Genomic DNA, 72,089 nt, shown 5'->3' with positions numbered 1-72,089 from the left:
ATGCAAATCATTCTGCAAAAGTGAGGCTGCCTAGTATTTGTAAAGGGCAGTGTAATGGTTCCTAAATCACTTATTACAAGAAATGACTAATAGACATCCAAAATATCAAATGGAAAACTATTATGTAATCAGACAGGAAAGCAGTAAAATTTAGAGTGCCGAATAATGATTCCTGTATATAACAGAAACACAAAATGCAAAATTGTGGTGGGGAGGCAGCATAATGACCACAGATGCATGTACAACCTTTTTCTTTTTGTATACCCTGCCAATATCCACAAAATTTGGCCCGGAAATATCCATTTGTCCAAAGCCTGCTGTTCAGTTATAGATCAGATTGCCTTCTTTTTGTGATTAAAGTTGATGACATCTGGAAGACAAAAGCTGGACTTTTAAAATATTCTCTTTACTATGTTTTCAAATAAAATATGAATTTAACTTTTTAAATATTGAGTATCGAATGACCCAACTGTAAGTGGTGGGTCATAAACAAGGAACTTGTCAAACAAAAGCACATTGTGCTTTTGTTTGACAAGTTCTTTTTTTTTTCATTTCTTCCACCCACCTTTCCGAAAGAAGCAATGACTTGCTCGTAGGCAATGCAGGTTAATCAAAAGAGTTGTGTGTTCAGGTTGTATTGTGTACCATTATTATCAGTAGTAGTAGAGTCATGAATCGGCATGATTGTTACTATCATAATAATGATCAGTATCATAATTTCTCGATGTCATCATCATCATCTCTATGGCTGCTGATATTATTATTTTTTTTTTTGCCTCAGAGTTGCAGCAGGAATTAAGGAGTATTAGAGATTATAAATCTACCAGAACTCTGACAAGACCGGGCAGGGCCCTGTTTCATAAAACTGTTTGTAAAGTTACGCATGACTTTATGAACAACTGGAATATGAGGTGCCAATATGTGTGCCCATTTCTTTTTACCTTATGTTTTAACAAAGTATGTCTGTACTTATATGTCATTTTAAGCTACATTGGGATGAAAATACATTTTCAACTAAAAACGTGCATTAACATGTAAGAATAATCATTATCATCTGCAAATTTCAACTTTGGCTATTGAAATTAACCCATTGAGGATGAGGTTAACAGTGATTAGGAAACCCACTTGGCTTACCAGATATAAGTCTTTCGTAAAGTCATTCATAACTTTACAAACAGCTTTATAAAACAGGGCCCTGCATGAATATGTTTTGTATGCAGTAACAGATTGAACCAGCTGCTTGAGTGACTCACAGCTGGACACAACAAGCTATAACTGACCACTGGTGGGCCCCCTTCATAATTACCCATCCTTGTTAGTACCTGGTTTTTTGCAGGCTTGTTCAATTTTTGTCTATTCCATACACATTCAGCTGGAGAAAAGAAACACAATTAGTTTCTCTCTTTTTTGGGGGGAGGGGGAGTTTGGAGAAAGACGGGATGTGATTTTATTGATAGACTCGATCCCCAGGAAAACTGTGTGAAATGAAGGACACAATTGTGTTATGCTTGAAGGTATGGGGGGGGGGCTCATTTCATTCTCAACTTGTAGTGAGGTAAGTGAAACAAATGGCACAGATGTCTCCCAACTAATTCATAATTAGTAGAGATTTCTTAATCCCCTAAATCCCAATTGTGTCACCATTGCCTTCCTGTTTGATAGATGCATTGATATTGCATAGCTGTGCAGTCTAAACGTAAAATACGGTCAAGTTTGGAGGAATAAGTTGAATTTTGGCAAGATATAGCCAAGTGCCCAGGCATCCCAAGGGTTCACCCTTCATGTGCTTGGACACTTAGCTTGAGGTAGTCATAGGCCTACATGAAGAAGCTGAAATTGGTATTGTATAGATATGTACAGTTAATTCAGGAAAAACAATTACATGCTTTTTGTTAATCTCTGATGAGTACAAAAGTGTTCTCATATATCAAAGCTTTATCATATCTATTATATTTCTGAATATTCAAGATTCTTTTGTTTGTAACTGAAATGATGATAGTCAACATTTGATAAAACATAGACCTGTCATTCCAAGGAAAATGAAAGCATGTACGTACCAGACAAGGAGACACATCAGCTGGCATGGTCCATGATCCTCAGCTGATTATTAGTTGGTCTTCACTCTTTTAACCCTTAGCATGCTGTGAGTGTTGATGGCACAGAAAACTTCATAGTGCTGTACACACTATCAAAAGTCTTTGGCTCAAAAAGGATTAAATTGCTGAATCAGTATCCCTTGCATCAAAAGTGGTCAATATCATCTTGAAGCATAGACTGTCAGGATACGATTGCAAGAGTTTGTAGCATAGCACAGATCAGGCTGTAATCTATTGTTAACTGTTGTGGCCGTGCCTAGATGTAGATTCCCCTTTGGTTCGTCTGCTGCCATCAAAAAAATCTCTGTCCGGCTAGGATCATGTTCAGAAGATAAGGTTCAGGGTTAACTCACCAAACTCATGCCATTTTCCACCATCATGATGAGGATGATATTTCTCCATCAACATGTCATCTCATCCAGAACAGAATCCTTTCCAATTGTCTCATTTTGTTTTAAACACACTGTATCATCGAATTGAAGCACAATATGAAGGCTTTCCAATGAAGCTGAAGCTATTTCAGAATGACCAGCATTTTGTCTGAATTCTTGGTAGAAAAACAACCAGCTAAGACTTGGAGGAGATATTCACGAGTGAAATCTAGATGTGTTGAGAGAATTGTGCACTTGCTGATTCAAAAGATGCAAGCAAAGAAAAAGTTTTCTGAAGACGAACAAACATCGGTGTCTGCATTTACCAAAAGTCAATCGAAGTATGGCAATCCTTTTTGGATGATGTCATGTATGAACCACACATAGCATTAAATTAGGTCAATCATGGTAATTATATGTAATTCTATCTGTCCACTGCTACATATCCCAAGAGAGTTATGACTGGTATGAGGTCTTTAGGGTTGACCACAAGTCCGGTATAGGCGCAGCCGCTAATAACCAACGTCTGCTCCTTTTCCTCTCTCCTGGTCGATGTGAAGCTCCCCCAGATCAGCTTGCTCAAATTGGTTAAGACACAGGATATGGCCATGGCAATTTTTCATGGCTAACGCATCAAAACGTGCTAATATGATCACTTCCCCTAACCATTCCTTCCTCTACCATAAGGCAAGATCTTAGACACTGCTTTTTGCAGAAGAACCATGTTAATGGGTCCGTATACACAGCAAACTGGTTAGGAGATTAGCAGTGCTGGGATTTTGTTATTTCCTCGTCTGGATGTTCGGAGGCACTCCCGTGTCATGATCGAGAAGTCAGAGTCTCTAATGAGATGACGTCTGTTGCATTGTGCAGAAATGAAATATGTCATCCCTTCTGCTAATGTGGTTCTAAACTCTTATGGAGAAGAGTTTGAGATAAATGTTGTTGGCTCAAGATATATGAAGAAGAAATGCACTCTCACCACGCTCACTTTCCTTGACACCATACATCAGTCCATGGTGTGCCTTTATACAGTGTATATGCTTCAATCAGAGAAAGTTGTATGATGACGCTGTCTTTGGACTAAAAAGTCAACCACTGTGAAGTCCTCTGTACTTGGCAGACAGAATGTGAACATCTCTTTGGCAAGGTTCAGTCGCCTCAGGACTGGCTAAATTTAAAAACCGCCGACCAAGGATTTCAGATCCAATATTCTCTCCCCCGAGTCCAAACATGACAGAAAGGTCAATTGGCTATTATTACATAATGCGTGGTAATGGTCCAGACTTTTCACAATGACAAAACAATCCCGTCACCTCAAATTCTCCTTCTTCTAGACAAATGCCCTTTCCAACTCTGCTCTCAGCAATCATAACAAGTTCTTGAATGTCTTTACAGTCACTCCGCTAGTCTTCCCAAAAGGGGAGCACGTCTTGTTTTCTTACCCTCCTCCGTACCGGCAGCTAGTAGACTGATCGTCTTGGCCCAATGCAATCAGGATGTGATCCAGCGGAGGAGTCAGTAATGAGGTTAGGTCGGCTGATTCAATCTAATACAATCTGATTTGATTCGATATGACACTCTTTTCTTCCCCCTCCCCCTCCTCCTCTTCTCCCTGCCATGTAGATATGTGTGAACCGGGCTGTCTGAACGGAGGGACGTGTGAGCGGGGTCTCTGCATCTGCCCCGCCAACATTGGGGGCGTCTTCTGTCAGCTGCGGCTGGGTGAGTCTATGAATGATGGATACATGTTTACACACAAACATGCACACACACAAACACACACACACACACACACCAGGCACACATTTCTTCCTCACACTTGTACACATACCAGGTATGATATACTATAGATTTTTAATCTGATTTCAGATTTTTTTTTTCTCAAGTCTTTGCACATTTTGCTTTTTCCATGTATCAAAATCACCTGAAAATTTTGATTTCTGATTTTTTTCAACAAACCTCAAAAATATTATCCCTGACATACATGCAGAGATACACATGAATACACACTAGCAGCTTTCTTTATGCAATTAAATTCAGTTTACTTTATTCCTTCTTTTTTTTTTTTACTTGAGAAATATTCTACAAGATCTGTGGATTATTGTCATTATCATCAGAATGAATGATTAATGTCTATGTGTTCTTTTGAAAAAGCTGCAATTCTTCTTTCTATATATTTATTCTTTCCAGCATCTTCAATGCAACTGATCCCAATGAAGCTAGGAATAGCAGTCCATTTAGATTCAGACCTTTATGGTTAAGATATAACATTTGCCTGGTAATAGAGACCATGATTGTTTCGATGAGAAATTATCTAATATATTGTTACATTGTAAAATATTGAGCAATGATTCTGTTTTCTAGTATAGAGTCCCATACTTTGACTTGTTTCAGTTTGGATTGCACGTGATCTGATAAATGGTAAAATCCCTAGATTTAATTATATGAAAGATTGTGAGGGGAAGTGGCTGTCTCCATGTATCTTCAGACAAGAATACAGTTGCATGCAGATCATAGTACAGTAGTTGATCTAGGCAGAGTTAGGCACAGTAACAGAGAAAAAAAAAAGGTGGGGAGGGAGAAATGGGAGGGGGATCCCAAATGTCCATGTCTCTGATTGGTCAAGTAAGTTGTCAATGTTTTTCCATGCTACACAGACACACACAAACACACACACACACTGAGAGCATTAACACAGAGCATCTGTTCACAGACAATGCCACGCACTGCAGTGGGTGTCCTATGCAGTGTGTTGGCACACTCCTTGTGTGCATAGGAAATGTGTGTGTGTGTGTGAGGCCAGCCCCTAATTGGCCAGTGACTTACAAGAAGTTTTGGGACTTGGTGCTCACTGATTGGCTAACTCTGTAGTGTGTGCAGTGGAGGCTGCTGATTGGTTGATGCACCACCAGCACCCCTTATGTATTTTTGTATGTGTATGTGTATCTCATCAGTGTGTGTAAAAGGAGTCATGCACAGTGCCATTGAGAACTGGTCTATGCACAGAACACAGCATTGTCAGTGTGGTGTTGATTGTCATGATGGCATGTGTGTGTACATGTATTCTGTATTGCTCTTGTCCATATTATAAATGTTAAAACTGGTTAAATGGACAGGTCAATGAAACCCTAAGGAAGACTAGCAAATAGTGTGGGGGATGAAAGAGGGTCTGGTTGGACATGGGGGAGCTTTTTTTTCTGGCACTAGGAAGCAGAAGTTGCTTTCAATTTCCCCTTAATTTTTGAGATGCAAGGATATCCCATTTGGATACTTGATATGATGTTGGAGATATCTGCACCAGGGAGATATCTAGTCTAAGAGAAAAAAAGATCACAACATTCAGGCTATTATGTATAAGCCTACCTGCAGGTGATAGATTTTTTTTCTTTGATTAAAGCAGGAGGACATTGTTATGTGGACATTAAAACAAACTAGTAAAACATTTGAAGGAAGACATTAATCTTCCACTCTTGATTTTGCTACAGCTTTGATGGTGGTTTGACATGCACTATTCAATGAGCAAGTGTACAAGTTGAGGTTTTTTTTTTTTTAGTAAGGAACATTAAATGAAGAAAAAGTTCACAGGACCTTCTAAAAACTATATCACTCTACCAAAGATTGTGCTTCCTTTTAAGAATATTTGTGAAAAAAAAAGTTTGCACTTTTACGTAGATGCTGGTTGCTAATGTTAGTGAGGATAATTTTTGTTAGTGTGAAGTTTTTACTCAAGTTACTCCCACCTCTTCCTTGTAATGATGCTACCCTCAACACATTTACCTTCAGTTTTATTCATCAGCTAGGATAGTCTCTCCTTTTTTCCTAGCAAAATTTTTTTCTTGTTTTGGGGGTATACAATCCTCCTCTAATTAATCATAAAATGGGATGAAAAATCAAAGGCACCACCTCACAGCCTCCATCCGGATCACATTGACACAAGATTAACCTAGGGTAGGCCCTCCTTGACTCTCTCATAAACTTGCTGCAGATGATAGAAAACTCACTCTGAAGTTGACTTAGTCTTGCTACCAGGCATTATGATTTTTTATTTCTATTGTTCCCTGTACAAGTAACCGATAGATACCTTTATTCTGCATTCCCTATCTCGTATAAAGTATTCCATTTAGGAATACTAGAAGATTGAACAGATGCCTTCATTGTGCCATGACATGTTTTATCAAAACTTGGCAACTTCCATATTGTATTCAGATTGTTTGCAAATGTCATCGACAGCTGTACTGCTGATAAATTCACAGGTTGTCTGAGGTTTTGACAGTTTTACAACAGCTGCGACGGTATAACAATACAATTGATCTACATACATTACTTCCCACACACATACAAACATGCATCCACATAAAGAAAAAAAATAACAAATGTTTATTTAATGTGCAACAGGTAACACTGGCAGGATGTTAAAGTTTATATATTAAACCACAAACTCATAAGCACAGCAGTTAGTTCATTTTATTGAGGATTTTTTTTTTTTTGTAAGTGCAGTGTCTGCTGCCGAAATCATAGCTAAATAGATTTCACTGTAACTCAGTTCTTTGATTGTGAATTGAGAAAAAAAAACAAGTTGTGTCTTGAAGATTACCATTACCAGAAAATAGGTTTGACAAAGGAAAAAAAAAACAATTTTGATCACAAATGGCATGAAAACTTGTCAGCTGGAAGGAAAATTCATCACAGACTGCAAGGGATGGGCTTAGAGGAAAGCATGGATATGGACGGAGAAGGGAGAGAGGAATAGTGATATCACTAATTAAGTCATCACCTTTAGATGACCCAAATTGATGTCACAAAGAAAAAAAAATAGAAATATGAGTATGAAAAGTTTGCTTAAGCTTATTCTTAAGAGTATAGGTCACATGACAAATATTTTGTTTGTGCAATGCACAAAGAGAAGCTGTATTTCCTGAGACATTCGATGAAGAACACAAAGAAAGAAGAAGAACTTATAGAAATGGAAATAATGATTGCAGGATTGAGGATTGAAGAGTAATGTGAATACATCTAATGCTGGTAATATCCATCACAATAACCACAGTCACTTACAACTATCACAATTTTTTAGAAGAGAAATACTTGAAACGAAAACATAAATTTAACCCTTTGAGGATGAGTCCAAAGTATATTCAGGAAGGTGTCTATAGAAAATGTGTGTTGTAGCAAAATCAAACCATCCTCAACAGGTTAAAATATTATGTGAAACCATTGGTGTTTGTTTTGTTTGGAGAGGTTGATACCACCAGTGGAAGAAGACAAGGTGAAGAAAAAAATGATGAGTTTGTTCGCAAAAACCGATAAGTCCATATTTCCCAAATGGAGATATTTGCGATTAAAGGTCAAGAAAAATAAAGAGAATAATAAGAAAATTTTTGCTTCTTTTGACCATAACTTCAAAAATGTACCTTTATATGTAGTGACCAATATATCATTTAAAAGGTATTATTTTGTACTTTATGAAAGGGGACCGTACTTCAAAATCTTTAGAAATGTACTTATTGGTTTTTGCGAACAAACTCTTTAAATACAGCCTCAAGAAGAGTAGAGTAATAAACAAAAAATGAAGGCGAAGAGAAGTGGAGGAATATTACAGGTGGATCCAGGACTTCCATAAAGGGGGGTGCCTTAACCAAATTCAAGAGGGGTGCATGCACACCCCCCCTTTTTTTTTCTTTTTATTTCTTTTGTTTAAAAAAAGAATAAGGGGGTGTGAGCCCAGTACATCCCAGCCTGGATCTGCCACTGGATGTGGGAGGATCATGGAAGCAGATCTATAAGATGGCATCTTGTCTTCTCATCATGTTGTCTGCTTTCATGTTGTCAAGCTCTTATATCTATCAGACTGTATCTCAAATTGGATTTTCGAGATGGTCTGTCTGGTGTGTTGTATCCAATGGAGTAGGAAACATTGACTCAGTGGATGGAATGTAAATATTCATCCTAAGTATTCCCTTCCTATGACACTGCTCAGTGTCTCACCCACTCACACACACTGCAGTCTCTCACATGAAAACAGGTGTTATTTTGTAGCTGTCTTCTCTTTCTATTTAGATCTGTTATAAGATAGCCACTGACTTCTCAATTTATTTATCGCACGCAATTTCACCATCTCTCTTCCTCTCTCTCTCTCCCTCTCTCTTACAAATATGTCACATCCTATCCCTCACTTCACAAATTTCTCAATTTGAATGTCATCCAGTTTTAAAGTGATGCCTTTTCTGACTTACCAGAAATTTATCCTGTAACAATCACTCTAATTCCTTTTCTCCTCTCTCTCCTCTTCTCTCTTCTATTTCTCCCTCTTTTTCTGTTTTTCACAAGTGTGTCACATTCTATGTACAATGCAACACTTCAAAATTTCCTAAAGTTGAATGTCTCAAAGTCTCAAACTGAGGCCTATCCAGACTTTTCAGCAATTCTACAGTCTAAGAATCACTTTCAAAGGCATATCTTCATCAGACTAAAGTTCAGACTAGCGGGCTATTTTGTGGTATAGGAATATAGTTCACAAATTAGTTTGCTATTTCACAAACTAGACCTATATTTTGGGAGAAATTTTCCTGATCAAATAGCGCACTATTTGCGTTTTCATTACACAAATAGCAGGTTAACTTGACATCAGGCTAACTTCCTAACCACATGATAGCTTGCTATTTTGAAACTTCAGTCTGATGAGGACAGGCCTAATTTCTCCCCTTCTTCCCCCCTCCTCTCTCTCTCTCTCTCTCTCTCTCTCTCTCTCTCTCTCTCTGTCTATCATCTTTACCCACTCTCCTGTAAATCTGTATCAAGACATTGCAATCTTTATTGACAATGTTTTCTCCACATTTCATTTCCTTACAGTTGATAATAATATCTCCACACAAGACAATGCTGACATCATTTGTTTTTAGTAACTACACAGCTGTATATCCAAGAATACATTGTCATTCGTTGAAGCCAAAGGAACACTTAGAATATTATTAAAAAGTGGACTTCCCTACTACATGGACTTATCTCAGCTGGATGGGGCTAGAACATTGGAGAATGGACAGGACAAGTGCTCAGAGAAATTTATAGCATATTATCCAATTTCTTCTTGGAAGCTTGTACATTGTGTACAAAGTCTGTGAAAGTTTCTGAATGACCTTGGGATGAAGTTAATTCTGCACTGACCTTATCTTGCTATATCTTTTCCATCTTACACAATGGCAAATTTACTTGAGGTAGAGCAGTGCAGAAATTGTTATATTTTGAGCTGAACAGGTGCCAAAGTAAATAATGTAATACTTTCAACATTTTTATTAGAGTAAATGGCTAATTCAAGATGATGGTAAATATCATGTTCAAGAGATTGGTACATATTAACAAGCGCTGCAAGAAGGAAAATTCATTCATGTTGTTTTATGTATGCTCATGTTTTCTCCCTCTCTCCCATGCAGAACGACAGTGCCGAGTTCCTTGCCAGAACAATGCTCGCTGCATGAATGGAATCTGTCTGTGTAGACCAGGGTTTGAGGGATTGGCTTGCCAATTTAGGAGTAAGTATTCTTTTTAATTTAACCCTAACTAGGCCGGGCTATTTAGGTAGTTGATAGAGCCGGGGGGGGGGGGGCCTCCCAGGCCCCCCCTCCAGATCTCGGCCGTCGACCGCGCGATCGCGACGAAAATTGGCACACACATTGCCTATGATGCAATCTAAAATACCATGAAGTTATTTTTTCAAAAAAAATCATTTATGCTAAATTATGCTAATTTATTCATGATGATGTATAAAATCAGACTATTTGGTATAAATCACAAAATAAAGCTCAAAACAGGCACATTTTTTGTGTAAATATTCTTTTTAGTGTCCTTAGCAAATGTAATGAAAAAAAATTGTGATATCAGAAAAAATTCTTAAGTATTTTATTGTTTTTTGGAATTTCTTATGTATTTCTTTGTTTTTTCGACTTTATGTTTTTCATTGTTTTTTCGATGAAATTTGTCCGCGACATCGCTCCGAACAAGAAAATATGTTATTCATTGATTTTAATCAATAAAACACCAAAATAATCATGCTTTTATGAAATTTGCCTGTAAGCACAGTTTGCATTGAAATTGTACACGAATTAACGTTTTTGAGCAATTTTTGGTCTGACATGCATGTACATATTTATGCGTAACTTCGGAACTGTGCGCCCGGGCATCGCAAATTTGGTGTCAAAAGATGCGGGAGACTCGAAAGAAAAAAGTCATGAAACGTCGCGGCGATAGCTTTTTGCAATTGCGATACATCGCGCGGAACGTCGAGGGGGGGGCCTCCGAGGCCCTCCCCCCCCCCCCGGCCTAGTTAGGGTTCAATGTTTCATCAATCAGGTCTTGCTATTTATCTACTTTATAGTTCCAGAAATAGAAAAACAAATGCAAACATTTTTTTTTTGCAAGAAGAATTAATTAAACCAGCAGCAGTACCTGAGACTTGCATAAAAGAAATATCATTTTCTATCGTCTTGTCAAACTTTTCAGATCATTTTTTTCTGATGTCAACACTTCTTCATCATCCATTGTGATAGTCATTGTGGTCAGAAAGCATCACATGAAAATTGTGGTCTTAGTCCTTATGATACTTGACATGTGATAATGCAAATGATATAATTTGCTCCCAGCTTGTTCAGATTGTTTACAATGCTGTAAGCATACCATTGATAGTGTTATGATGACAAGGATATGTGATTGCACCAATCCGTTGTACAAGATACACTCAAAATTGTCCTGGCCATCAAGTAGAAGTACTCAAACATTTAAAGATCCGGTAGGATGGGGATACTATGGAATGGGAACACTAGCCCAGCATAGATGTATTCAAGAATCCCCTTAACAAACTGTCTACAGCTTTGTCAATGATCTCTGTGTAAATACACACAGAGCAGAATGATTTTGACTGGAGTCGACCATGAGCATTACTATTATTATTGTAATGAGCATAATACCTTTGATGAAAATATTTGCTAACTGGTGCTATTCAGGGATTTTTAATATACAATGTACTCTGGTGGGCAGGAAATGAATTGGGTCACATATGAATACCCACACTGCCAAGTTTTTAATATTCAAAAAAGGGTACAGATTGTCTCAGTCGATGTTATGCTATTAAGATTTGAGCTAAATTTGTGAGTTTGTCTGTCTGTTAATCAAGAACGCGACTGTCCAGAGGCTTGCCAGCATGGAGGAACCTGCATCAACGGGAGCTGCATCTGTCTACCAAACTATCTGGGAGAGTTCTGTGAGATCAGACGTGAGTATACTGCATCGGGGGTGTGGCTGTTTGTTGCCATGGCAATGTGCAGATGCATCCAATAGAGTAATGTGATGGTGATGGTTGCCATCACAGCAAAAGAGGATGACCATGATGATGATTATGATGATGATGATGATGATGGTGATGATGGTGATGATGGTGATGATATCAAAAATGTTGATCAAAATGATATAGTGATGAGTTTGATAAAGATAATGATGATAATGATAGTATGATAATGATGATGGTAATGATGGTGAACATGATGAAGATGATGATGATGATAGTGATGATGTTGATAATGAATGATGATGACGCAATCAAAAGTTTATATTGGTTTCCCAGTGTAGAAGTTGACCACTAGGTGAGAAAATTTTTCTTAAATGCAAATGATTTTAATAATGCTGAATGATAAAGACAGAGATTATGGAATGTATGACTTGGTGAAAATGTAAGTGATAGTTTCAAGTACAAGAAGATATTGTTTACAGTTAAGGGGATCATAATACCTCACCAAAAGGACAGGTGATAGTAATGTTAAGATGTTTAAGTAGGGTGCGTCATGATTTTAGATGAGTCATATGTCTTTCAAAACTTCCCAAAACTTTCTTGTCTCTGCTCAGATGAGGAGTAAAACTTTCATCTCTCCTAAATCTCTTCCTCTCAAATTCCCCCTTAGCTGTGGAATGCATCCCAAGCTGCATCAATGGTGGCTTCTGTAACCGAGGCATCTGTGTTTGCCCCGATGGGTACACCGGAGAATCCTGTGAAATGTCAGGTGGGTGGATTTATTTTCAGTCTTCCTGGCACACACCTTAGGAACTTGTAATATCAAAGGTTAAGTGTGTCACATCTACTTTAAAAACTTTTCCTTTGTTTCTGTTTCATTGTTTTGTTCTTTGTTATGTTAAATGAAAATTCCTTTTTAACTTTGTATGTTAAAATGTTGTCTGAATTGCTGAATAAGTGGTAATGATAGAAATAACAATAATTAGAAATATGTTGCACATCTGTGACTTGGGATGTAATTTGGTTAAATTCAAAATGACCTTTTAACCTTTGAGTTATGACATACAAGCTATGAGTGCATGAAGTGCCTGTGTTAGATTCCTGTCAATATCTTTTTGATATAACATGAACTGGCCTTGAGGGGGATACAAACATTTATTGCCTGAGTTAGAATCATATTTCCCAAGTTAAAGATGAGGGCAATACAATTTTAGTGAGGACAATTAATGTTGTATCCCCTAAAAGTAACCAGTCCATAGTATTATCTTGAAAAAATCAGACTTTTAGAAAGAACTTGGCGATAATGACAGATGATATGCAATCACAAGTTAAATTGTATTTCAAAGGCAGAAAAACAAATACTGTATACACCGAATATTTCGTGAGGTTTTTATTTTCGTGAATTTCGCGAGTCAGGCACTATTTTTCTAAATTAAGGACATACAAAAATGACTCTGATCCCAATATGAATGTGATGCACATGTTTACATTTCTCTGTTCAGTTCAGTACTCCAAGATTGCGAATTTAACCCCTCGCAAAATCGTCGAGAAGTCCCGATTCGCAAAAATTTAGACTCGCAAAATATATGGCGTATACAGTAGACTGTAGGACAACTTGTTATTACTGGATTTAAGGTTAGACATCTCTTACTAAGTGTGCAATTGTTAGCTAAGTGTACAATATCTTTTGCTACATAGTGTGCAATAGCATTTTTACAGCATCTATCAAAGTGATAGCTCGCTGTTTTACATGCAGAATCCCATGTACTTTCATCAGAGGGCAATCAGCAATTTTTTGCCACTTCGCCAATTTTCGCTTGTCAAAGTGGGGCTTTAAGACATAAAAATTAGGTTGCTCAGATATCTGATGTGGTTAATAATAACTTTGAACATGACATCCAATAAACAAGATTATATTGTCAAAATGCGTGCCAAACTCCCATTTTGTTCCTGTTAGGAAAAGTTCACTAAAAGTTTGAACTTTAGAAGGAACTGATAGAGCTAAGACTCTAGTTCGTGGGCCAGTGAGTTGTTGAGGAAAATATTTGATCAAATTTCCCACACGAGAGTAAGAGGTGTAAGCACAACTGGTGGCGCTATGGTGTGAATGAAGTCTATTGTTGTGACAGCTTGTCGGGGCTGGCGTTGTCAAGCAGGAAATTGAATTATGGGAATGATCCTTCCATGAACACGGCAGAACCATGTCTCAAAAAAAAGGCACCTTCAAATGCTTCAAACATGCACTAGAGGCAAGGAAGAAAATGTCTCTCGGTGTCCAATACATGACAATCATTTGCTGTACTCTTTTAAATCTTTTTTTTTTTGGGGGGGGGGGATTTGTGTCGAAAGAGAGTTTTTGTTGTTGAGTTGTGATTGATGTTGATCTTATAAACACATGCTATATACTTCTCATGATTTGGGGTTAGGATGCCAATGTTGCTTGAAGTCATTATCTCTTCCCTGCTTCTCATACAGGTGTCTGAAGAGTAGATATAAAGTTCTTTCTCTCTTCTCTCTCCCTTTTTCTTTCTCATCTTTTCTCTCTTCTTGCCTCTCTCTCTCTCTCTTTCTCTCATTTCCTTTCTCTTTCTTCTCCTTTTTTCCTCTCTATCTCTCCCTCTCTATTTATTCCTATTTCTCTCAGGGAGGGGGAGGGGAGATGGCTAGACAGCCAAGCTACACTTAGACTTGTCTCGAGAACATTTTAATTCTTCATGCTTTGTTATCACTCCCATCCCTTCTACCTCTCTCTCTATTTCTATTTCTATTACTTTCTCTTTTAGCTCTAGGCTTGAAAGCTTCAGTGTTTGCATAAGAATATCACTTTAAGCTTATCAAGCATGTGGAAGTGAAAGTTGGTTCAAACTGTGAAGACATTTCATGGATTACTTCTCTTGATTGATACGTACATATAGGTACATTTTAATGAGTGGTGTATACCTGATGTCATGGCTGCTCAGATGCTATGGATGATCTTTCAATTCTATTGTCTGCTCTCAGTGGGAGCCCAGCCCCAGATCATCGTGAGTCCGTTCCAGGGCCAGGTCCTGGCTCTCGGAGAGGACACGGCCATTCTCTGTGAGGTCAAGAGTCGTGACGTGGACGAGTCGCCGAGATGGTACAGCCAGAACAACACCCTCATCAACACTGTGGAGGATGGTAAGAGATGATACACCAAGTCCATCACAGTGTCTGCATTTTTATCAACCCATTGAGGACGGACTGATTTTGCTATAACACGCATTTCCCATAGACACCTGCCCGAGTATTCTTGGGACTCGTCTTCAGTGGGTTAATGTATATAAGGAGATGCAACATTTTTTCCAAGACTGGCCACAATTTTTGGTGACTGCTGCTTGGAAAATTTTGAAATAACTTGAAAGTGCTACCCCAATGCTTCACTACATTCAATACTGATGATACTAAGTCTGCAAACCCAGCCTTTCCCCCTGATCTGAGCTCAAAGATACTAATCTCTGGACAGTGAAAATTCAAAGGGTAGACTCAATGAGGTCAGAACAAAATAATGATTAATGCAAGAGAATCAAGTAGAGGGGTGAAGGTTGAGGTTGGAGTATTCGTCAATTTGTCTCCCTCAACCAGTCCCTTTTTACCAACTTGTTTTTTAACTTACAGATCAGCAGTTGCGATCTCACAAATTTTATTTGTTAGAGGGAGACAAATTGAAGAATATTCAAATCTCAAAATATTGATTACAGCTATTTAATGCAGAAGGGACTGATGCAAATAATTTTTTGTTCTGGTCCTGCTAAAAATCTCGCAAACATGTACTTATACTAGTATATGAAAAAAAAAATTGCTCATGGCATACAATGTATGATATAATATCAGTTTTGACTACAAGAAGAAGTTTCTCTTTTCATGTTCCAGGTGGTACGTCCCACAGGCATGTAGAGGTCATAGACACCCAGACCATTGAGTTGGTGATCAACGACTTCCAGGTTCAAGACATCGGCAACTACACCTGCGTGGCTGGACCGCTCTCCAAGACCGTGGCGCTCTTCATCCTTCGTAAGTCTGCGACAGATGCACAAAAGTTTGGCAACATTTACCTGGCTCCCGTGTAAAATCGTTAACATTATTGTATAAGATGACAATGTAACATATTCTATCTATAAGTGTGCTTGATAAGACCGCAGAGACACCAACAATGCAATTTTGGTTACCTTTTTACAACTAACAATAATGATTGCACCTGGATTTTATGTCTGTTTTACTTTAACAGAGAGATGTAAGGATTTTCATGTTTTGTGTGAATTCTTTTTCCTGTCAATGTTTTGACTCTCTGATTTACTGTCTGCGTAGCATTTCAATTGCAATTTCAATTTCAATTAATTTTCATATTTCTTGATGAAAATAGATATCAATCATACCAAAAATCAAATAATATATGATATCCAGCTAGGAGACATGATATTACAAAATGAAATAATACATGATATCATATCATGCTTAGCTTTTCATTTCATCCATAATTTCTGTCCTACTCATTTGATTTCAAGCATGGATCAATGTTTGGTATCCAGTGCTAAGTTTGGTTTTGAAGAAATATGTTACAGAATGCACTCTCTTTCATACTTGCCCTTTTTACCCATTTAGCTATTGCCTGCTTGCACCCCTGTCTCAATGGAGGGCATTGCCAGAACGGAGTCTGTGTCTGTGCCGAGGACTTCTTTGGAGAGTTCTGTGAACATTCCAGTAAGATTTGCTGCAATATGATATTTTTTTTTGAGCCAACAAGTGAAAGGGAGATGAGGTACTGATGGCAATGTGGGAGTGAACAAATGCAATTCTATTTTCTGAAGTGAGATTGTTCCCTTCCGAGGATTTATGTTGTTTTGGGGGGTTGAAAGGTGCCAAAGTAGACATGATATATGGTTAGAACCTACAGTTTTGGGTGTCACATAAATAAAAACTTGCAGGAGTTAATGTTACACATGACATTGCTCAGTTAGACTAAGGAATCGAGCCCAGGTCCCTTCGATCTGGAGATGCTGTACCGATGAGTCTGCCTTCAGATGATGATGATGAAGATTTAGATGTGGATGAAATGATGATCATGATCATGATCATGATAATGATCGTGATGATGATGATGATGATGATGATGATGATGATGATGATGATGATGATAAGAATTAAGATGCAGTTGCAATAATGATAATGATGATGATAATGATGCTTTTCTAATGCAGTGTATATGTTCTCATTCTCTGTTTTCTTGCTGATGAGCATGATCATGACATGTGTGCTCCGATACAATCTTCCCTCTGCCGTCAGATTTCACCCTCCAGTTTGACTCCTGCGACCCAGAATGTCAGAATGGAGCCACCTGTATCTCAGGGATCTGTCTCTGTCCTCTGGGCTACAGGGGACCAACCTGTGCTGAAGGTAGGGTAGAGGGACATGCTCTTATCTTTATTAAACTCTTCTGGTTTCATTGACATCCTGTTTCCATAGAAACATGGATGGCATCATGATATGCTGGTCCATAGAGGGAGAATTGCACACAACATTTAAGACACCCTCTGTTGCTATAGCAACATGATTTTGACTTTTACAACATTTTACTGTGTCCACAGATACATATTTAAATACATTCGCTTTTCTACAGTTTGGAGCAATTTTATGAATTCTGCCATCTGTGTAATGCCTTTTTGTGACACAGTTGACTGGGCTCGCAGAGAATTAAGACAAAAGAGACCAGTTCATGTTATTTGATGATACAGTCATGCATATGGTGTAAAGTTTCAGTAGATCAGAAATAACTTTTATTCAGAAGTACACTGTATGTCATCATGTTGTTATCATGGGAAGGAAGTTTTAGTTTATTGCATACAGTAGAAACATTACACCTACAGAAACATTTCTAAAGCTTTGTTGATTTGCAAAAGTGTTTGGAATATCATTATTTCTAACTACGTTGTGCTTCATGAAAAAGGTGATGTTTATCTTTGGGACCAGTGATTTAAAAAATGTTCAAGATATCACATTTGATGCATATGTGTAGGTCAGCTGTATCACAAAACATCCTACCATATGAATTTTTCGCAGTAAAGCGTTAATATAGGAAGATGTCACTATTTTTCTCACTAAACCATCATAAATGCAGACGGTTTATTCTGGACACATTTTTATTATAACTATTGTTCCCATTTTGTATATTTAACAATACTTAACATGGATTATCTGGTTCAGATTTTTACATTGGTTCTTTCCATCCCTGACTCACATTTTAGAACTATTTTGAAGCACTAATGCTGGGTTTTTGTTTCATCTGCAAATGGTGAATTATGCCTTTAAGGGCTTTCGGCTTATGAAGTGGTGAGTTCTGAAATCCTTTGAATATGCACTTTGATATGATGTGACCTCTTGACCCTGTCCAGAAATGACCTGTGACCCTGTGTGTGAGAACAACGCTGTCTGTGTCCTTGGCTACTGCCGCTGCCCCGTCGGCTACACCGGCAAAGCCTGCAACGAGGGTTCGTAGAATCATGCATTTATCCCACATCTTTGAAATAAATATTTTAAACAAACAGTTCATATGGCTCCGACACCTTTCCTTTTCCAGTGTTGTGTAACCATTTCATACACCAGTGAAATCTTTTGAGTTACTACAGACAATAGTTGTGATGGTAGGACATTTCTATATAAATAAATAAAGTAGTAGCAATGGGCATGACTGCAATGTTTGTCTACAAGCGTGACTTGTTCTGTTTTACTTACATGGGACTCTATAGATTCCTACCAGAGTGAACATTAGATTGTATTTCAACTAGAGTTCAGAAAGAATGACGATCACATAACGAAATCTGTGGTTTCATGTTTAAATCTTAACAAAAAAAAAGGCTTGTATACGTTGAAAGTGGATATTTTCGCACAACCAATTTTTTGCGCTCGGGTGGATAAGAAGAGTTCCGCGTGTTTTTAATTCCATGGAATCAAAATTGCAACTACTGGGACATATGGCAAGCAAACAACATTTGTATGCTTTATTTTGGTGCTAGCTTCTGGTTGCATGAAATGCACAAAAATTGCAACTCTGCGAAAATTTCCACTTTTACAGTATATGGCGTGGATTTGGGAATTTCTAGACATTGGTTTTGCATTTGTCAAAGTGGAAGATGCGGACTCCTAGGGGTTCACGCCAGGTGACTAACAATAGCAAATGGTATCAGCCAGGCACACAGTGTCATATGCATTAATAAAAGTGAAAGTTGTGTTCACACGACAAACATTTTGTAATTCACTTCCTATTGCAGATATCAACGAGTGTGAAGTGAATGAAAACATCTGCAAGCATGACTGTTTCAACACAGAAGGCAGCTTCTACTGCTCCTGTGCTCCTGGCTATGTGCTCAGTCCAGAGAGGAAGTGTATAGGTGAGACATCTTGATAACATCTTTTGTTAGCCTCTACCACTGTCAGTCCTTCTCTTCCTCTTCTTTTTTCTCTTAGTCTTCCTCCTAGCTCTTCCCTCTCTTCCTCGTTCTCTTGTTCCTCCTCCTCCTCTTCCTCATCCTCAACCTCCTTGTCCTCCTCTTCCTCCTCCTCCTTCCTCTTCCTCCTCCTCCTGCTCCTCCTCCACCTCCTCCTCCTCCTTCTCCTCCTCCTCCTCCTCCTCCTCCTCCTCCTTCTCCTTCTCCTCCTTCTCCTCTTCCTCCTCCTCCTCCTCTTCCTCCTCCTCCTTCCTCTTCCTCCACCTCTTCCTCTTCCTTCTCTTCCTCCTCCGCCATCTCCTTTTCCTCTTCCTCCTTCTCCTCTTTTTTCTCCTCCTCCTCCTCCTCATTCTTCTTTTCCTCCCCTTCTCTTCCTCCTCCTCCTCTTCATCTTTCAATCTCTGGATAATGCTTCACATCACTACTAGTAGTAGGAGAAGTTGTACTGGTATTCGAGGCCCTTGGGATGGGGGGGGGGGGAGAGAGCTCACACACTCTTATTTATTTTTTCTTTCTTTCTTCTTTAAAACAACAACAACTCTTATTTCTTTTTCTTTTCTCCTTTTCTTTACTCTTCTTTACATTCTTCCTCTTCTTTTCAGTTATACTAGTGTTAGAACCATTACTAATACTTCTTTGATGAATGTCAATATTCTAATGATCACGATTCCTATCCTCAAATCACAGATGACAATGAATGTAATGGTGAACACAACTGTGAGCAAAGATGTCTGAACACCATTGGTTCCTATCTCTGTGCCTGCTTCGAGGGATTCATTCTGGAGGCCGATGGTAACACCTGTGTTGGACCATCTGGTGAGTGACTACCGTAAAAGCAAAATATTTGTGTTAGTGCTCGGCGGGGAGAGATGAATTTTGCCTGTTTTTAATTTCATGGATAGTCATGATTGAAGGGTCACTTCAAACAGCTTACTGCTGCCAAGACTGTTAAGGCTTTGGCAGCAAATACTCACACTGTAGGAGCAGAGAACATGAAGAATAGAAAAGAACAAAAAAAAAATGCAGTGCACTCCCGTTATAACGAACACGGTTATAACGAAGTTAAGGTTACAGCGAAGCAGAAATTCAGGCCGCAAAATTATCCGCTTTTGTTCTTTATCGTTTGTTTATTTTGTTTTAATGAAATTTTGATAAAACAAAAGAAAATTGCCTGTCTCGAGGACTTCGTTATAACAGGAGTCCACTGTAAAGCAGTTAGCAAAGAAATGATACTTTGTTACTTTTGTGAGAGTTTCATGTTGCAAAAATACACAAAAATGCCCACACCATGAAAATTTCCACTTTCAAATTATAACATTGTGACTTGTTGGCATGAAATTCTTGCTGTTCCATGGTGTCATCATGCACATGATCTATTATTTCATTTTTTTTTCATATAATTGATAGCTCAAATTGAACCTTGAGGTACAGGGATAGAGCAGTGCTTTCTTGTTATAGCAATAAAATATAGTCAAAAAGAAGATAGAGAAAAATGGGTAAAGATTATGTATAGAGAACAGGCAGATAAAGTAAAAGGTGTCTTGATCTCCCATACTCACATGGCAGATCACCTGACTGTAAGGTTGTGCGTCACATGATTCTAAAGTTCTAAATCCTGATGATGTGTGTGTGTTTTTTTCACCTATACCAGGCTGTGTGTATGAGAACCACCTGTACCCATCAGGCACCACCTGGACAGTGGACGGCTGCACAGAGTGCTCCTGTGACCTTGGTGTCACAACCTGTACTGACTGCCCACAGCCAGGTGAGTTCAGAGCAAACATTAAGCCATTCCATCTCAGATATTGAATATGACAAGAGGTAATATATGGCACACTTAGGTTCAGTAGTTTAAGGGTTCATGATTTTATCTGAACTCGTCTTGACACAAAATTTCACCCAAAAATTATTTGATTTTTAATCATCTCGTGGCCCTGCTCTTTTAGAGGAAAAAACAAGAAAGAAAATAAGTGTCAAATGTACCTTCAAATTGGTCTGCAAGTTTTCTTGATTAACTTAGTGTACAGTTACTCTTTGCTCTCCTAAGTTACCAGCAACTTGTACCCTTGGATGCATAAGGATCTTCTGGTCAAATTGTTGGCAGCTCCCAAGATTACAAGTAGTACAAACGTTAAAAAAGACTTAGTACATTACTCCTTCTAGTAGACAACTGATGACCAACCAGAGGTAGCCTCTTCAGCATAATACCTATTCTCCTAAAGGACCATGTCAATATTAGTACCCCCGCATCATAGAGTGTATATTTGTACGCCTGGGTAAAGAGTTACAAAGTGGTTGTCAAGTGATGTATATGCCAGGCAGGATTTGAACCCCATACCTCCTGTGTAAGAGTCAGAGCCTTGACCACTGTACCACAGTTGGCCCAACATTTTAGAGATGAATCAAGTGGATATCTCATTATCTTGCAGGCTAGGTAGTGACATGTGGGTGTTTGGGGTCTCGTTAGTCACAAAGGCATCTCCTCCAGTGGATGGACCCTTCATATTCACAGTTTGTTTGTTATGTAGACTGACCATATCATCGGTATGTGTTTTTTTCTTTCCAGAGTTCCAGCAGTGTACCTACCAAGGCATCGAGTTTGACCATGCCACCAACTGGACGTCACCCTTTGACCCCTGTGACCACTGCAACTGTACTGATGGAGTGGTCAAGTGCATGACAGAGATCTGTAACGAGGAGTGTGACCATCCCGTCCCTCATCAGACTGAATGCTGTCATGAGTGCACTGGTCAGTGTTTGATGAGATTCTTTTTAAATACAGTTGAACCTCTCTTATCCGGCCTCCCTTTATCCGGATCTCTCTATTATACAGACGCAATCTCGCCGTGATTTTTTTAAAAAATAATTACGGGAGGAAAGGGGGATTCCCAACTCCTTGAGAACTCCTACACAAACACACATGAATTACATATACTTGATACATTTCTTAATAATTATTTAGGTAAATCATCCCAAGAATTTACAAAAGAAAATGATTGCATTCTTGCAAACACGAACCTCTATTTTGAGGTCTGTTACTGAGTGTAACAATGAAAAGGTTGCAGTGTATGTATCTGTACATGTATAAAGCATTGAGTCTCCCGTATCCGGCCAAATCCCTTATCCGGATGAGCCCCGGTCCCGACTTGTCCGGATACGAGAGGTTCAACTGTACATGTATTTCAATTTGTCTCTACACTCTGTAATTAGTGCTTCCTTGTACTGAAAGTACAATTGTATGACATCCAGATGTGGCATAATGATTTCACTCATCATGACAGATAGAAGATGATGAAAGAATATATTTAACAGATAATATACCTACATGGATTTTATTTGATTCTATTATGTTTGCAGTAGCGTGAGCTCAGCATCAAGTAAGATACAATGCTTGATATACATTGTAGTTTTCTGATTTCATGTTATCTCGATGATGGGATCTTGAAGAGGATGAAGAAATGCTGGAAAGTAACAGTACTATTTTGCTGAAAGATATGCAGTAAAATTACCGTTACCAGTTTCTCCATGTTCTAAAGTAATATGGATTGCATTCTCATTAATCATGAAAACCATTGTACAGACAAAACATAATTGTTCTTTATTACTGCGTCTTTAGAAACATGTGTCTTTATTTCAACCAAAATTATTTTTCTTAGCCTGTCAGTTAATTTTCAAGGATAAAATGTGTAAAGTTTTAATTTTCATGCAGCATGTTGTTGACACAAGTTTTTAAATCTTTCTGCAGACTGTTTGTATGATGGCAATGTGATCAGAAATCGTCTATTCTTCTCACCAAGTGACATGAACTGTACCACCTGTATGTGTGAGGTGAGTTATTCCATACCGATCCCTAGAACACTGAAACAATGGTTTAATTGTGTCACACACAAATCTAGTTTGTATCAGATCCTTGTCTGTAAGCTCTTGCTTTTTAGAGCTCCTAAATAGGGAGTGTCATCCTTCACACTTTTGCACATTCATTTTGTATGCTGTGGTTTTCTGATTAGAAATTTACAGAGATGGGCAGTCATACATTGTATGCTAAAGTATAAAGTTTCTAACTATTTTTAGATGGAACTGATGGAGAATTCATAGTACATTTTATCAATATTTTGTGTTTTACATAAAAAAAGTCAAGGATACACATACTTGGTCCAGTTTCAGTTTGAATGTATGGTGCATTTTATGATTCATCAACTTTTATGGTATTATGGGGGATGAATTTTCTGCAGGATGGCAACGTGAAATGTAGCAACATCAGCTGTCCCAACATCACCTGTTCCAGACCGGTGCAGAGGGAATGTTGCTTGACCTGTGAAGGTGAGACCAGATGGGATTGGTATCTGGAAGATGCAGACTGGTGCTGATTAGATAAGGAATTGATGGAGCTGAGATGATGATGAGGATGGTGATGGTGTTTATGGTTATAGTGGTGGTAATGATGATGGTGGTTGTGGTGGTGATGGTGATGATTATGGCGATGGTGGTGATGATGTTGGTGGTGGTGGTGATGGTGACGGTGGTGATAGTGGATGTGGTTGGTGATGATGGTGGTGATGGTGATGATGATGATGATGATGATGATGGTGTGGTGATGGTGATGGTGGGGATAGTGATGATGGTGATGGTGATGGTGATGATATTGATGGTGGTGATGATGATGGTAACAGTGATGAGGTGGTGATGATGGTGATCATGGTGATCATGGTGATGGGGGTGGTGATGGTGGTGATAATTATGATAACGATAATCATAATGATGGTGATGATAGTGATGATGATGATGATGATGATGATGATGATTGTGATGATGATAATGATGGTGATGATGGTGGCTGTTGATAGCTTTTATTCCATCAAGTCTGGTCTAATTTTGTCTCGCTTTTTGACAGATAACTGTGAGTTCCAGGGAGAGGAATACCAAGATGGCGAAACGTTCACTGCTGAGACTCTGGACTGCAGCGTGTGCTCCTGTACTGTGAGTTAATCTTTGTTTACAATGTCTATAAGGATGATCAATGCTACATTGTGTATTCAAGCCAGCCTGAGTCCAATCCACGCATGTATGTTCGGGTGATAGACACTTGCTCAATCCAGGAGTTAATTTCATATGTTGCAATTAGTATGCACTCCCTTTTTTATGATATCCCATGTTCAAAATGTGAGGATTGTTGTTGGATTTTCCCAACCTGCAATGATAACTGTAGATACAGTCATGAGTGTGCTGGAATCAGATTTTATCAATTATATTTGCTACAAATGTGAGTTCAAATTATCAAGCCGTAATTAGTTAGTCCAAATAGGCACTCACTTTGAGAATTTCCACTGAAATATATAGCTGTCCATCATGTTATTTTAATTCTAAAAATGAATATATTTAGCTGAGATAAGAAAAAAAAAAGGCATTTTTTCGTCCTTTTCTTTTGTGGCCTTGATTTGCACAGAGGGGGGTAGTGGAGTGCCGCCCCTTCGATTGCCCTGCCCTCCCCTGCTCTCGCAATGAGCGAGTCCAGTTGCCAGGCGACTGCTGTCCCAAGTGCATCAGTACCGTCCCGGGCTGTGTGGACAAGTACGGCCTGCTTCACCAGTATGAGACGACCTGGAGAGATAACAGGGATAACTGTCTGACCTGTACCTGTCTGGTAAGTGGTCAAACCATTGCTTCAGGGATTATTGTCCACCTTGTCACTTGTTATTTTCTCTTCTAATCTCTTCAGGGGTGTATCCAGGATTTTTTCTGGGGGGGGTTGTAATCAAAGTTTTTGGACCTTTACCTTTGCGAGGGAGCGGAGCGACCGAGCGGGGGGAGGGTGTGGGAGGGGTGTCCCCCCTCCCACAGTAGGGAGTTTTTGAATTTTATATCTTAAAATGGGGCCATTTGGTGCATACAAAAGTGACTTTTTCAGCATACTTAAAAAAAAAAAACACCCATTCATCATGTTAAAATTGGTGATAAAACCTGTGTTGGTCACTTGTAAGTTCGTTAATCGGTAAGTTGAAAACTACATAAGTGCATTTAAAAAAAGTTGCTAACTAGCTAACCTTACACCTTCCTAATACATAGACCCCAGGGTAAAAAGCCCTCGAAAAACAGAAATTGTCTTTTACAAAAAGTGGACCTTTTGAAAATTTGGGGGGGTCGTACGACCCTCCCGACCCCCCCTTGCATACACCCATGCTCTTCATGGAGAGACAACAGGGATAACTGTCTGACCTGTACCTGTCTGGTAAGTGGTCAAACCATTGCTTCAGGGATTATTGTCCACCTTGTCACTTGTTATTTTCTCTTCTAATCTCTTCATGGAGAGACAACAGGGATAACTGTCTGACCTGTACCTGTCTGGTTAGTGATCAAACCATTGCTTCAGGGATTATTGTCCACCATATTTCTTGTCATTTTCTCTTCCAATCTTTGTTAACCATGTTGTCTTTTGCTCTCAGGATTGATTTTTTTTCTTTCCTCTGATGTTTTATAAACAATGAACTTTTAAGTGAAGTGTGTGACAATTGTTGGTGAATGTGTATGCCTTTGTAATCCTCAAATCAAGACATACAACGTGAACTGTATTGAAAGTTTACAATTGCATGAGATCTGCACTTTGGGAAATGTTAAAGGACTGGTATAGTATTGGGTGAGGTGAGGATTCAGCATTCAACTTTTTGTGAGATGCATGTACTTAGAAACCACTTTATGAAACGTTAAAAAGCATTATATTACCATTCTAAGAGGAATTCAAAGTTTATAAGATGAAAATCATTTTTGCAATGGCTGAGATAACAAAGTAAAACAAATCCTAGTAAAAGTTAGGTCCCACCTTTAATTACGATTGCTTTGTTTTGGATATCCCAGCCATTTCAAAAACCAATCTTTATCAAATAAATTTTGAATTCCTCTAAGAATTACATGCTCTTTCATATTTCATAAGAGGTTTCTCATCTCCAAAAAGTCATCATCAAAAAAAAGTTGAAAACCTGAAGCCCATCTCAACCGAAACTGTACTATCCCTTAAAGAATCAGATCTAGATGCATTATATTCTTCCTGCCACACATAGAATGTTAACACTCCTCTGTCTTTCCTTCATATCTTTTTGTGTCTCAGACAACAGGTCAGGTTCAGTGTTCTAGGGAGCAGTGTGAGTTCAACTGTAACAACCCTGTCCATGTCAAAGGACAATGTTGCCCAGACTGCAGGGGTAAGTCTTTGAACCTTTACCTCTTTTTGTCTCGATCATGCCATATTTTTCAGTGAAAAAGCCCGTAATTCTGCCTACAAATAATTCAGTGCATTTTTTTAGTGTAGAGCTATGACCTGTTCACCAATGAAGTTCAAGAAATATGCAGCGAAGTGATGTAGAGCAAACTAATACACTATTTACGCAGTTTATGCTATGACAAAATGTGAAAGGGTTATAACTTTGTTTTCTCCTTTTCAAAGAACTGCCACAGTGTTTGGTCATAGTGTAGCTGGATGCAAAACTTAAATTGGAACTAAGTGAACACAGCTCATACGAATGTACAGCTTCCCCTGATCACATGACAGTAAGAGTTGGTAACCAGGTCAGATTTTCTTGGAGATTTGTAAGATGAGCAGTAGATATCTTGACAGTCAAACAAGTAAAAGTGGGATGCTTGGCAATCACTTGAACCACCGAAGTGATCATAGCTGTAATACAGTTTGCCATTATCACATCAAATAATCAGATTACTATTGTACACTGAGTGCTAGTATACATGGGTGTGGTGCATTAACCCGTTACCCTGATTTTGCTACAACACACATTTTCCATAGACACTAACCTGCCCAAGTACATCTGTACTGTGGACTCGTCCCGTTAACATATAGTGTTAATCCTTATTAAAACATTCCATTCCACCAGGTTGCTACTACAATGGCATTGGCTACTCCTACGCTGCCACATTCCCATCGGCCTTTGACAAGTGCGACTCTTGCATCTGTCTCAACGGCGACGTCATCTGTGAGCCGACCAGCTGCGACGTTCAGTGCAGCGCCCCCTATCATCCACCCGGAGAGTGCTGCCCGCTGTGCGAAGGTAAAGTGATAAATATTGAGTAGTTTTTCAGAATATTCAAATATGTGAAAGTTTCTCATTGCTTACTATTCTGATACCATCATTACCCTTATTAATTTAGTTCATGTATCAATTAAACTCTATGTAGGCATAAATGAGTTTATAGTACCATTGAACTGATACATGCACATCCAATTGCTTTGGTAATATACACGTGTGACCTACGTGTAAAGTATATATTCCTGAACATGATTTTTATGATTTTCATTCAGATTTATAATTATGATGATTTACTGTTGATTGATTCAGTGATTTTCATCATCATGGATACATGAATACTCTTATGTGAACTGAATTTAAATAATCCGAGAAGGTAATCGGATCACCTAATGGGCCAAAGATTATGACATAACCAAAGTGCTGTAAAGCTCTGTAACACTAAGATTGCACATATAACACAGATTTTAAGTATTTCTGTTATTATCATTCTTAACCCTTCTACTCCCACAGACTGCTACTTCCTTGGTCAGATCATCCCAGATGGAGAATACTTTAACCCTGCCCTGGATTCCTGCAAGACCTGCTTCTGTGACGTGAGTTTGCTGAAAACTGACCCCTCTATGAAACGTGTCCTTGGCCCTGATACATAAACAGATACACTCAAACATCCACAATCAGAAAATTAAACATGATTCAGGTGTCAGCCAAGCAGAATTGAGCATTCAGAGACCTGTGTTTGATTTTCTAACTCAAGTTTGACCTCAACCTTTATGCAACAGGGCCCAGGTCATGTTTGTTGGGGGGGGGGGGGGGGGGGAGGGGTTGTGTGTGTGTGTGTTTTTTTGTGTGTTTTTTTTTGTTTTTTTTTTTTTGTTTTCTTTGGGGGGGGTTCACAGAAAATTATCACACAACATTTGTGGAAATATCTCTCAACATCTTTACTGGCTCACATGTGTAATATGAAGAGTATATGTGGTATAAAAATGCTATCTTGTTGCTGTCATTGTTATCATTATTGCGACAATGATGATGTTGGTGATAATGATTGTTCTCTATGTCAAGCTCTTATTGATGAATGAAATTACAAATATGTATTGCATACAATTTTATCGTGTTAATACAAATGTTGAGTTGAACTTTTAGAGACTTGAGTCCCAGAGTTATTGAATTGGTAATATGCAACTGCTAACTAGCCTCCATTCAGCCTCAATGTTTGAGCAAGAAAAATATTGAGATGTGTGAAATATTTGAAGAGTTTGTTCGCAAAAACCGATAAGTCCATATTTGCCAAATGGAGATATTTGCGACCAAAGTTCAACAAAAATAAAGAGAATGATAAGAAAGTTTTTGCTTCTTTTGACCATAACTTCAAAAAGTACCGTTATATGTAGTGACCAATATATCATTTAAAAGGTATTATTTTGTACTTTATGACAGAGACCGTACTTGAAAATCTTCAAAAATTGACTTATCGGTTTTTGCAAACAAACTCTTCATTTTATGATGCTTAATTGACTCTAAAGTGATCACCTATCAAAAGGGAGAAATAAAGATTGGATAGGATAATGCTCCTTTGATATCTCTAGGAAATGTTCACATGTTTCCATATGTTCACTTTAATATGTTTTCATATATTTACGTATATTTGCATATGTTTACCTGTGTTTCCCTATGTTTGTGTAGTTGCTTTTTTCACCACATGATCGATCTTGTGTAACCTTCACAGAAAGGGTCAGTGACGTGTGCAGAGAGGGAACAGTGTCCAATGCTGAACTGCCCAGTGACCACCACGGTGGCTGGAGAGTGCTGCCCATCTTGTGCAGGTGAGACTATAAACTTACATAGATCACTATCACCTCCCTATTAAAATTGGTACCTTTTCAGAACAGTTAGAATGAAACTCACTGATAATTGTCATAATGATGACAATTTGGACACTGTTGCAGTAAGATGATGATGATGATGTTGATGATGATGATGATGAGGAGGAGGAGGAGGAGGAGGAGGAGGAGGAGGCTGGTGCTGATAGTGGTAATTGGGATGAATTTGATAACTTTCAACTCTGATGATGATGATGTATGATGATGATGATGATGATGATGATGATGATGATGATGAAAAAAAATGATTTAAAGATACAGGTGTAAATTCAATGATAATGACGATTAAAAAACAATTGTTATATTAATGATGATGATAATGGAAGATAATGTTTGTGGCGATGATGATGATGGTAATGATGATAATGATGATGGTGATAAGGGTTCTTGATATCTCGCATCACACAGTGGCTTTACAAACATTCTTTGTAAAACTTGCTTTTCCTTGCAGATGCATTTTGCCGAGCTCCAGACGGAACGGAGTACAGGAGCGGAGAGTCTTGGATTTCATCAAGGGATCGATGCCAGGAGTGCACCTGTCTGGTAAGTTGTACTCACCGCTTCATTGTCTCATGCATTGATGTGAAGAAATATGATTCAATGCCATTGATGTATTGACCGATTCGGGTTCGTTGAGGGCAGCAGACATTTCATGGCACTGGGCGCAGCCATAGTGGGTGTCTGAGCCGACCCCCCCTGCTCTCCCCCACCCCAGGCAACATGTTTATCACGCACTTGTAACAAAGGTTCGCGCACTAAGCAAGCATTCGCGTACTCAGTACGAGACGCCCATTGGCTAAAGCAGTTTTCATTCTGCGCGCTAGGGAGAGGGGTGGGGAGTGGGAAGGGGGGGGTCGGCTAAGACACCCACTATGGCTGCGCCCATGCCAAAAATACACATAGCGCGTCACAGAATCGGTCAATAGATGCTAAAACCTCATACATGTATGTCTCATAGAGTTTGCTATCTGCTTTTTTGGTCTATTACAGTGACAAAGAAAGTGTGCATCTTTGTTAACCTGTTGAAGATGGGCTGATTTTGCTACAACAGGCATTTCCCATAGACACTTGCCCAAGTATACTCAGGACTTGCCCTCAATGGGTTTAATAAGTGCCAAATATGAGTGCTAGTAATGAGAGAAATATTAATGACATGAGAAATTGTGCAAATATTGATAATGATGATGATGAGAAAAGTATGTTTAGAGTAAAAATATTAAAATTTAGTTAATGCATGCATTGAAAATTGACAAGTACCAGAATGTGAAAAAAAAAGGATTCCAAACTGAATAGATCTGTGATATAATTGTAAAGTGCATGAGTGGTTTCTACTGAAGATGCATGAAAGTGTGCAATGCTGTGCAGAATTGGTATGAAATGGTGGTTAAATCCTATGACATTTTATCCTCTGTTGCTAGGATACCATCATCAACTGTGTGCGGCTGCCCTGCCTGGAAGGCTCAAACTGCACCCACGGCCTTCAGGCGGAGGGAGCATGCTGTCCAGACTGCAGTGTTTGTGAATATAACGGAAACCTCTACCGCAACGGCACCAAGTTTAATCCAGGCAACGATGTCTGCTACACCTGTGAATGTCGGGTAAGTTGTTTCCCACTTTCTTCATATCATCCGCTGAGACTGAGAAGGGCGTTAAGTTGCCTCGAGCATTATGGGTTTAGTGGCAACTTAATACCCTTATCATTCTCACCCGATGATATATTTTCCTTTCCTTTGGACTGTGGAAATGTTATGCCAAAATGTGATGATATAATGGAAGCTCAAGTCTTGAGATGTATAGAAAGCCTATGGCCAAAGCTTAGCAAGTGAATGCTGAAAGTCCCTGCACTCAAAAGGTTAAATATAAATAAAATGTTTAATTGATATGATAATGATTAGATGTAAATTTAGATTGATTGTGGATCTTGTTTCCCAGGATGGTAACGTGGTGTGTGAGGATGAGGTCTGTCCTCCAATCTACTGTAGCGAGACGGTCCAACCATTCAACAAGTGCTGCCCGCAATGCGCCGTCTGCACAGCACCGGACGGCTCCATCTACAGCCACGGTCAGACCTGGCAGGACGGAGATGACCCCTGCACTACCTGCCGCTGTGTGGTGAGTCCCACTTAGGGTCAGGGGTCAAGGGTCAGGGGTCAAGGGTCATTCAAACGGCACCTAATGTTTCATCAAACTTTCATGGTTTATATGAGTTGTTTTGATTTTGATTTTGATTGATTGTTTTGTATTAAAGTTGTTGGGTAACCTGTCTCAAGCAAACTTGGGAAATGGATGCAGATGTTGATTCTGCCAGTCAGACAAGGTAAACCAGATGAGAGATAATGTGATCAGAAAGAATAGAAGACCTGAATATAAGAACGACCCAAGTCCAATTTTTGGCCAAATTCAGTTTGACATGGGAAATTGCAGCTTATGCATGGACTCATCTTGTGTATACATGATAAATCCTAATTACCCCCGGAAGTGCCTGAAATGAATGACTTAAATCTTATATGAATGTAAGAATGAAGCACTTGGGTCATTCTTACATTCATATCATAGCGCCCTCTCTCATCCTCTCATCTCTATAGCAGAACATCATGTATATGATTCAAAGAACGACCCAAGTCCATCACACAAAATGGCCTCTCCACAATTGATGTAAATGTTAATTGTCATAATAACATATGTTCTAATGTGTATATACAATGTTGCCTTACCCATCACAGTTAAATAGAATATTACTGGATAAATAAAAAAGATATGAAGTTTTTTTTAAGTTTACTCGAAATGGTCTTCCATGGACTTGGGTCGTTCTTATATTCAGATACTCATATAGAAAGAATAGATATACTGTACATATCTTCAAAATTTCTCTGTTTATGTTACTTTCAATATTTTGTAAATGCTTCACCATAAGGAACAATTTTCTGTGTAATCCTGCAATTAAAGATTTATTCTAATTCAATGATGCCAGTGTACAATTTTCACACAAATGGCTTGCATTACAGTTTAAAGTTTTGCCTGATCTTTTTAATACACTACTGGGTAGTAAATTAAAATATCAAATGACTTTTTGAGTTGTACAAGTTCCCCACATTGTCACTAGTTTGTTGTCTGACTTCTGTGGCGAATCCAGGCTGGAGTACACTGGGCGCCCCCCCCCCCCCTTTTTTTTTGTCAAAACAAAGGAAATAAAAAGAAAAAATGGGGGGGGCATGTGTCCCCCTTTAATTTTGTAAAAATGCCCCCTCTTTATGGAATTGCTGGATCCACCCCTGGACTTTTTCACATTGCTTCAAACCAGCTTTGGGCTTTGTTTTGATTTTACGGTGAAATTTCTTGCTCAACTTTTCCCCTTCTTTTCCCCATAGAACACAAGGATAGAGTGTACTACACCAGTCTGTCCAATCACTGACTGTGAGGATCCACAGTTTGAGCCTGATGAATGCTGTGCCTCTTGCCTAGGTAGGCACCCATTAGGGGATGATTCATCCATTTCAAATCTAATTTGATATAGTTCAACATTGCTGAATTATAATCATTTAAACTCCACTTCAATGAACTCATTATCATTTTATTCATTGTTACTTGTATCACGTCAGTTCAGTTCAACCTCTTTAAAGTTTACTCACTTGGTAAACCAAGTTTGACTCCCTAAATCCATTTACTTACTTCATTCAGTAAAGTTGCATTTGAAATATTTAAGTCAGATTAGCTCAAGTTTATTCCATATGCATTGATTCAATTTGACTTGATTTGATTTAATTCAAATCAGTTTTGTTCATCGTGTATCACATGGATTGTAAGATCAACAGTTACAGGCAAAGACTATATTTGATATATTGCTCTATATTTAATAAACATGCTATAGTTCACAAATAATGTTTATGAGTGCAATGTCCATTGCACGAATGAAAAACATTTATTATTTGTTTTACATAACGCCTAAAATGTAATATAGACCCTTGTCATGTGATGTTTTAGTAATTTAGAAACAAAAGAGAAATTTAGAAACAAAAGAGAATCTGAGATCGCGAGAGTGCTCGGTGCTCACTGAGCGCTTTACGCTAGTGCGCTGTCGCATACTTAGTACACACACTGCAAATGCAAGCGTTTTGCACGCGTAGTGTGTCGGGCTCTCAGCGAGCGTGCAATGGAGCAAATCGTATGGATCCAAAATTGAACGGTAAATGGAGCCACAATTGCACGGATGATGACCTCATAGTGAAATGGGCCGAATGATCAATGTCAAACAACCAATCAAATGACAAGGATATCTTCAGGCGTTATATAATATTCATATATGTATTTGCATGGAGTATATTTAGTCCTTACTATGCTCTTTGTTGTTTATTCTACACACAAGAAAAATAGGAAATTATATTGTAGTACATGTAACTTCCAAACTATTTTGAACAATCTTAAGGATAAGATATGGCATGTATTTCTGAGTTCCAGTGTTATTTTCTTAATTCAGAGTAAAAATTCCTTCCAAGTACTTTGTCCATTCAATGTCTATCATGCATCCAGCCTTAATTTTTTTAATGTTTTTAAAAATGATTTGTTATTGACATGATAAACAGGAGCCCCTTTCTAAAACAGGAAACAGACAAGGTCAATTAAAAGTTTATGATTTTTTTTGGTGTTCTTCCTAACAGGTTGCATGTTTAACAACGTAAACTATGCCAACGGTCAGGTGTTCAGCCCACCAACCCATGACTGCATGGAGTGTGTGTGCCAGGGCAACCGACTGAACTGCCAACCGATCACTTGCCCCATACCGGATTGCCCTGCTGAGTCCGTCGTCTATAGCGACGGGGCTTGTTGCCCGGTGTGTGTAGGTGGGTATACTCTGCTCAACTTTGTATAGAGTGTGTATGTGTGTGTGGTTATGAGATGTAAATGTCTTTAAAATCAACCTCAAGTGAATTTAACAACTATTGTTTCCTTTAAGTTTAAAGATGCAATTCTTTTCTTGTTTTGTAGAGCAACTTGCATTTCAAGCTTTATCAAAGGTTTCATCTTTTTCTTTGTCTGACTTATTACTATGCAAATACAATGGTGTACTTATATTACCTGCTCTTTTCATAAAAGCAAAAAAAAGCACACATTAATTTTTACTTTGAGGGATACAATGTATGATGCTCATACACAAACCAGTTGAATTGAATCCAAGTAATTTGTTGTTGTTGCGTTTTTTTATTTCCAGGGTTTTTTATATGTTGTAGTTTATGTGAATCTGTTTTTTCTCATCAGACTTTGTTTTTATGTTCTGTTTTGTTCTGGTATGTTTAGCTCTTTTCCATTCCATTCCAATTGGATCATTTGGAGGGTTTGGGGGAACAATTCAAATTGCGGTTTGCTCGCTTTTTTAACAACCTCATAAATACCCTGATGTAAAACATCCCTTTAGCTATTGCTCACAAACTGTATCTTCATATTCCTATCAGTGATTTTTTTTTTCTTTCCATCTCACAGACTATAAAGATGAGCGAACAATGTGTCAGATAAACGATGTGGTCCTACAGAGTGGTTCTCAGTACTCACCTGATGAATGTTCATCTTGTCTGTGTATGGTAAGCCATCTGTGAACATGTTTGTGTCAAGTGCAAACAAATGGAGATAGTTGTGCATTATTGCAGACTTTTAGTCAAAACTTCACAAATTTCCTCTTTCCCCTTTTCACTTTTCTTTCTTGTATGTTTCATATATGTACCAAGCTTTATTCAGTTTAATTTCCAATCAACAGTTGCTTATTTTGTGTTTGAACCATCTTATATATATATATTTTTAATATTTACATTCAATAAGGCAATCTTCTTTATTTTATTTGCCTTACTTTCATTTACTGCCTAAATGTCAATATTTTGATCTTATCATTCTGTATGTTTACATGATTCTTAGTCTGGCAGTAAATCATGTGGTATGAAGTCACTGCATCATGTGTGCCTGTGATGGTTGATATTTCAATGTTTGAACAAATCTTCTTTGTTTGTCTTCCAGGCTGGTGAGCTGCTTTGCTCCGCCCAGGAATGTCTAGACGTAGGCTGTCCCCAGATCCGCCAAGTGAGGGAGCCAGGTTCCTGCTGCCCCGTCTGTAAGCTGGACGCCTGCGTCTTTGACGGGAGACTGGTCCTTAATGGGGAAAACTTTGTTCCCCTTGGTGACGTCTGCACCAACTGTTCCTGTACGGTGAGTACAGGGCTGAAATGCAGAATTTGTTAGAATAGAGCATTACAAAAGAAAACTTTCTCACTTGCCGAATGTACTTTTGGACAAAAATCTCGTACCGTGCGCAGTGCTCACTCATGCATATTACGGTATTTGTCCATCTCTGAGTTTTAGTTGTCCCATGCTAGCAATTAAGAAGGGCTTGAAGCAATTTATTGGGTAAGAAATTAATGAGGGAAAGTGATTGGATGGCAAGGCAGAGGTCAGAATTAAAGAAAAGCATTTGAAATCTAATTCTTAGCTTTTGACAATACTATCTGGATGGTGCTCTGCTTATGCAAATTCAAGGCCCATGAATGAACACACACTGATCATACACACATATATGGGTGGGGGTTTTTAACACTTTTTGTGAGTTTTGGCAAGAATGTGTGGATACTTGCTCAAAGATTCCTTAAATGTCCCACTCGGTTTAGTTTGCATTAGTTTGATGACAGACAATTAGCACACATCTCAGGTAGATATGAAACTACACCAGGACTCATCATTCATGTATTAGGGGGGATTCAAACATGTTTTGTCTTTTCTCCCATCATCTTATCAAAAGTTTTATCAAATTTGAGTACTCTTTTCTCTTTCTATCATGACTGCAAACGTGCAGATTATTCCCTATGTGATAATGATTATGATGATGTCGATTATGGTGATGATGAAGATGATGAAGATAATAATTCACAGCATTTGTATGGCACATATATCTGTTTGAAAAAATTCAAGGACACAGACTTGTCTAAGAGAGTGAGTACATAGTAACTGAATATCCACCAAAAATGTGACTCTTGAGTGAAACTTTGAAGTGCTCAAGTAGATTATCAATTTTATGGAGAAATAATGGGACGGAGTTCCATAGGCGAGGAGCGATAGAGGAAAATGCCCAGTCTCCATATCCCTTGAGGTGTGTAATGGGCAACTAGAGAGTAAGGCCAGGTGAACGAAGGCAAGGGGAGATATGAACTAATTTCCCCTGTTATATTAAATCATTGATGCAGGACAGACATTAATATCATTTTTCTTTCACTAGTCTTAAATATTTGTTTGTATGAGGCATGGGTTTTTAGAAGTCCTGGAGCTGAAATTGATACTCCCCAATCAAGCACCACCATACGGTGAATATTTTCCCTTCTGTTTTCTCCACTCTCTCAGAATGCCAACATGGTGATGATGATGCTGATGATGCTGGTGATGATAATGATGGTGATGATGATGAGGGTGTTTATGGCTATAGTGGTGGTGATGATGGTGATGATGGTGGGGATGATGGTGATGGTGATGGTGATGATGGTGATGATATTGATGGTGGTGATGATGGTGGTGGTGGTGATGAGGTGGTGGGCATGAGGCATGGGGTTTTAGAAGTCTTGTAGCTGAAATTGATACCCCCCCCAATCAAGCACCACCATAAAGTGGATATTTTCCCTTCTGTTTTCTCCCCGCTCTCAGAATGCCAACGTGGTGTGCTACTCAGTGGACTGCCCCCCTCTGTCTTGTCCAGAGGACCAGCAGATCAGACGGGAAGGGGAGTGTTGTAGCACCTGTCTGGGACTCCAGGAAGGAAGTGAGAAAATAATGAAGTTTGATTTCAGTCTAGATTGTTTGTTTGTTTGTTTGTTTGTTTGTTTGTTTGTTTGTTTGTTAATTTTTCATCTGAGAAGATGGCTGGACAGCCCATATTCAGCTATGTTAAGCTGGTCTTCCATGGGTTCTAGTTGGATGCGAGGCGGGACCACTTCACCGGGTTAAACACCATACTCTTTGAGATGAATGAATAAAGTGGGATTTACGTGCATGTGTAGATGTAGACACTTCCTTCCTTTGCTGCTTCGTGTGTTTCTATATCAATGCTGTCTTTTCCATCAAGGGGACTTTGAAAAGTATGTACATCAGTGAAGGATTTTTTGTGCAAATCAGCACTCATAGCACACAAGGGTTAAATCACAAAGAGCCTATGTTTTGTTCTTCTTTGCCTGTTCCTCCAGGATTTGAAAAACTTATCTACCGTTTGACATTAACCTGTTATCTCCCCAGGCACTAAGGTTAACCCAGCTAGCTTTTTCACCAGCATCTAATAATGCATCTAAGTATGACTTAGTCTCAGATTAGCAAGTCCACTGAGGTGGACCAGTGTGCCTCAGTCCATCATGAAGGCTATGTTTATATAGTAGGGATTAGGGGGATTAGGTAATCTCTATTCATTGACAATTAGTTTCCAGATATCTATGTTGATCAGTGAAGGGAGCTGCACTCCAGTGTGCTTACCAGTCGTAAAACAATGAACACTAATCAAGGGGGTAGCATGTTGGGAATGATTATTAAATGACTCAATCTTTACAATACAATCCTCTCTCATAACACTGTCATACATGTGCTTTGGAGTGAATTGATTAAAGGTCATAGATTGAGGTTTAGGTACCCATACTCATCTGTTTGGGACCTACGCTCGACAAGCTTGCTTCTAAGAAGGTTCCATCATATTTCTTTAGCAATTATTCTCAGATTCCAACTTTCATAGATCAACCACTATGTTCTATATATTTGCAATATTCTATTATGCCTTTTAGCTGGATATCATGCATTATTTCATTTTGTTAAATTTGATGTATTTTTTTCACTGAGAAATATGAAAAATAAATTGAATTGAATTGAATTGAATTGAATTGAATTGAATTGAATTGTTTCCATAGCACCATTCATCTGAAGTATTCAGATTTCATTGTACTTTTCTCTTACTCTTTTTTGTGTCTTCTCTCTCATTTTATGGTCTCTTCTGATGCAGACGAAGTTTCTTGCACTTTCCGTGGCGAGGTGATCCCAGAGGGAGGCTCCTTCCTCCTTGGGTGTCAGGAGTGTGTTTGTAGGAATGGTGTCTCACGCTGCTCAGATATTGAGTGCCCGGCGCTCAACTGCATAGGGGTGAGACACGCCCACCTCCACGCCCCTCCTACTCCACCCCTCCCACTTTTCCTCACTCCACCTTGAATCATACATTTTCAGCACTATTGTTGTACATTGCTAGCGTACTGTCATGAAAAGTTTTAGCACACCTTGACCTGGGAAAATATTCACGCAAACAGAAAGTTGCAGCAGCATTTGAGAGCAGATCAATAAATGTCATCTGAGTCGGGGTTTCGAAGGCAGCAAAGTCGTCCAACTTCAAATAGAGACATGAATGTACTGTAAAATTTGATGCGATTGGAAATCCTATGGGTGTATTAAAGCCAACAGTTTCTTATCGTTTAACTTAAAAACTTACAACTTGTACAAGAGTAGGGCTTGAAATATACATACTGGTAACTCAATTAAAGTAGATAGTGTTATATGGGTTTGTTTTTTCCCAATTAAGAATTGTTTTGTTTAATATCTAAAGATTATAAATTTTTAAAGAATCACTTAGGAAATTTATCAAAGTGTCAAACCTTTGATATCAACTCTATCTTTATTCAAAAGCCTTTTATTCTATGTGAGGTAAAAACTTCTTTGACTTACAGAAAGTACCAACAGCATTTCTGTGTTATCACAGTGATTATTCAAACTCACATCTTTAACTCGTTGAGGATGAGTCCCGAGTATACTCGGGCAGGTGTCTATGGGAAATGCATGTTGTAGCAAAATCAAACTGTCGGTTAATGATTGTGCCTGAAAGAGAGAGTAATTTTCCTTTTCTTTGCAGGGGGAAATCCCTCAGCTGTCACCGGATGGATGCTGTGAGGAATGTGTACCCAGTAAGTATGACAGCGATGTATGTTCTCTTTCTAGACTTGATAGCCAATACCATGATTAGGTATAAATGGGCTTTAGAATCTCTGCAATCTGATTGGTCAATTGTCATGCATTGATTTTCACTTATCCACACTGAGTCATGCGTCCAGTAAAATCCAAACACATGGCTCAAGTCTTGTATAGTTTTGTAGGTGTACCGGACGCATGATGGGGAAAGTGGTTGTATTTTTTACGAATTTATGGGCCCATTATATAACACAAATGATGCACAGGCCAATATCGTGGATCAGTGAGAATTGGATGCTCTCGTTAAACTTTGAAACAGTTTAAAAACCCACTCGCTGTGCTCATGGGTTTAAACAGCTCCAAACTTAAACTCTCACATCCAGTTCTCACCAATCCACTCTGTCCTGCGCATCATTTGTATATTGAAGGAAATACTTGTTACCTTGAACTGAATTGAATTTACTGAGTCTGTACTAAAAAAAGTTGAATAGTCAAGATATCCAATCATATACATGCATGAAGAAACATAAATGAATGAATGACCATTATTGCACACAATTATAAGATGCAATGGTACATTTTGTATATGCCATGTTTACTCTTTCTTTCTTTTTTTTAAATCTAGTTCTCAAGTCAAAGTCATATAGAATTACATTGTTGTAAAAAGTTAAACAAAACAAATATATTACAAAGGATCAAAAGAAAGGTGAAATCATATGTAGTGAGTGTGAATGGATTTATTTTTATAAAAGATTCTTTTTCATACTTTCAACATCTAGAATATTGGAATCTTGACGTTGAGTTTTATATGATTCCATACCTTCTCATCATTTCAGTCTGGTACGGCTAGTGTCCATAAAGTTAGTGCACATAACAGATGCAAAAGGTATTGAAATGGGCTTGAATGGCCCTAAGCAGCAACAGACGGGCAGAGAGTAAATAGGTTAATATTTTGCATTGAATGTATACATGTGCATTATTGATACTTTATTTGCTGACACTACATGGATATCTCTCTGCCTGTAGACCTCGACAGTGTATCTATGTGCTGCTGAAAAGCAATGCGACGTATGATCAGGGCGTGTTGTCCTTTGTGGGTTAAACATGCAGTGTTAACCTGACTATCAGAAAGAAAAGATTTATTTGCCTTCGAGCTTGCATTGAAGCCTCAATCTCTTTGTATCGTTTCCAGGGATGGGATCCTGCATCGTGTTTGGAGACCCACACTACCGGACGTTTGATAACCGATTCCATGACTTCCAGGGCACCTGTACATACACTCTGTCCAAGGACTGCACCACCAACCAATTTGAGGTGAGCTCATAAACTTACCGTAAATAATGGTGCATTAACCACACTTTTTTCCCACTGAAACGGGTCAAAATTCAAGGTGCAGTTCATACATCATAACAGCCAATACCTACTGAATGTCTGCATATAGTAGGCAGACAATGTTAACTCATGTGCACAATCTCTCATTCTCAGTTTGCCTTTAGATGGTTAGGATAGTTGAATGTTCACCTAAAGAGACATCAGAAACATTTTAATCATTCGAAATTTAATGGCACATCACTGAATTAACGTTAGCAATACTGCTTGGAACATCCATGGCAAGCATGCAATAGCTGTCTATGTAGAGCCTAATGGAAAAACATCATAGGGCCTACTGGTGGCATCGATGATCTTTCATACTCCCTACCCTAACGAGAGCCTAGATATAATCTCTTACATATGTATATCAACTGTATATCATTTATGCATCACCATCAGGTAACCATCTCTCCATGCTAAAACGTTTTTGGGTTCCACGCTCGTCAGTGGGCTGTAAAATGTCATTCTCAATAGCAGGAAGCCTTGTGCTCGAATCTGTAACAGCAGTTGTGTAAGTCTGGCATGGTATTTCCCATGTCAAATACTTCAGTATGAATTGCAGAAACATTCACTGACAATGCGTCCAGTTTATCCATGGTTCTTTCTGTGACCTAATGCTGAATGGCTTGTTGCATATACCTTCAGTCCCAGGCACCGCGTAGCTACCGTGACGAACAATGGGCAGCTTGCCACGTATCTGCTGTATAGAGGGAGTTCTTTAACCAGTTCAGTCCATTGGTCGTGTGTGTATGAGGCTTCCGGGTATTAGACGCACCTGATACAGGGGCCTGTTGGCTGTGCACTACGGCGGCTGTTGTGAGATTGGAGTTACCTAAAAGCCAGAGACTCCAACCCCAAGCACCTTCTGATCTGGAGATTCTCCCGCCTGAAACCCCCAGCAAACGGGAGACCCAAGTTTATGTGTGCGAAGCGTGAAGTTCCTAGGGTTATAGATGCTCTCTGGTGCTATCTAAGGCTTATTTTTGCAACATATGATAGCAATAAATAAGAAATCCTTTCCAACTGGAGACATTGAGCCAGGGCGGGAGAAATCAAATCTCAAACGGGAGAACGGGAGATTTTGCAAAAATGGGTTTTCGGCGGGAGATCTCCCGTCGAAAACGGGAGAGTTGGAGTCTCTGAAAAGCTGGTTCTTGGACTTGTTACGACGAAAATATAATTCTCTGGACGGCTTTAGAGTTCTGTTTTGTTTGCTCATAGTCATTAACGGGAAGCACCAGAATACACAGGTCAAATCCAAAAAGAAATGAAAATTTAGCCAGTCCTAACACAGAACCTTCCAGTCGACTCCATGCATGCATAGGCTATGTGGGTCCCACGATGAGTTTGTTTTGTGACGAAACTGGTTCTATTTTTGTCCTCGCTTGGATCTGTTGTGGAAATAATCAAAAGTGTGATTGAACAATACTTGTGTGAAGCAATGTTTGTAATGAATGCACAAATTGTAATATGGAGATATAATTTCCGATATAATAGGCAAAAAAGGAGAATAGCCGTGGTGATATGAATAAGAGTAGCCATGGATGACACGTGATTACTTATGTTCTTCTTATTTACCTCCAGAGGATTATAGAAAACAATTTGGTCCCCTATTGGAAAGATGGGCACACAGCATGGCCAAAACAAAGTGTGTTGTAAGTGATTTCCCAGGTTTAGAGGTGTAGCGTTACGCCGATTGATGGCACAATCCCAGGACCTGACACTGAGGCCACACTGCGACTTGGCTGTGAGTGCGAGCCATGAAGGAAGCCATTGATTTAACCAACAAACAAAAAACAAAATAACTTGCATCTACATCTGTAATTCGTTTGAAATAAAAAGCTAACTCAATTATATATTGTTGTAGTTTTGCTTTTTTGAGGGAGGGGAAGGAGGGTTATACATTGTAAGTGTACTTTTATATTAGATATCTTTAAAAGAAATAAAACATCATATGAACAGGTATTATGAACCGAGGCTTTACAGTGTGGGTCTTTTTATGATAATATTTCTAACAGAAGTACTGTAATTCTCTATGGCTCGCATATTTTGAGTCAGAAGTATACCATTTTTCTTTTCCATTATTTATAGATTTCAGAGGAAGCATTTCTTGAAATCAATATCTATAAATGTTTAATAAAAATAATGTGGCTCAATATTGCATATACAATGTATATTATAGAGAGTTACCTTAGGGGTTATTTTATATTGAGTTATGCAGTCACACAAAAACATACACCAGAGACTCCAACCCCAAGCACCTTCTGATCTGGAGATTCTCCCGCCCGAAACCTCTAGCAAACGGGAGACTCCAAGTTGATGTGTGCGAAACGCGAAGTTCCTAGGGTTCTAGATGTTCTCTGGTGCTATCTAAGGCTTATTTTTTCAACATACGATAGCAATAAGAAAGAAATCCTTTCCACCGAGAGACACAGACCCAGGGCGGGAGAAATCAAATCTCCAACGGGAGAACGGGAGATTTTGCAAAAATGGGTTTTCGGCGGGAGATCTCCCGTCGAAAACGGGAGAGTAGGAGTCTCTGATACACATTTAGACTCATAGGCCCAAAAACAGACATACAGTCCCCTCCCTGCCAACATATTATATGCACAGATGTTCTGCCAAGAGGCTTTATAAATAGCCGATACAAACCTTGGGCATTTCCATTTTTTAACGCTCATCTTCTGGCGTGATTGTCAGCCATTCCAAGGGCCGTTCTTCATCAGTGTCGGGCCCCTGTCCCATCTCCATTACATAATCTCCTGCATTACTACACCAGCAGCATAGAGTACAAATCACCATAGCAACCATGGCCACCACCCAGTCGAAAATAGACTCTCCTGTCATTGTCTTGTCCCTTTGCGATGCAGATGATGACGTTGAAAGAGGTTGAAGATTGTAGAGTTCGAAGGTTTGAAAAATGCCCCTAACTGACTGCATGGAGACCCAAATTGCTGTGTAAGGAGAGAACTGCCCCTGACCAACAGATCAGAGTCAAATGACTTTTCTGTTCTTTATCAGGCTTTAATAGTGACTTATATAAGTAGCTCATGAATGTAAATATTTCAGGAACCAGTTGACAAGAGTCGATGAACTCTTAAAACAATGTAAACTGCCAAACATGTAATTGACTATCCGATGTCTGATTCTCTGTAGTTTCCTGGGGTTTTTTGTCACATCACACATGTTGTTATATTGTAACAATTTTATGTGTTCTGTTTGTGTAAGGTAAACAGCCGACTGAGCATCTCCTAAAGATGTTTGTTTTTCTCCCAGTCTGAATTTTCTCATCTGGTCTGTAGTATGTTGCAGAGGCGGATCCAGGAATTCCGTAAAGGGGAGGCACCTTTACAAAATTAAAAAAATTTTCTGTTTATTTCTTCTGTTTTAACAAAAACTAAAGAGGGGGCGCGCACCCTGTGCGCCCCCCCCCCCCCCCCCCCCCCCCCCCCCGGATCGGCCACTGTATTGTTCTTTGCTTCTCGTCTAGTCCCTCTCCTATGTTTGTTTTTGTTTCCTGTCTAGCCACTCTCTCTCCAGCTCTTCTCCTATGCTGATCTTTGCTGAGTCTGCTGCATTTAATTTAGCGTTCAGATTTTTTCAAACAGTGCCACCATTGTTCATCCCCTCTCACAACCCAGTTCAATAGGCAAATGTGTCATAGTTCTTCTATTCTCACATTGAATATAGTTGTTTTGTTAAATCTCTTTGCATTCTATGAAGAACTGAGTTGAAATTGATTGACAAATTTCCCTTCATTGACGTGAATTCACACAGATGTTTCAGTGTTTTGAGTAATAGCCATGATGAAAAAAAAATCATGAGATTTAAAACCCAAGACCTTACTTGCTAATTGTCAATCAGTTGCAATGACAAGACTTGACAGAGGAGTCATTACTTCAAAGAATTGAATAAATGATATATTAGGGTGCAGTGTATTTCATAAAAGAAGACTGAGTGAGCCAGCAGCAGCACTTTCTTTTTCTTGTAAGTCAAATCTATTGTATTGAAATTTTGTTTAAAAATAAAATGAGACGAGTAATCAGTACATACACTATGTTCCAAGGCAATGCGAGATTATGATTTATTATTACAGTGGTAAAACTTGTATTTGATCAAGAATTGTACCATTTCAATTGCCTTTTTGCCCAGATTACACATAAATGATGATATGCATGAATAGAAAAGTGGAATCTGTATTACCTTTGTTCCACAGATCATCGTCCAAAACAATGGTAAAGAGACGTATGCTGTGTCCTGGACCGAACTGGTTTCTTTCCGCGTCCATAACGTCACCATCGACCTCTTGCCGAACTTCGCTGTTCGGCTGAACCGTGAGGAGGTCATTCTCCCATACCTCAATGAACCAGAGTTCAGCATCCAGAAATTGGGTGAGTAGAAATAACTGATAGATACTTATTTCCTCGGGGCCTTTTCCCCCTATTTTTGACAATTTATTCAAATCAATATTCATATAATTTTATCATTTATTATTATACAAAGTAATATACGTAACACTTACATGAGTAAAGAATTTTTACAGAATGTCCAATCACACACACTTCAACATTACACAATTATAGTAATATCATCTCTGTCTTTCAGTAAAAGAACAAATAAGTACATGTAATTACAACTTTATTGTTGACTTGTATATGGTAAAGAGGAATTCACAGGAGAAGCATAGCTTGTAAATGTAGTGAATTACTTAGCTTAACTTACCCAAGCTTGTTCATTAGCATTCAGTATATAAAGTTAGTAATCCCACTCAGTTGTAGCAGTGTGGCTCGGTCCAATAGGAACTTGGCTATGGCAACAAAACAGGGATTAAGGATAATTAGTTAATCTTTATTCATTGACAGTTAGTTTCCAGATATCTTTGCTAAACAAAGCAATATGTGGTGGTTAGTCATGTACCGTAGCATTTTAATGACATGTGTGCCATTTCCCACGTGACACAGGTCTAATGGTAGTGGTCCACACCAACATTGGAATCTCGCTGTCGTGGGACGGACAGCACTTTGCCGAGGTCAGAGCCGACGGGATCTGGGAGGGTCACCTGTGCGGACTCTGTGGAGACTACAACGGCAACCCAGATGACGACTTCAGGTATGCTGAGATACCACCGTTTCCCTGGCAACAGAATCTATCATGCCTACACTATAAGAGTTTGCCAATAGATTTGCGACCTCAGTAGAATAGAGGACCAAGATTTTGCTCACCAGCATCTTTTGAGAACCAAAATCGTTGGTTTGATTGCTTCACCCTCAAGAAAGTAAATACCAGTATTTTCATGTCAATGCAAAAGACTCCTGTACCAAAAGGAACAAGTTACTTGATATTATTTGACATCCCAGGATATTGCAATAGTACAGTCAGACCATTATGTTATGTTACTCCCGCACGCAGTGCGCACGGGGCTGCTTCGTGCGGTTTCGCACGGGTGCGTGCGGCTCCGTGCCATTTCGTACGGCCTCGTGCGGGTGCGTGCGCTTCTGTACGCCCCCGTGCGACCCCGTGCGACCTCGTGCGCCTTCGTGCGCCCTCGTGCGCCTCCGTGCGGCTGCGTGCCAGTCAGTGCGCCTCCGTGCAGCTGCGTGCCACCGTCGAGTGCGTGGCACGGTACCGTGCGAGGTGTTGGCACGGTACCGTGCGTGGTGTTGGCACGCTACCGTGCGAATCCGTGCGAATCCAGCATCCTGCTAGTCCCGATGCGGGACTCTTTTCTTTTTTCTCATTCTCTCATACGCCATCATTGGCGGTAGCGCGAGGTCTTCTCGATCGCGACAGTCCTCGCATCGCGCGAGTCCACTAAGGCCCCCCCCCCCCCAAAAAAAAAAAGAGAGAGAGAGAGAGAGAGAGAGAGAGAGAGAGAAAAGTTGTATTGGCGTAACATGAGATTTTCAAATAGGGTCGGGCGGGCTGATTTTTTTTTTACGTGCATTTTACGTGTACAACTCGTGCTCAGTAAACAGTCACAACTGCCGCACCGAATGTGCTGCGTTCCTCTATTCTACAAATCATTTATGGGGCCGATTTTACTGGAATTATACCCCTTCACAGAATTAAAAGATGTTGAAATCCCTATCCTGAATGTTATCACTTCATATTTTACTATTTTGAATGAGATAAGATAGGTGCAAATTGACCTCATGTGTACGATCTTTTCATCGCACACGGCGATCTCTATACAGTCCCACATATAGAGATGCGCGTAAGTTCTCCACAGAAGAACCTATGGCGAAACGCTGCACAATACTAGTACATTGCAGTCTGAATGCAAAGTATACACTGTATAAATCTTGATAGAACTAGCAGCACCCGTGGAAAACCACGGGTCTTAGGGGTTTTATTATTTTTTCCCCTCATAATAAGGATTATATACGATTTTGGACATTTCTATTGATGAAATAAAAGAAAAGTTTTCTCATCCTTTCGTTGGTAAAGTGTGCTCTCTTCTACCCATGACCACCACCCCCACACACACATTTCCACCCCCCCCGAACAAAATACAAAAACAAATATTCAGAGAAAAATAACCAAAACGACAAAAGCAAAACGGTATAGCTGAGCTGAGCAGGACCTCATATATAGACCCCTAGTGTTTTTGTTGCTATTGTACTGAGAGAAATAAAATATATTCGTCTTCATTTGCTCTCTTCTTTTTGTTTTTATCACCAAACCTTGGTTTAATAGATCATAGAACACCCCCCTTTTTTCCCCACGTCCGCACATGTCTTATGAATATGTATGTCTACATATTCTAACCCGTTTATCTCCTTCACCCTGTACATTATCATTACTGTAATTATTATTATTATTGTTACGATTTATATTATTATTATTGTTGTTATTATTATCATTATTGTTATTATTATTATTATTGTTATTATTATTATTATTATTATTATTATTATAGCAGCACCCGTGGAAATCCTCGGGTCTGAGTGGTTTTATTCTTTTTTCTCATGATACGATTTTGTACATTTTTATTGAAGAAATTGAAAAAGGAAAGTTTTCTCATTTCGTTAATTGTGACGCGCTGTCCTCTAAATGACCACCCTTCCCAAAAATTTAATATTACATTTGTAGTACGTGCCCTGCGATCCAGTCCATTGGTTGGGATCGTTCCCGCCATCATTATCATAGTTATCATTATTATTATTATTGTTCTTGTTATTGCTATTGTTATTTTGTGGGAGGGGAGATCATAGTCATTCGGTTTTATCATTTTATATTATTCATTGACATGGGGATGAATCAAGGGAATTAAGGAAAAAAGTTTATCGGTCAAGGATAGTGAATATCTTTTTTTCCGTCATGTCAAGGTTACTCTACGACTGATATACATTTCAAATAGCTTCATTATCATTGCAAATTCATTTTAAACATCAAAACAATCCTGTACCTGTTTGTGTCTCTTCCGCCCACTCTTAAGTTATAGATCATAGCATCCCCTCCCCATTCATTTGCATTGGCCTATTGTTTTATCATCATTATTTCAGTGTATTATTGTCATTGTTATTATCATTATTATTACTAAAATTATTAATATTATTTAGGGGAGAGGAGAGAGTAGACAGATGGTAGAGTCATAACATAGGAATGATCAACCAAAGGAGGCGGAAATGTTAATTTGTTAAGAATTGTAAAAATCTGTATCCCCCATTTTTCTGCTCTTGATAAAAAGCTTTTCTGAAGACAGTCCTGCGCAAACTGTCCAAAACTGCTCACTGCACTAACATACGTAATCTTGTGCTGAGGACTACTTCATATATAGACCCCTAGTGTTTTTGTTACTATTGTGCTGAGAGAAATGAAATATTTTCGTCTTCGTTTGCTCTCTTCTTTTTGTTTTTATCACCAAACCTTTGTTTGATGGATCATAGAACCACCCGCGTATCTGCTTCAGACTGTACATTTTTGTTATCATTATTATCATAATCATGAATGTCCTTCTTCTTCTGCTTCAGACTGTACATTATCATCATTATTATCATCATTATTGTTATTATTAGTATTATAACTATCACTATTATCATTTTTTTTTATTATTATGATAATTATCATCATTATAATCATCATTGTTATATTTGAGGAGGGAGAGATCATTGTCATTGGAATCCGTGGGTCTCAGGGCCTCATATTTTTTCTTTAATATTTCTTTTCCCACGTTATGGGAGAAAGAAGAATATTTTTGTCGTCATTTGCTCCCTCTTTTTTATTTTTGTCACCAAAACTTGGTTTGATGCACCATAGAACCACACATTTGATGTCCACTTGTAACTTCAAAAATTGGCGGTCAGCAAAGCGAGGGTTTCCCCCGCGTCCGCTTGTCTCATGAATATTCATGTTTACAGCAGCCATGCATGCATGCAGTAAACGAAAGAACAGCGGCGCGTGTACTCTGATATGGAAGGGTACGATCGGCAAGGACAAAATTTAAGTGGATATTTAGCCGTCCTGAACAGTCTGAGTACAATGATACCCGACTTGAGAGTGAACAAAATGACATACCTGAGCTGCATAGTATCCTGCAGTTGTGCAAAATACAATAAAATAACAGCGTTCGTTGTTTTCATTTGGGCACGCCAATAATGGCGAACGTCGCTGTACGTAAATGCCCTTGTACTTGTATGACCGCGCCGTGTATTATACCATAATGAGTGTACATATCACGCGCACCCAGATAGTGTTTCGTGTGACCATCGTCAATACATACACAGGCGCAGGCCACACACTGGCATACCGTACCCACCCGAGAGTACATTGTGTGCATGCCTGCGTGTCCGCCGGAAGATGTCAGAAATTTCGCTGCACCCATTATCTTTAGTATCCCACTGTCTCTGCAAGCTAAAAGATGCACTACTGTGTATCGAGAAAGTAGGAGTCCAGCGCAGGATTGGTGAATATTAAAACATTCGGCTCTTTCGTCACGCACAAAAATGCATTATGCATCTATCTGATTAATTTTTCTTTTTCATCCTCGACGTCGACACGGAGGCTGAGAGGGGACGAAACCCGCGCCATTCGATGCAGGATACTCTCCTGCGGCCGACGGCACCGGTCGCAGCTGCCCGGAGCCGACGGCTCGGGAGGAGATAGACAAACCAGCAACGCCGGAATAAAACAGGAAATACAATGTACATAAGGTCGCGACAACAACAACAACTTCGCGTATTATATATATAGATACGCGTCCGTGTGGGAAACAGATGACATACTAGTACTTAGTACTGATCAAGCGAGGCTATGCGAGTCGAGTCGCAAGCTAGATCTCTTCCTCGTACATCCGATGTCCCCAGAGCCTTTTCCACTTCCGGGTTTTTGCGATCGTGATCGCAATCAACAAGATACTTGATATCGATAGCAAAAAAAAATAATAATAAAGAAAGTAGGGTCGGGTGTGTTACGCCAATACAACAATTTTTTTTTTTTTTTTTTTTTTTTTTGGGGGGGGGGGGCCTAATTGCTGCCCTCGAAAAAAAAAGATCTGCACGGGGTCTCTCCTTATACTACACGCCCTCAACGACGGTATTTCCGTGTGCGATATTGCTCATACCATACACACCATACTAGTACACACCGTATACGAAGGCAGTCCAGGTACTGGTAGTGGACTAGCATCCTGCGTGCGAATCCATTGGGGGCCGTGCGTGCATGCATTGTACATAAATATCCCCTTTGTAAGTGTGTGCTCATGATCATGACTACTACTACTAATAATAATAATAATAGTGGCTACTTGTATAGCGCACAGGTCCACTTTTCAGTGCTCATGGCGCTTCAAAAATGAAAAGATATCATATATTTACATGCATATACATATTCAAACATTTCAACAAATAAGAAAATGGTAAACAAAAACAATCCCATATATACCAAATAAAGAATACAACATATACCAATTAAAAATACAATATTGATCCAATATTAATGACATACAGCAATTACAGTCCTCAGTATGAAAGGAACAGATAAGTTTTAAGTTTGGATTTGAATGACTCTGTCGATGACAGTTCCCTTAACTGAAGAGGTAACTGATTCCACAATTTTGGTCCCATAACGGAAAAAGCACGATCACCATACCCATGTTTTACTCTGGGTGTTTGGAGTAAGAATGCATCTGCATCTGCATCTGCATTACTAGTATGTGTGCGCCTGCGTGTGGCTCCGTGCCCATGCCTGTTTGCCTGCAAGCGATCGCGAGAAGACGATACTGCAAATATATATATATATATATATATATATATATATATATATAGATGTGTATATATATATATATATATATACGTATGCAACAATATGTGTACATGTATGCATATATGTATATATATGTATACATACATATATATATACAATATATATATATATATATATATATATATATATATTATATATACTCCACGTGTTGGCAAAATTTTTAAATTTGTTTATATGAAATTGTCATATAATATGCTTTGGCCGGAAATGAAATACAAATGAAATGAAATGAAATGAAGATGAAAAGATAATTAATAAAATTGCAACAGAGTTCATGCTGTATTCACCGATGGTTTATTTTTTGACACAAATTTTGACCTTTCTAGCACTCAAGTATCAACACTTGAGAAAGTGAGAATTTTGTATGTAAATACCTATAGTGTATTCATATATGACTGTGTATGCGTATACTCTGCTTTATATATATATGTATCGATATATATATGTATATATATATATATTCATATATATATATATATATATATATATATATATATATATAAAACGTTCAGCGGTATGTTAACCTTCATTGTTAACCATAGATGAAGCATTCCCCCATCTTGCCTCAACACACACACACACACACACACACACACAACACATCAGACATTCAGTGCATGCGACCTTACACCCAACAGACTCAGAGATGTATACTCGTAATTATTAAACCTTCTTCTTGGCTCCACCAATTTAGTTGATTGGTATTTATTTTTCTCATATCATTTCATAATGAATTCGAAATGTGCCTGAAATCTCAAATGCACATATTATCATTTCGACTTGTACATGTAGGCTACATACATGTATGTACTTGCATGTTAATTTTCTGTTCATGTTTTCTTCATAAAACGTCCATTAAACAACTACAGTGTAATAAAGAAAAGTATATAGAACATGTTTTCAAAGGACTTCTGTCTAAGTCACCCACTAGTAAGAATTGTGAGTATCTACATGTACACAAACATTAACTCAGGAACAACCATTGCGATTCACAGGTTACTTTATACGAAAGAGGTTTCGAATTATATCTCAAATTTATATCGATATTGTTAAAGAAAGGTTTGCTTCATTTTCAAAGTGAGGATACATAATTATATACAATATGCAGCACAGGTCTCTCATCCAAAGTAAGAAAAAGTTTCGTAATGAAGGATATGATTTAAGTGACATAGGCAATTCCAATACTTATCACAAGTAAATACAAGTACGGGCAACATCCCAACCTCGTCTCTCAAACCCGCACGTGCTACTTTATCTAATAATACATGTGAATTTCAGTGTCATAGCGAACAGATATCCACGATAAATGTACAGTAGTTTTGTTATATACATGTCATGTGTAGCCTCAGTGCTCGTGCGCAGATGAACAGTGTACAATGTAGAAACACACAAGACTAATGCTAAATAACTTGATTTCGTGAAAGCAATTTCGTTGGCTTTTCCATGTACACAAAGGTACTTCTTCTTAACTCATGTGCACCTTTACTATTGTGAATGTACTTGTGTATAATGCGATGAGTCTTTGCAGTAGTTTGTGCATTGATGTTTACCTTAGCAATTTCTTGTCATTCATTGCATGTATACGTAAACATAACAGTTTGCAGTTGTGAAACTTCTACATGTACAGTACTTCCGCCTGTCAATGGCTAAAGTCTTGTAACATGCCGACAGAAATGTTCTGTATTTTGATGGACTAAACGTTGGGTACTCATGCAAACACAGCTACCCTGGTCAGCCTGATACTGAGTTTCCCGGGCATGAACGTACAGAAATGTAAACAATCCACACATTCATCAATCGCATGCGAAATAAATTGTATCAAAGTTTCATTATGTTTCACTGAAAATTACGTTCATAACAGATTCGAAAGTGCAAAAGCAGCATTGTAAAATTCAACAGACAATTATGCCAAATTTTCGAGGAGTGATGGAAGAATGCTACATAAATGATAACACGTTCATGTACACAGTATACTACATTTTACTCATCGTAAGCTGTATAAAGTCAACAATCCACAATGAACATCTTATTGTACACTATAGTACAGGCTTACACTGCACGTCATACGTCGTAGTTTAGTTTACAACTCAACAAAACGCTTTTCCTGGTCAGTCAACAGGTTCGAAAGCAGAAGTATATCGTAGGCCTACATGTACATTGTAAAGTACACTTGAAATTCATATTGCACTACACGTGTACATGAATTTCCTAATCAGGTTCAAGACATACAGCTACATGTGTATCTGTCTATACATTATGTCTTTCTATCTATCCATCTATGGAGCCACCTCCCTACAACAACAAATATGTTTCATTACACTGTATAACAATATACGTCTACAAACACTGTTGGACGCACCCTTCGTTGCTGGTATCGTACATGTAATGCATACTGCGAATGAAGTTTGAATCACGTCATAAAAGTATATTACAGTTCATTAAAAGTACAGGAGAACAGTAATGAAAACTCGTAAGATACACATCGTCTTTCAATGGCAATAATAAGAATAATAAAGATTAGAATCAAAATTACCATAAACGTGATAAGAATACTAATAATTTGATGATAAAAATTGCATAAAATCACAATGTCATAACTACTGACATCAATTTCAACAATAACAATTATAATAAAGAAAAAAACTAGAAGATTCCTTGCAACTCGACGGAGTTTTCTCACATCAGCCTTTTGACTGCGTACAAAGTTACAATGCGGTAACACGTCATGACAAAGTGTATGCAAAAAATCATACATTCCACAAGAAAAATTCACGAAAAGTATAAATGATTCACGTCAGTTAATGTGTGCAAAGTACAATTGTGTAGATGCGTTTAACTACGCGAATTGTCCCTTAGAATTGAAAATGAGGACACCCCCTCCCCCGTCAATATTCTCAAGGAACAATGAAGGAAAAAACACTCCTAGTAGTGGGTGGAATCCCCACCACATCGTATTACCTCGGGAATTACATGACGTAAATTCCCGATCTGCCGATCGATGAGTTCTTGGGTGAGTACCTGCTGCCAGTACCTCTCCAGGCCAACTTTCAGTTCCTCCTCTGTTGTCGCCTTGACGTGTCTCCGCACAAACCACTTCATGTGGGCCCAAACATGCTCAATTGGATTGAGGTCAGGAGATTCGGGTGGGGTAGGGAACCATGAAATGTGGTTTGTGCGGAGAAATTCGACGGACTTTTTGCTCCGATGTTTCGGATCGTTGTCCTGGACGAGACGGAAATTCCCGTCAGGGAATGTTGCCTCGGTGAATGGCAGCAGGTACTCACTATATAACTTCTCGATGAGAAATTCCTTCCTCATTATCCCTGTGAAGATTGCCAGTCGCGTCGCCCCATGGTACGATATTCCTGCCCATATGTTCACCTTGCCCATGTGCTTTGGACGATCAAATTTCCTTGGGGCCTCTGTACCCCTGCGCCAGTAAAATCCCGACCCGGGGCGATTCCTCTCAATGTACACAGTACATTCGTCTGTAAACACAACGTTGCTGAAAGTTTCCTGCGTCTCCACCATTCTCAGGCAGTATGACAATCTCGCAGCCTTGTTCTTCTGGCGGATCAATTGACCATAACATGGGCGGGTCCTCTTCCAGCCAAGTTTCTTTCTGGCCTCGTTAATTGTCTGTTCAGCGACACGAACCCCGAAATCAACTTCCAACTTACGCTGAATTTCCTTAGCGGAAGTTTCGTGATCTTTTCCCATCATTTCGTCGATGAGCATCCTGTGCACCTCCGTCAACTTTGAGGGTGCACCGGATTTTGGACGGTCACCAGTTGACCCGGTCGCGAGGTACCTCTTGATGGTTCTCCGCACTGTCATTGAGCTCACTTCGACCAGGGATTCTCTTAGTTTTTGAAAAATCTCTTTGGCCGTCAATCCTTCGTGCCACCAGTGTATGACCTTCTCACGGTCGGCATTGTTCAGACGTGGCATGGCGGTGCCACGTATAAAAGTAGAGTATGTTTATAACATAGAAACGACAGAGTACACGTCACTCGCCCTGCGTTTTTCGATGAGCAAGGAAAAATAATCCACGAGGCACGCTGACTTCCAGATAATAAAAAAGAGTCACGCCGGCTTTTTCTTTACAAGTTGAGAAAATTATACACGAGTCGCGTTAGCTTTTACAAGCTGAGAAAATGAAACACGTGTCACGCTGGCTGAAACAAGCTGAGAAAATGATACACGAGTCACGTTGGCTTAAACAAGCTGAGAAAATAATACACGAGTCACGCTGGCTTAAACAAGCTGAGCCAATAATAAAAGAGTCACGATGGTTTTTACAAGCTGAGCAAATGATACACGTGTTACGCTGGCTTAAACAAGATACACGAGTCACTTTGGGCGACAAGCTGAGAAAATGATACACGAGTCACTTTGGGCGACAAGCTGAGAAAATGATACACGAGTCACTCTGGCTTAAGCAAGCTGAGTAAATAATAAACGAGTCACGATGGCTTTTACAAGCTGAGCAAAATCCCGGTAATTATACACTTGTCACGCTGGCTTAAACAAGCTGAGAAAATGACACATATTATAGTCACACTGGCTTTTACAAGCTGGCCAATTAGCGCTGTCCCTCGAATACAGTAAAAGGGCAATTGACTTTGAAAACGCTGTTTATAAGGTGTGCGAGATCACGAGAAAAATCCATTGTTAAAAGGTGGATAAAGCAGAGATGAAGAATCAATAGCGTCTTACGTGTAAGACGGCCAACAATTAGCTGGACAATGAGCGCTTTGAAGCTCCACTTTTTATACTCCGTCATACTAATACACTGAATGGGCCATTGATTTTGAATACGCTCTTAGGTGTCCGACATCACTATAAAAGTTCATTGGTGAGTGGTTGGTGAAACAAAGCAAAAAAAAAAAAAGTCAAAAGCGTCTTAGTTTAAGTCGGTCCCAAAGCTGGTCAATTAGCGCTGTACTTAAGATGCTGCACCTTTATTTCTCCCTTTAATACACTGAAATGGTAAGTGATTCGGAATACGTTCTTCGGTGTCCGACATCAGTATAAGAGCCTAAGCGAGTAAAACAAAAATAAATCAATTATCGCGTCTTACGTGTACTCGCGAGAAGGTAGCACGCTTTACCGTCCTCACAATGGAGGTGAACGTACACGTGTATCTACAGCGTCCGGCAATTCAACTGCTTATTTATATAATCGGTACTTATGTCCGGACGCCAAAAGCAAAAGAAAAACAAACAAACGAACAAACAAAATAGAACAAAACAAACAAACAAACATAGAGGACTGAATCTTGGGAACATGTACCATTTAATAATTGAATGATTCGAACTACAAATTTTGTTCGCTAATGTACGTTCATACTGCCTAATGAACACTTTTGATATACTATTATAAAGAGAAACAAAATGTTCGTTAACGTTTATCAAAGTCATGAATGGATAAGTGTTAAAGTTACACGTGATGAGAATTTCCACTCGAAATACTAATTCTATTCAGGGGCGGATCCAGGAATTTCATACAGGGGATCACGCCTTTGCAAAATTAAAGGGGCGCGGTCGCATCGGTCCTTCGTGTTTATTTCTTTTGTTTAAACCAAAAATAAGAGGAGTGTCCGCCCGGTGCACCCACAGCACTGAGTTCTGTGTGCGCACTTACTCTAGATCCACCACTGCTATGAGTAATGGAACAATAACACTGGACTACTCAGCCCGTCTGTCTTTTTCTTCTCATTTGTCCTTTTTTTATATTTGTGTATGCCTGTTCTTTGTTCTTCATTTTTTCTCCTTGATGTTCCCAATCTTCTTGTGGGTTGCTTATCCACTTATCCAACTTACCTGCCGGCGATGTATGCACTGCAGTCATGATTAGGGTGACTACAGGCTATCCGCAAAAATAAAATTCTTTCATGATTGAATGATATCAATAGCCACTATAACCCACTCGGCTGGGCTCGCTACACCATACAGCGAGAGGGCCTTGACAAAAGGCTACCGTGCGTGGTGCTGGCTAGCCTTTTGGCAAGGCCTCGTGGCTGTGAAAGAGACTAGTTGCGAGAGAACCGGTGAATGCGAGACTTTTTGGCAAGGCCTTGTGGCTGTGAATAACAGCGAGACAACGGATGAACGTGAGACCAGGGAGGTGGAACCCACCTCCCTGGTGAGACCGAGCGCTACTCTCTCTTGCGTTCATCCGTTTTCTCGCAGTTCTCGGTGTGCCGAATTAGACTCGATCTTCAGCCACGAGACCTTGTCAACACGCTAGGTGCTGGCCAAAGAGGTTCTAGCTGGCACGCTACTGTGCGGGTCGCGATTTTTGTTTTCCCCAGTATGGGAAAAGAATTTATTAGTCTTGGTGACTTGGATAGAGAATAACTATCAAGTCTTTGACTTTATTACTCTCTCTAAGCCTGACGGAATACAGCGTTACAAACTTAGCAAAAACGAAAACAAGATGTTGTGCAAAACCCAAACTGGGGTTCGAACCACCGTCCATCTTTTATTCAGTGGTAACTCCATGATCAGAGCCCTAACACAGGGCTCCACACTAACTTTTTTTTTATTTGGTGGCCCGATGGGGCCACCAAAATCATCAATGTCAAATTTTTGGTGGACAGAGAGAAAATTTGGTAGCCCCCAAAAAACAATGAAAAACATTAAAATTCCTGCCCCCCCCCCCTTTTTTTTTTTTTTTTTTTGATGTGTAGAATATTGAGTTTTATCATAGTAAGAATTGGAAGCTGGACATATCTACTCATAAATAAACCTTAACAAACTCGCAACACTCACTCTCACCTCCCTGCTCTCAGGCACTCATTCAGTCCTTTTCATCCATCCTTCTGCTGAATGAATCTAGTATACGTAACTTTTTTTTTTTTCCTCGGGCAGGTCATCTTTTCAGGGAAGAATAACTGGAACCTGGTAAGGCAGGTTCCCGAGGGAGCAACTGATACCAGGTTCCCAAAATGAAGACAAGGGTGCCTGCTTTAGTGGCCTAAAGTCATGTTTCTTTGTGTTTTAATGCTCAGAAAAGTGGGTTTAATAAAAAAAATTAGAGTTAATTCTATTAGCATTTGTTCTCTTTCTGTTTGAAAATTGCGTGTTTCACAGTATTATGTGCCTTTTCCTGATTTAGTTTTTTGCTTGTTCTGATGTGAACTCGTACGAACATGCACATAGCGATCAAGGCTGAGATCAGTTAGATATGTGGGTTCGCTTTTAGTTCCCCAGTCACCTCTTTCAGGTACCTGGTTTTGTGTAGAACAAAAGATTCTGTGGGCTCATCAGCGCACGCTCTATTCATACCTCGCACCCGGTCGATATTTCCATCGTTCATTGGCACATGTTATAGTTGACCGTGGATAGGGGGATGCCATGTACCGCTTGACTACCTTCACAGCTGGATTACCAACCTGTCTGCCTCTTATCGACGGGCAAAAAGGTCTCGTTTCATGCAGGGAGGTGAGAGGAAATCGCCTCCCTGTTTCATGTAAGCACCCAGAGAATTGCGGAAGGAATGACGGCCCTCTGCATAACCGCTTCCTAGCTACATTGTTATTGTAATCACCGCTACATAGGATTGCATACTGTATAGTAAATCAAATCATTAATTTTCTTTTATTACCATTGTTTATGCAAGTCAAACGACTCTGTATTAAATTTACTTTGTATAATCATTTATTTCCAATATGTTACTGCTTATGTAAGTTAGGTATGCTGATTTGCAGAAAATAAATAGTATTATATCAAACAATCAAACAAAGATCACCTTACAAGCCTACATCCTTATCCTACAGACGTACGTATGTAGGTTATTAGCACTTTCATCATTATACAGATTGATTCAAACTTGAAGTTTTTAAAATGTCAGCAAAATACTTGCAAATGGGCCCATCAAGGAGCTTAGACACATGATCAACTATAACCTGCAAGGGTCGATGAATTCAATTAAAAATTAGCTTACGCAAGATTTAGATTTCAGTCGTTCTGGAAAATGTGCACTTTTATTCAAAATGTTTAATAGCTCAATGAATCAATAAACATTCATGCCTATTATCATGTTTACCGTGCATTGTATCTTATCTCTTTCTTGTTGGGAGCGGCTGCAGTGCAGTGGAGCGTGTAATAGTCTTGGCGCACACAGACTTTACTACACACAAGGGTTTCTGCCTAGTGCGCCTGTCGTGCCTGTAATACATTGGAAACTTGTACTAGGTGTTTCAGAAAACATCTTCCACTCGTGATTCTTAATAATTCATAAACTATATATCAGATAACACTAGGCGTTTTCACATCAGCCCGATGTTTCGAGATAGCGCGCTATTTTCTGACTTGGGAAATTTTCCCGCTAGCGGTATAGCGCACCAGTTGATACTGTTTAGCGTTCTAAAATCATTGAGAATGATTTTCAAGCTTTAAAAGTATGACGAATAATTGTGTAGGACCTGTATTTCCAGTCGAAAAAACACACATACACACACACACACATACACATACACACACACACACACACACATACACACACACACACACACAAGCACATTCACAAATTTTAAAATGAAAGAGCAAGCTTTATGGCACACTACAAAACGATGTAATCCTGTACAGTGGAACGCGGAACGGCAAACCCAAAAGTGTCAAAATTGGTAAAACAAGAATAAGAAAACACCAACACAACAACAACGCAACACATGCATTTGCCATTATATGCGGAGATGACGCTGTTCACGTCTGTCAGTGTTCCACACTCTTTCATAAGCTCATTCAATAAGGTAATGGCATACAAATATTAACTGCAGTTTTAGTTTTTAGTTTTGGATACATGACACTTCAGCTAGGAACCGAGTTTTTCAGTTTCTTATGCATATCATAATCACACACAGAACAAGCGTTCTCATTTCGGAATTGCGCGTAGACATCCCTATCTGCCTATAGTCTATACGTCACCCACATTGTTCATTGTAATTTGTTAGGGTTTGTTTTGTTTTTGTTTTTCCAAGTATAGGCTCATCTGCTCAAGGATCACATTGATCTGTTCATTTATGTACATACATGATGTGAAATTGAAAAAAATTGTCAGGATTGCCCCTCTAAAAAATGAGAGGAAACAAGAATCTCTCTTATACACTCCGTTCCGTCGAGAAGTTACATGTACAGTCCAATGTATACGTGCGCTTTGTCCAAGACAATACTTCCATTTGAACATGAATCCTTCTTGAAATACAATATGCCTAGCCAGCACAAGTATTCATCAATGATTTCGACAGATATGACAATGTTCAGTGTGCACAAATGAAAAAAAGGGGGGCATACATTATATACGCAAATTATTTTTCTTTGAAACCTTCTTTACTTTGTTCGCTTTTCGTGAGACTGGATCTCATCTTATTCTCTTGACTTGACTCTGCCACTAATCTTGATATTTTTATACCTTTTTTGCCAATTACATATACCCAAACTTAATCATGAATATGAATAAAGAAATGTTCTATCACGTGCTGCAAGTAACAATTATTCAATGAGTTACCCATTTGTATTCAAAAAGCCTCCTCATTGCAAACATTTATGAATCGTGTACGCCAACATCAATCTCTCAAGTCTCATTTGATATGAACCCTTTGCACTAGCAAAGTGTATGAACTTTGAATACATCTTTTTCCTCTGCTCGTTTTATGTTCTTTCCTATGTGTTTTATGTTCTTACAAACCGATTGCTATTTAGCCGTATCCCATTTACTATAGTGTGTTCGTTTTGTTAAATTTACCCACGTGTGTGCACATGTAATGTTGCGATGTACAGCGACACAGGACTCCCTTATAAAGCAGGCCTTTGTGGCACTGAATGGGACTACTTGACCTGCTTTTAAAGAAGACTTAATAAATGAATAAATAAATAAATAAATGACACAATCTTAATGATATTACCTAACCCTCACTAAAAGAACGCCCTGTGCGACACATTGTATGAAGGCGGGTTTACGCCTCTGAAAGCCGTCATTCGCGTCCAGCCTTCTAGAAAGTTTTGTTATTGGAAACTTTTCTGGAACTACAAAATTAATGCCTTACTCGAGATTTCCTCTTCTTATAAAGCTATTCCAAGTCCAACACAATGGACGATGTACACATACATGTATAGTAATACATATGCATATACGAGTACATACACATACATTATTTCAAGTGCTTTATAGTAAGTGTGAGCCAAATCGGCTTTGGGTGAAAACCAGCGTTGATTTTTAATAGTGCATACACTTATTGCTGGTGCGAACACTGCCTATGGCCTTATTCTGATACTTAGCCTCTAGCGAAATAACTAGGCCTACAATCTTCAACTCTCTATACTAATGCCATAATATTATGTTACCCTGATCGATTACATGTCTAAATGACTTCAGTTATTCTTCGAACTTAGGAGACGAACACTGACGACAACAACACACGAACACACAGCTGGGGAATATACATTGTGCGTGTGGCACCACCTCACTGGCGGCATAGTTCAAGGGTCCTTTTCTGCTCTGTTCAATGTACGCGTGGCACGCATAGACAAGAACAAAACGTTTTCTTCTTTTGTGTTATAGCATCGGGGACGATTAGTGAAATTCATCAAGATGAAAAAGCATAAAAGACTTGACCACCAGAAGAAAGCTGACCCTCTCGCTTCGAGGAACAAAAGCAGCTCCCATTATAGCAGGTACAAAAGTTAAAGGACAAGTTCACCTTCATAGGCATGTGGATTGAGTGAACAATGCAGCAATAATAGTAGAACACATCAGTGAGAGTTTGAGCAAAATCAGATAATCCGTTCAAAAGTTATGCATTTTTTAAGTTTCTGCTCAGTCACGGCTGGATGAAAAGACAACTATAGCTTGTGATGTCACATGAGCACAACGATACAAAGATGATCCGTTCAAAAGTTATGAATTTTTGAAGTTTCTGCTCAGTCACAGCTGCATGAAAAGACAACTATAGCTTGTGATGTCACATGAGTACAACGATACAAAGATAATCCGTTCAAAAGTTATGAATTTTTGAAGTTTCTGCTCAGTCACGGCTGGATGAAAAGACAACTATAGCTTGCGATGTCACATGAGTGCAACAATATAAAGAAAGAATAAAGAAAATTCAACATATTTCCATTTTTCTCGCATAACAAAACAACACTCAACTTCTCTCTTTCAGAAGGCAGGGGGAATAAGCCATTTCGGAGTTAGCTTATGGGCACATTGGTCCGAATGACCTTTCTTTTTTCTCAGTCGGTTAAGGGGCTCTTCACTCGTTTTCAGAGCGACATAATGCATAAGCTTTACGCAACGATTTATGGTATTCATCAATCCTGTTTAAACAGAGAATGAACTCGCATAGACCAGATGGCCAGAATGATCCGTCATTTCACACTTGGGAAAGCATCCGTTTCATTATCTTACATTGAATGTAAGAACAACCTCTTTCTATCGATATTGCCAAATACCACTTTTGCTGTCAGGTGGATGTGCTGGCAAGCAGCATTTATGGGGATTACATGAATAATCATTATACATAATAATACATCACAGACGCTTATCCCAGTGACTTTAAAAATCAACGTGCCTGTTGGTCCGAATGACCTTTTTTTTCTGCTCATGCGCAGAGTGGAATTCCGAACTAGCTTGTAATATTACCCTTAACATACGTCAGTAGCATGTTGAAGAAATGTGAACTTTACTCAAAAAGTTTTGTGAAATTTTCTTTTTATTTTCCTCATGGATAGTTAATACGCATGTCACATCATACACTGTAGTAGTCTCCTAGCTCTTTCAGCAGTGACTGCGCAAATGCTTTAAAACATTCATAACTTTTGAACAGATTGTCCAATTTTCCTCAAACTTCCACTGATGTGTTCTACTAATATTGCTGCATTCTCTCAATCCTTATGAATATGAAGGTGGACTTGTCTGTTAATAATAGCGAAAACTCGCAGAAAACTCTGGCACATTCAGTAGCAAATATATACCCGAGTGGTTTCGCTGTTATTGCCTGTAGTAGAAAAGAGAAAGTGTACAATGGCCTCCCATTGTAAAGGGGTGCTGTTCGTTATTCCGAAGGTTCGTTATTCTGAAGATTAGTTAATCCGAAAATGAAATTCGGAACAATGAACCTTTGGAATAACGAATTTTAGGAATAAAGAGCCTTTGGAATAACAAGCTGTAACCTTGTAAAGGAGTCCTTCGGATCATGGACCTGTAGGTCCATGTTGGGATCAACAGTTTTCTGTTCTTACATCAACTGCTCTAAGCCGAGTGAGGGCGCATAGCTAGCCAGTGATTGCGACAAGGACAAAAAAAAAAAAAGAGAAAAAAAAAAGAAAAAACGGTTCACTGGGTACCACTGTTGTGTGTACAGTAGTAGTCTTATAATGCGCAGACCTTTTTTTCGAACAATAAGATCTTGATCTTGTCGCTTCTAAGTGGACTGTAAAATTTCATGAACACCATAATTTGGAATCACATACTGCCTACGGGTGTTCCAGAGGGTCCAACCGACCACCCCATGCAGTCAAACCATTTCTGCGGGTACCGGGTTGGATCGAACGAAGGCATTTTTTCTGTGTCCCGCCTGTTTTTTTTTTTTTTTTTTTTCCCTAGACGGCACAGATTGGGGCATGGCGCATATTAGACCTATGGGAAATACGTTGGGTTATGGTTAGCGTTTAGGGTTAAGGGTTAGGGCCTAAGAGTCTGAGTGTTAGGGTTAGGGTTATGGCCAGGGTTAGGATAAGGGTTAGGGTTAGGGTTTGATGGTTAGGGTTAGGTTTAGAGTCAGGGCGGACTCACACTGTGCGATTTTTACTGCGATGCGCTGCGCTGCGACAATGTGCGATATCGCAGCCTGTTGCACTCTGTCGCAGGTGCTGCGATGTACACCGCACACTGTGCGATTTGTGGCCTACGATTTACACCGTGCGCATGCGTACATCGTACATTACGGCACCTGTTCATCATAAAGAACGGTCACCATGAATGAAGTCACTCGTGACAGTTTTTTTTTTTTTTTTTTTGGCGACGTTGGTTTGAAAAGTACATGTATGTTCAAGCTTGCTTTTTTTTTATTATTCCAAAGTAACTACAGAAATTACTAGATATGAATCGAATAACAGTGTATATTCTAAGAAATAAAGTTAATAATGATAGAAAAAAGAAATGCCATATTTTGGTATTAATTTGGATCACTGCCTGGATCAAAGTCCCCCCTTTTTTTTGAGGAGGGGGGGGGGGGGGGTTACGTGGTTGTAGGATTCTTGATCATTGGAAATAGTAATTTACAGCATATTACGCATATTTATGTAATTATTACAATGGGTAGAAATCAGAGTAAGGGTGAAAAAGTACTGCTTGGTGGAGGTCTGTATTCTCTGAGTGCTTTTCTAAGGCTTTGATAGTGGAATTCTAGCATTGTGGTTTCTCAAACACATAAAATATTGTGCTGACATATTTTTCTGGTTGGCCCTTGAAAAATTCACTCTTGTTTTGTGTACGGTATGTAATTACCATCCAGATGTAAGGGAATCACACTTATTTACAATATATATTGATTCACAAATAAAAACGTGACAAGAATAAAGATTATGATATATTCAAGTCATTAAATTGAATCTAAAATATAGACACATTGATCACAATTAAAGTCAATTCAATAGTTTATTTCCATCATCAAAAAAGACAAATATAAGATGGTACAAAGCAGTTCAAGTTGTCGATTTGTCTTTCTATATCATGACTACAGCTGTATGCTTCAATTAGTTCAATACAATTGTACTGTCAAAAAAATGCAAAAAAACCCCCGCAAAACTAGTAGGAAAAGCAATATCATAATTGTGCTGTACAATTCATATATACATACTGCAGTATGGATGTCATAGTTCTTAAAAGTATCACACAAAGTGACAAAAAAACATCAACTTCCATTTCTTTTCCACATAAACAATGAATAAATTCAGTCAACTTGAACATCTACAATAAGTTCAGCTCAACGAGTTACCATTACAATTTGCATGAGACAACTACCTATGCCACTACAATTTCCCAAATAATGTTGCAAAAACAAACAAACAAACCTCAGAGAGGAAATTGCTGCAATCTAACATACTCTACAAGCAATGTTTACAGTTAGAGTTTGTGTACAAAGGTACATAAACACTTACTGCAAACATATAGTGTATTTTGAAAAATGCCAAATTGAAATGATCATACCAGCATCCGAAGGGGTGCTTTGAGATGCACTAGATGTGCTACTGGTCCTAATCCAGATTAATCAGACACTGCATACACTGCAAAATACTGTGGCAAAGCAGTCATTTGAATTGAAATTCCAACTGTGTGTGAACCTTGTTAATTGTATAACTTAAAAATGAATATCATTACTGGAGATCTCATCTTCAACATTGCCCATTTTCTGTCCATCCCAGATTATGTTGGTGCCTACCTTAGGCATTCTTTGCAAGAAGAAGATGTGCTGGTTAAAATGTGCGGAAGAAAAAAAATAAAAGGTTCAAGGCTAGAGTACATGTAATTTTGGTTACACATATTACTTTCCAGAATTGACTTATAAGCAAGAAATATACAATTGTGTTACCAATAAATCAGGAAGATACAAATGAATGAACATTGAATTGCTTTGACTGATAAGGGTAAGTGGCAAATTGTAGCCTACAATGTAGCAAATCCAACTACAGTATAACAATTTTCTGACTCAAACTCTCAGATGTTGAGTCCAGTAATAAATGTTATCCATCGATGCAGATAGAGGTATGATAAAAAACAAGCAAACAAACATAATTTTGTGCAGAGGGGGGGGGGGGGGGGAGATCAGCAGTTAAAATATGTATGATTAAAATACCATGCAGCACTTATACGGTAGCATATATACGACTGCATAGGAAAAAATAGCTATCTCAGAACGCTGACAGCTGCATTCACATTGCTCTAAATTCAGAATTGCACAGTAACATGATTTCTTGTTTGCAGCTATAGTACAACTTATTGCAATGATACGTGTGCCATTCTCCATTTTTCTAGCTCAAACATTTCTGGCAATACATGTATCATTGTCAGACTCACATTTCAATACGCTTAGACAAGGGCGATGAAAACACACTGTGCAATTCCATCATTGTGCAATGATTATTAAAAGCCTTGTTGATGTAGACTGGCATTATTTGGGTGATTAATAAGTTTACAAAACTAAGTTGTTCAATGGTCAAGTTAAATTAATATTAGACAACTTGCAATAAGCTCTCGCTTCCACAAAGGCCTAAGGTGTTTTTACTCTGTGCAGTCCTGTGAGTGACGAAGAAATATGATGTCATGTCACTACCACTTTTGCAACAGTGCAAGTCATATACAACAACTTCAAGGTAAAACATCTCTTGAACTTCTGAAGTTTTCCATCGATTCAAAAGAAGTTTTGCTTGCATGTTCAGCTCACTGCAAAGTGTGTTGCCGTTGTAACAGCACTAATTGCCCTCAAAGTTATGTAACGGCTTTAAGAACAGCTTTCTTCCCCAGTTTTCGAGCCGTTAAAACAATGTTTGGCCCACATGTTGAGTTTATTGTAAAGTTGCACAAAACATACATTTCTAAACAGTAGTGGAAAGAGTGTTGCTATTGTCTCTGAACATTGTAATGGCCCTCACAAATCAAACAAAAGCTTGTGGAATTTTTCCCTCTCCAGTTTTCCAGTGATACAAACAAAACATGGTACATTTCAGTGGCGGATCCAGAGGGGGGCGCAACCGGCGCACGCCCCCCCCCCCCCCCTTTAATTTTCGTTAAAAACAAAGAAAATAAAAAGAAAAAAACTGAAATGAAACCCGGAAGTGGCACCAGAAATATTAGTCACGCCCCCCCTCCCTTTACAGAATTCCTGGATCCGCCCCTGCATTTGTTGCACATGATTTAAAGTTGCAGGATACATTTTAAAGAGAAAGGGAAAGTGCATTGTCGGAGTAACAGTGCAAAATCGCCTTAAAATCATGACAAAACCTTGCACATTGAAACTCTTCAGCTGTTTGATGGTATTTCAGAGGAAAAAAAAATGACTCACGGTGATGGCACGTAAATTTGAGTTTTTCGAGAGTAGCTGTGTTTGTAGTTGGTGGGAAAACAGAAATCAAATCATTGTAAGTTAACATCAAATGCATGTAAAGTTCATGGAAACTTGCACTGGTCCAACATAAATGAAAGAAACAAGTCAATATGTTAGTTTCTTCAAGTTCCACCTTCACGACTGCCTGCTGTAGTAGCTTTGTAGTAGCTTTTGTTTCCAGTAAGTCCCAGAGAGACAGCAATGTCATCCCACACCGATCTTGCAGTTACAGGTGTAAGTGTTGAGGTGAACTACATGACAAGGGCTAAACAAACAGAAAAAGAGAGCAAAAGGGAGAAAATAGGGGAAATATTAATTGTTACAAAAATGCATAAGGTTCCCTGTGAAGCAAATGTTTGTAGTTTAGGACGCCTCCAACTTTCCGCCCATTTGCTTACAGTGTTTACAGCACTTGAACTACACACATTAGCAACTGACAACCACAGTTGAGTTATCGAGTTGAGTTTTTATGAAGTTCCTCGACCATGGAACTGACTGTGGAATTTTATTTTCTTGAAAAAGTAAAAGAACAATGTGGCATGTTTTTATTTTATACTTAGAGAACTTACGCCTGAATAATCCTTTCGACAGTGATCATAGATCTGAACGCCCTGACAAAAAGAAGTATCCCTGGATGATAAATCTTTGAATAAAGTCTACTCAACAATGTTCTTTGAAGTATGTAAATCAAATTTGGGATTTTCGGGTACACCCCAAATATATAAATATGTTGCACTTGTCTGTAGAGAGAGAGGAAAAAAAGCAACAACAAGCATTTTTTTGTTTTTCTTTCTCTCTCTATTTTAGAGGTAAAGCAAACATTTTCCATTAGTGCATCAGCAGGGTACCTACTGCTGATAAAATTTTGGTTTCCTTTGCTTCTTGACTCCTCCTTATCTTCTTAGGTTTTGCTTTGACAGGTCATGCTTCTCCTTCTCCTGCTCCTTATGTGTAGCATTTCAGCCTTTGACGCCTTGCTGGTAGAGTCTTTATCATCTTGTAATTCCTAGTAAATAGGAGAAAAAGAAAAAGAAAAAAAAACACACAAACATGATTACATATTGCATTGAATTAGAATGATGAAGAGGGATGCATTCCCCCTATGTCTTACAATGGATTCATTCTTTCAAAGAAATGATGTTTTCATTTATTTCTAGAAATTGCTTACAATGACTGTATTTGAAGTTCTATGAACAAACTATTCATCACTTTTAGGGTAGCATGAATGAAATTTTTATTTTCTTCAAAATACTGTAAAAGACCAATTAAATTACACTTTTTGAAATAATATCTTTCTTGCTCGCAACTTAATGTTGTTTTTTTTTTAATTGTCAAGCCACCATAAAAAGAAAAAGAAGCAATGTATTCACACATGCAGTCACATAAACATTTTGGAAAGTATGAAAAAGTGTTTATTTTATCTTCTAACATATACGTGTATACTGTACCTCAGTCTCCAAAATTGGTTAGGTATCCTCTTGGCATGTTTGTCCTCAGAAAGTGCAGGTAAGAGAGGGATTCATGTACTTCTGCAGGACAACCAGTTGCAGGCTGCTCCTTTTCTGCTCTTCCTTTTCAACATTGAGACAAGCCTCCAGTATGAATTCCTTAGAGATTTCATTTTTATTCAGACCTGTTTAGGGTGACACAAAGGGACAACTATTTTCAGGCATTTATGATAATTACAGTAGACTCTAAATTTACCATTTGGGTAAAAAGGACAACATTTGGGAATGAATCTAGAGTTAACAAACACATATAGTGATAAACAAATTTATTCAACTATTCACCATTGTTGATCATTGGACAGGCCTGTACATAAGTGCTTCATAAATTCATATATCATAATCATAATTATTTCAGTCATTTACTAAGGTCTAAGGGCTCGAAAGCTTAACTAAATTACACTATGCATTACATATAGTGTACGTTTAGTACAAGTATGTCAATATACATGTGTAACACATGACGCACACAGCATTGTTTCCTACAATCTGCAATTTTGGATAATTCATGATTGCCCTTGAATGATGTTTTACATTCTGCAATCAAACTGCAAGTACAGTTTGTACACCCTACAGATTAGGGCAGGGTCTTTGATGATTTCAGACTGAGAGTTCATTTTGATATACTTTGTTATGAAATTAAAGGGCAATTAAAGTTAACAGAGAGTATGACATGTACACCGGTACTGTACTGTATACTATATAGCCTTACCAAGTGCTGTGCACAGCACGTTTGTGACTTGCTGAGGCAGCAACGACAAGGCTGTGTTTATTATCGACACAGATTAACAAATGACGCACTGCCGGATAATCAAATACTTTGTAGCACTAGTCTGCAGACCTGAGCATGAACATGTTACAGCCTCATACAGTAACAACTTTCAGTTTGGAGTGCATGATCGATCATCACATAAAAACTCGGACAAACATGGATAAAATGTTAATCACCTAGTAACCTACATGTAGAGAGGGTCACTTCAATGCATTGCATTTGTTTTGTGTGTGTGTGTGTGTGTTTCTAGACTACAATTTCTGTACAAATCTCCAAGAACAACTGATCAATCTAAGTTACCTCAGCTCCACTTAGGCCTTATTGTTACAAATCTAGAGTGCTATACTCCTGGCTTAGTTAGGTAATTTCCATGAGACTAGACACTACGTCTACTCTAAAAAAAAGTTTGGGAACAGTTTGTTTATTTTTTGTCTAGGATCTGGATTCATACTGCTTGTAACTTGGTCTATAGCAATGGATCTCAATTACAGTGTAGGTCTAACTCCAACGGTTAGAGTTCTAATTCCTCTAACGTTTGATACAAAATAGGTCTAGCCTACGGTTCTAGGGTTAGACCACAGCCAAGGACAGGAAAGGCTAGCACAGCTACTGACAATCTAGATCCAGTAGGTGCCTAGGCCTAAGTACTAGTAATAATCGACACTGTATTTCTGTAGCCATCACTAGCTTAACCAGAGTAGACCAACCGTATGATTTGGAAATCCATGAGCACATTTTGGAAAAAAAAATGTAGACCCATCTAACGTTAGTATTGTGTACCCTTACGTTAGATCACCGTAAGGGACTAACATTACTATCGTTTAATGTTGTAGAACGGGTCTAAAACTAAGAAGAAGCCTGCTGACTGCGAGTAGTGCTAACGTTAGTGCATGCTACGACTGCTAGTGCTAGACTAATTAACTGTTAGATCTAGTGCTTAGGGTCTAGACAGACTAGTTTAGGTAATCTATATAAGACTTTAATAATAAAATGTAGATTTCTAGAGATCTTATCACTAATAATATCAGTTACATCTTGATGGGCTAGACTTTCAATTATCAATACCCTTTCCTTTCAACGTGTAAAAAATATCTGGATCTGTTTCTGTTTCGGTTCCGTCGGTATAGAGGTCTACTCAGAATTAACTGTACTCCACCAACGTTTTGTAACTGTGTGTTAGTATGGTCGTATGTGCAGGGTAGGAAGAATGTTTCACATTTGACGCCTCTAGACTAGACTAGATCTCTAACTGTTGGTTACTCTTTTTCAACGTTATGTCGTTAGACAGAAACCACGTCTAACGTTAGGCCCTAACGTTATGTGTTTACTGTTACTGTTACTAGTGTTAGTGTTCACGTCCACGTCAGTCGATCCAGTAGCAGTGCAATAGTACTAAGCCATTATGGTCTAGACTTACAAGAGCCTGTCCAGACCAGGGGCCTAGCCCTAGTAACTTAGTTTATACAACGTGTACTATAGACTATGTCGATTTAATTTATAAAATTCGACTGGAACACGTATGTACATAGATCTAGGGCAGACTAGGCCTAGAACCACTTCTAGGCCCACACACGTATTTAGGCCTAGCTAGATATGGGTCTAGTTTATAGCATATACTCAGTAGGGCCTAGGCTTAGTATAATTCAAACATTAGACTAAAACACTTAACAAGTTAGTCCAAGGCTATGCATATGATACAGTACCGGTCCGGCGGTACGCAAACAGAATTTTAACCAACCCACAGGCTGTGTAATCTGCCCTCGTTCAAACTCTATACATGGGACTACGTATGGACAAAACGGCTGCAATGGACGCGAGAAGCCCATATTCATGGTAGAATTACTCACGATTGCACTCTTAGTCGTTGTAAAACTCCCTCCCCATCTCATCTTCGTCATCATGTTGAGATAGATCAGTAAGCAATTGTGGAATAAAGGAAGCATATCCAGCCAAATCTTGATTTGTACTTCTTCTACCACCTTGCTTCACTGAAAGTTTTCGATCATCGTCGCAAGCGATTGTCGCAGAATTTTGAACATGTTCAAAGTTCTGCGATGGGGCTGCGATCCCTGCGATATCCCCAAATCGCCGGTTGTCGTATCGCAGACATCCTCACACTGTGCGATTTCTCGTCGTGCGACATCGCAAAGGGTAAATCGCAGTAAAAATCGCACAGTGTGAGTCCGCCCTTAGATAGGGTCCCCAATCTGTACCGTCTAAAACAAAAGGCGGGTCGACTTTAGGACTGACCGCAAATGCACCGTTAGCAAACCATACGGGACTCTGGATCAGATCTGCCCTTTGCTATGATACATCAATGCCATCCACAGATAAATTCAAAGCCGCTTAAAATAAGTTGTAAGTCAAATCTCCACCTGACCACAGCGTAATGGAACTTTCGTTCTGTTGCTGTGTATTGTAGTTATCCGTGCTGCTGCTGATGATGACGATTTGTGCGGAGGTAGTCCCATACATTGAAATTAGCGTTGCTAATTCGTCAAATGAAACTCCGTGGCCGGCGATGGCCGTGGCCCGTGGTGCCATGCCCGTGATCATTTACCTACTAAACCTTTACCGAAGATACTGGAAGATTGCTGTATAGCAGCAGTCGAGCTTCCAGGTCTATCCTCATCTACACTGTATCGTCAGTTCAAAAAAAAAAAAAAAAAAAAAAAAAGGCAAGGCAGACAGGCTGGTACGCCTAATTACTGCTCATCCCACATCCAGACATCAGAATTGACTATTGCCAGTATTGGGAATAGGGGGAGAGGATGTGGGAATAGGGGGACAGGGGACATCATGTGTGATATTTGCATACATGTGTAATCTATGTGGCGATGGCATGACCGAACATCTAATTTACAATTACTTTAGCGCTGCTCATTAGCCGTACAGTGTGCAAAGATGTACTAGAATCTAGTACTAGTAGTAGTAGGTTAGATTTCATGCCAACTGCAACTCTCACTCACATTGAGAGTGAGACTCGCTCAACTCTGCTCATTTTG

The 72,089-nt window shown here is 38.9% G+C and overlaps 1 protein-coding gene across 1 annotated transcript; it reads left to right on the top strand.

Moving 5' to 3' along the window:
• The first annotated feature begins 30,686 nt into the window (after positions 1–30,686).
• Positions 30,687–45,633, top strand: LOC139729276 (kielin/chordin-like protein). Its single transcript, XM_071640207.1, has 12 exons — positions 30,687–30,701; positions 31,047–31,226; positions 32,483–32,576; positions 33,770–33,952; positions 34,590–34,687; positions 35,115–35,303; positions 36,783–36,897; positions 38,116–38,252; positions 39,010–39,061; positions 40,258–40,379; positions 44,653–44,827; positions 45,398–45,633. The coding sequence occupies exons 1-12, from the start codon at positions 30,687–30,689 to the stop codon at positions 45,631–45,633; spliced, it is 1,596 nt and encodes a 531-aa protein (XP_071496308.1).
• Positions 45,634–72,089: the final 26,456 nt, after the last annotated feature.

This window comes from Diadema antillarum, unplaced genomic scaffold, assembly GCF_040938485.1.
Source record: "Diadema antillarum isolate AM-2024a unplaced genomic scaffold, OU_Dant_1.0 scf00000020, whole genome shotgun sequence".
Taxonomy (NCBI): domain Eukaryota; kingdom Metazoa; phylum Echinodermata; class Echinoidea; order Diadematoida; family Diadematidae; genus Diadema; species Diadema antillarum.
The sequence above is the reverse complement of the archived record's forward strand: the minus strand, read 5'-3'. Positions and strand labels throughout refer to the sequence as shown.

What these genes read in the sequence shown, in the direction of transcription:
- LOC139729276 (XM_071640207.1), top strand. An exon ending in GTTCATCTTGTCTGTGTATG is followed by an intron (nt 34,688 to 35,114) that starts GTAAGCCATCTG and finishes TTTGTCTTCCAG; the next exon opens with GCTGGTGAGCTGCTTTGCTC. An exon ending in GCACCACCAACCAATTTGAG is followed by an intron (nt 40,380 to 44,652) that starts GTGAGCTCATAA and finishes TTTGTTCCACAG; the next exon opens with ATCATCGTCCAAAACAATGG.